The sequence below is a fragment of the Triticum urartu genome, chromosome 1 (assembly GCF_003073215.2).
Source record: "Triticum urartu cultivar G1812 chromosome 1, Tu2.1, whole genome shotgun sequence".
Taxonomy (NCBI): domain Eukaryota; kingdom Viridiplantae; phylum Streptophyta; class Magnoliopsida; order Poales; family Poaceae; genus Triticum; species Triticum urartu.
In genome coordinates, this window is record NC_053022.1 from 375,056,868 (window position 1) to 375,127,545 (window position 70,678).

Below are 70,678 nucleotides of genomic sequence, written 5' to 3' on the forward strand. Positions count from 1 at the left end.
TTCTACGGTGGGTGAACAAATTACTGTTGAGAAACTGACAGAATTGAGCATAGTTATGAGAATATCTAGGCATGGTCATGTATATAGGCATCACGTCCGTGATAAGTAGACCGAAACAATTCTGCATCTACTACTATTACTCCACTCATCGACCGCTATCCAGCATGCATCTAGAGTATTAAGTTAAAAACAGAGTAACGCCTTAAGCAAGATGACATGATGTAGAGAGATAAATTCATGCAATATGGAATAAACCCCATCTTGTTATCCTCGATGGCAACGATACAATACGTGCCTTGCTGCCCCTTCTGTCACTGGGTAAGGACACCGCAAGATCGAACCCAAAGCTAAGCACTTCTCCCATGGCAAGAACTACCAATCTAGTTGGCCAAACCAAACGGATAATTCGAAGAGACTTACAAAGATAACCAATCATACATAAAAGAATTCAGAGAAGATTCAAATATTATTCATAGATAGACTTGATCATAAACCCACAATTCATCGATCTCAACAAACACACCGCAAAAAGAAGATTACATTGAATAGATATCCACAAGAGAGGGGGGAGAACTTTGTATTGAGATTCAAAGAGAGAGAAGAAGCCATCTAGCTACTAACTATGGACCCGAAGGTCTGAGGTAAACTACTCACACTTCATCGGAGGGGCTAGGATGATGTAGAAGCCCTCCGTGATGACGGCCCTCTTCCGGCGGAGCTCCAGAACAGGCCCCAAGATGGGATCTCATGGATACAGAAAGTTGCGGCGGTGGAATTAGGTTTTTGGCTCCTGTTCTGATCGTTTGGGGGTACGTGTGTATATATAGGAGGAAGAAGTACGTCGGTGGAGCACCGAGGGGCCCACGAGGCAGGGGGGGCGCGCCCTAGGGGGTGCCCCCCACCCTCGTGACCTCCTCTTTAACTCCTTGGCGTAGAGTCCAAGTCTCCTGGATCACGTTTGGTGAGAAAATCACGTTCCCGAAGATTTTATTCCGTTTGGACTCCGTTTGATATTCTGTTTCTCTGAAATACTGAAATAGGCAAAAAACAGCAATTCTGGGCTGGGCCTCCGGTTAATAGGTTAGTCCCAAAAATAATATAAAAGTGGAAAATAAAGCCAAATATAGTCCAAAACAGTAGATAATATAGCATGGAGCAATCAAGAATTATAGATACGTTGGAGACGTATCAGGCATCCCCAAGCTTAATTCCTGCTCGTCCTCGAGTAGGTAAATGATAAAAAGAGAATTTTTGATGCGGAGTGCTACTTGGCATAATTTCAATGCAAATCTTCTTAATTGTGGTATGAATATTCAGATTCGAAAGATTCAATACAAAAGTTTATATTGACATAAAAAATAATAATACTTTAAGCATACTAACAAAGCAATTATGTCTTCTCAAAATAACATGGCCAAAGAAAGTTATCCCTACAAAATCATATAGTCTGGCTATGCTCCATCTTCACCACACAAATTATTTAAATCATGCACAACCCTGATGACAAGCCAAGACATTGTTTCATACTCTAACTTTTTCAAAACTTTTTCAATCTTCACGCAATACATGAGCGTGCGCCATGGATATAGCACTATAGGTGGAATAGAATGGTGGTTGTGGAGAAGACAAAAAGGAGAAGATAGCCTCACATCAACTAGGCGTATCAACGGGCTATGGAGATGCCCATCAATAGATATCAATGTGAGTGAGTAGGGATTGCCATGCAACGGATGCACTAGAGCAATAAATGTATGAAAGCTCAACAAAAGAAACTAGTGGGTGTGCATCCAACTTGCTTGCTCACGAAGACCTAGGGCAATTTGAGGAAGCCCATCATTGGAATATACAAGCCAAGTTCTATAATGTAAAATTCCCACTAGTATATGAAAGTGACAACGTATGAGACTCTCTATATGAAGAACATGGTGCTACTTTGAAGCACAATATATGAGACTCGCTATATCATGGTGCTACTTTGAAGCACAAGTGTGGAAAAAAAGATAGTAGCATTGCCCCTTTTTTTGGCCTTCTTTTTTCTTTGGCCTTTCTCTAGTAGCATTGCCCCTTTTTTGGGCCTTATTTTTTCTTTGGCCTTTCTCTTTTTTTGGCCTTTCCTTTTTTTGGCCTTTCTCATTTTTTATTTGGGACAATGCTCTATTGAATGATGATCATCACACTTCTATTTATTTACAACTCAATGATTACAACTTGATTCTAAAACAAAGTATGACTCTATATGAATGCCTCCGGTGGTGTACCGGGATATGCAATGAATCAAGAGTGACAAGTATGAAAAAAAATATGAACGGTGGCTTTGCCACAAATACTATGTCAACTACATGATCATGCTAAGCAATATGACAATGATGAATATGTCATGATGAACTAGATGGTGGAAAGTTGCATGGCAATATATCTCGGAATGGCTATGGAAATGCCATAATAGGTAGGTATGGTGGATGTTTTGAGGAAGGTATATGGTAGGTGTATGATACCGGCGAAAGGTGCGCGGTATTAGAGAGGCTAGCAAGGGTGGAAGGGTGAGAGTGCGTATAATCCATGGACTCAACATTAGTCATAAAGAACTCATATACTTATTGCAAAAATCTAGAAGTTATCAAAGCAAAGTATTACGCGCATGCTCCTAGGGGGATAGATTGGTAGGAAAAGACCATCGCTCGTCCCCGACCGCCACTCATCAGGAAGACAATCAATAAATAAATCATGCTCCGATTTCATCACATAACGGTTCACCATACATGCATGCTACGGGAATCACAAACTTTAACACAAGTATTCTTTAAATTCACAACTACTCAACTAGCATGACTTTAATATTATCACCTCCATATCTCAAAACAATTATCATGCTTCAATCTCTTCTTAGTATTCAACACAGTCAAAAGAAAGTTTCACAAATCTTGAATACCAAGCATATTATTATTAAGAAATTACCATGCTATTAAGATACTCTCAAAATAATTTCAGTGAAGCATGAGAGATCAATAGTTCCCTTAAAACAAATCCACCAACGTGCTCTAAAAGATCTAAGTGAAGCACATAGAGCAAAATTATAACACTCAAAAGGATATAAGTGAAGCACATAGAGCAAAACTACTTAGCTCAAAAGATATAAGTGAAGCACATAGAGTATTCTATCAAATTTTAATTCATGTATGGCTATCTCAAAAGGTGTGTACAGCAAGGATAATTGTGGCATACTAAGACACAAAGACACAAATAATACAAGACGCTCCAAGCAAAACACATATCATGTTGGTGAATAAAAATATAGCTCCAAGTGAATTACCGATGGAAGTGGACGAAAGAGGGGATGCCTTCCGGGGCATCCCCAAGCTTTGACCGTTTTGTGTCCTTGGATTATCTTGGGGGTGCCATGGGAATCCCAAAGCTTAGGCTCTTTCCACTCCTTGTTCCATAATCCATCACAAGAATTCACCCAAAACTTGAAAACTTCACAACACAAAACTTAAAGCAGAAAACTTGTGAGCTCCATTAGCGAAAGAAAACAAAATACCACTACAAGGTACTGTAAAGAACTCATTCTTTATTTATATTGGTGTTAAACCTACTGTATTCCAACTTCTCTATGGATTATAAACTATTTTACTAGCCATAGATTCATCAAAATAAGCAAACAACACCCGAAAAACAGAATCTGTCAAAAACAGAACAGTTTGTAGTAATCTGTAGCTAGCGCAAGATCTGGAACCCCAAAAATTCTAAAATAAATTTCTGGACGTGAGTAATTTATCTATTAATCATCTTCAAAAATAATTAACTAAATATCACTTTCCAAATAAAAATTACAGCAGTTCTCGTGAGCGCTAAAGTTTCTGTTTTTTACAGCAAGTTCAACAAGACTTTCCCCAAGTCTTCCCAACGGTTCTACTTGGCACAAACACTAATTAAACACAAAAATCACAACCAAAACAGAGTATAAATAATTTATTTATTACTAAACAGGAGCAAAAATCAAGGAATAAAAATAAAATTGGGTTGCCTCCCAACAAGTGCTATCGTTTAACGCCCCTAGCTAGGCATAAAAGCGAGGATGGATCTAGGTATTGCCATCTTTGGTAGGCAATCCATAAGTGGCTCTCATGATAGTTTCATATGGTAATTTTATTTTCTTTCTTGTAAAGTGTTCCATGACATTTTTTCATGGAAATTGAAATCTAATATTCCCTTCCTTCATATCAATAATCGCACCAACCGTTCTAAGGAAAGGTCTACCAAGAATAATAGGGCAAGAAGGATTGCAATCTATATCAAGAATAATGAAATCTACGGGCACATAATTCCTATTTGCAACAATAAGAACATCATTAATTCTTCCCATAGGTTTCTTAATAGTGGAATCCGCAAGATGCAAGTTTAGAGAGCAATCATCAAAGTTACGGAAATCTAGTAAATCACACAAAGTCTTGGGAATAGTAGAGACACTAGCACCCAAATCACACAAAGCATAAAACTCATGATCTTTAATTTTAATTTTAATAGTTGGTTCCCACTCATCATAGAGTTTTCTAGGGATAGAAACTTTCAACTCAAGTTTTTCTTCATAAGATTGCATCAAGGCATCAACAATATGTTCGGTGAAGGCTTTATTTCGACTATAAGCATGTGGAGAATTTAGCACGGATTGCAACAAGGAAATACAATCAATTAAAGAGCAACTTTCATAATTAAATTCCTTGAAATCCAACATAGTGGGTTTAGAAACATCTAGATTTTTTTTCTTTCAATCCCACTTTCATCAATTTCATCATTAAGATCTAAATACTCCGAATTTTTAGAACGCCTTCTAGGTAAAGGAAGATCATATTCAGTTTCATCAAGATTCATATTGCAAAACAAAGATTTAATAGGGGACACATCAATAACTTTTAGATCTTCATCTTGATTTTCGTAGGAATTGGAAGAACACGCTTTAATAAATGTATCTTTGGAAGCACGCATCCTAGCGGTTCTTTCCTTACACTCATCAATTGAAATTCTCATGGATTTTAGAGACTCATTGATATCATGCTTAGGTGGAATAGATCTAAGTTTCAAAGAATCAACATCAAGAGCAATTCTATCAACGTTGCTAGCCAAATCATCAATCTTAAGCAATTTTTCTTCAATCATAGCATTAAAATTATTTTGTGAAGAAATAAATTCTTTAATATTAGATTCAAAATCAGAGGGCATCTTATTATAATTTCCATAAGAGTTATTGTAGGAATTCCCATAATTATTAGAAGGATTACTAGGATATGGCCTAGGATTAAAATTCCCTCTATAAGCGTTGTTACCAAAATTATTCCTACAAACAAAATTCACATCCATAGATTCATTGTTATTCTCAATCAAAGTAGACAAAGGCATATCATTAGGATCAGAAGAAACACTCTTAGTAGCAAATAATTTCATAAGTTCATCCATCTTTCCACTCAACACATTGATTTCTTCTATCGCATGCACTTTTTTATTAGAAGTTCTTTCAGTATGCCATTGAGAATAATTAACCATAATATTATCTAGGAGTTTAGCAGCATCTCCTAAAGTGATTTCCATAAAAGTGCCTCCCACGGCCGAATCTAAAAGATTTCTAGAAGCAAAATTCAATCCGGCATAAAATTTTTGTATAATCATCCACAAATTCAAACCATGAGTAGGGCAATTACGTAACATTAATTTCATTCTCTCCCAAGCTTGTGCAACATGTTCATGATCAAGTTGTTTAAAGTTCATAATATTGTTTCTAAGAGAGATGATCTTAGCGGGAGGAAAATACTTAGAGATAAAAGCATCTTTGCACTTGTTCCATGAATCAATACTATTCTTAGGCAAAGACGAAAACCAAGCTTTAGCACGATCTCTAAGAGAAAAAGGAAATAGCTTCAATTTAACGACATCATTATCTACATCTTTTTTCTTTTGCATATCACATAAATCAATAAAGCTATTCAGATGAGTAGCGACATCTTCACTAGGAAGGCCGGCAAATTAATCTTTCATAACAAGATTCAACAAAGCAGTATTAATTTCACAAGATTCAGCATCGGTAAGAGGAGCAATCGGAGTGCTAAGGAAATCATTATTATTGGTATTGGTGAAGTCACACAATTTAGTATTATCTTGAGCCATCGCGACAAACAAGCAAACTAGCACACGGGCAAACAAAGAGCAAGCGGACAAAAGAGGCAAATAGAGAGGGAGGATAGAGAGAGAGAGGGCGAATAAAACGGCAAGGGTGAAGTGGGGGAGAGGAAAACGAGAGGCAAATGGCAAATAATGTAATGCGAGAGATAGGAATTGCGATGGGTACTTGGTATGTTGACTTTTTGCGTAGACTCCCCGACAACGGCGCCAGAAATCCTTCTTGCTACATCTTGAGCTTGCGTTGGTTTTCCCCGAAGAGGAAGGGATGATGCAGCAGAGTAGCGTAAGTATTTCCCTCGGTTTTGAGAACCAAGGTATCAATCCAGTAGGAGGCCACGCTCAAGTCCCTCGTACCTGCACAAAACGATAGCTACTCGCAACCAACGCGATTAGGGGTTGTCAAACCCTTCACGATCACTTACGAGAGTGAGATCTGATAGATAAAATATTTTTGGTATTTTTTATATAAAGATGCAAAGTAAAAAGTAAAGGCAAAGTAAAAAGCAAAGCAAGATTAAAGTGATGGAGATTGATATGATGAGAATAGACCCGGGAGCCATAGGTTTCACTAGTGGCTTCTCTCAAGAGCATAAGTATTCTATGGTGGGTGAACAAATTACTGTTCAGCAATTGACAGAATTGAGCATAGTTATGAGAATATCTAGGCATGATCATGTATATAGGCATCACGTCCGTGACAAGTAGACCAAAACGATTCTGCATCTACTACTATTACTCCACTCATCGACTGCTATCTAGCATGCATCTAGAGTATTAAGTTAAAAATAGAGTAACGCCTTAAGTAAGATGACATGATGTAGAGAGATAAATTCATGCAATATGAAATAAACCCCGTCTTGTTATCCTCGATGGCAACGATACAATATGTGCCTTGCTGCCCCTTCTGTCACTGGGTAAGGACACCGCAAGATCGAACCCAAAGCTAAGCACTTCTCCCATGGCAAGAACTACCAATCTAGTTGGCCAAACCAAACAGATAATTCGAAGAGACTTGCAAAGATAACCAATCATACATAAAAGAATTCAGAGAAGATCCAAATATTATTCATAGATAGACTTGATCATAAACCCACAATTCATCGATCTCAACAAACACACCGCAAAAAGAAGATTACATCGAATAGATCTCCACAAGAGAGGGGGAGAACTTTGTATTGAGATTCAGAATTTTCTCAAGTATTAGTAGCTGAGTTGTCAATTCAACCACACCTGGAAACTTAGTATCTGCAGCAAAGTGTTTAGTAGCAAAGTAATATGATAGTGGTGGTAGCGGCAACAAAAGTAAAGACAGCAAAAGTAATGTTTTTGGTATTTTGTAGTGATTGTAACAGTAGCAGCGGGAAAGTAAATAAGCCTAAACCAGTATATGGAAAACTCGTAGGCACCGGATCAGTGATGGATAATTATGTCGGATGCGGTTCATCATGTAACAGTCATAACATAGGGTGACACGGAACTAGCTCCAATTCATCAATGTAATGTAGGCATGTATTCCGTATATAGTCATACGTGCTTATGGAAAAGAACTTGCATGACATCTTTTGTCCTACCCTCCCGTGGCAGCGGGGTCCTATTGGAAACTTAGGGATATTAAGGCCTCCTTTTAATAGAGAAACGGAACAAAGCATTAGCACATAGTGAATACTTGAACTCCTCAAACTATGGTCATCACCGGGAGTGGTCCCGATTATTGTCACTTCGGGGTTGCCGGATCATAACACATAGTAGGTGACTATAGACTTGCAAGAGAGGATCAAGAACTCACATATATTCATGAAAACATAATAGGTTCAGATCCGAAATCATGGCACTCGGGCCCTAGTGACAAGCATTAAGCATAGCAAAGTCATAGCAACATCAATCTCAGAACATAATGGATACTAAGGATCAAACCCTAACAAAACTAACTCGATTACATGATAAATCTCATCCAACCCATCACCGTCCAGCAAGCCTACGATGGAATTACTCACGCACGGCGGTGAGCATCATGAAATTGGTGATGGAGGATGGTTGATCATGACGACGGGACGAATCCCCCTCTCCGGAGCCCCGAACGGACTCTAGATCAGCCCTCCCGAGAGGTTTTAGGGCTTGGCGGCGGCTCCGTATCGTAAAACACGATGATTTGTTCTCTCTTATTTTTTTTCTCTCCAAAAGCAAATATATAGAGTTGGAGTTGGCGTCGGAGGGTTTCCAAGGGGCCCACGAGGTAGGGGCACGCCCTAGGGGGGGCGCCCCCCACCCTCGTGAGAAGGGTGTGGGCCCCCTGGTCTTCATCTTTGGCGAGGATTTTTTTTTATTTTTTCTAAGATGTTCCGTGGAGTTTCATGTCATTCTGAGAATATTTGTTTTCTGCACATAAAACAACACCATGGCAATTCTGCTGAAAACAGCGTCAGTCCGGTTTAGTTCCATTCAAATCATACAAGTTAGAGTCCAAAACAAGGGCAAAAGTGTTTGGAAAAGTAGATACGACGGAGACGTATCAGCGCGCACCAACACGCGACGATGATCGTCACGCCGGATACACTAAAAGCAAATCCGGCCGGGCCGAACATGGCAGACAAGACTCGTATGAACCGCGTCGTGATATAGCCCGACACAGAGGCGCCACACACCCCTTATGCTTCACTGATGAAGTAATGGATCACGAATTCCCAGAAGGGTTTTAACTCGTAAACATTGAATCATACGATGGTACTACAGACCCCGCAGTATGGATACAAGACTTCTTCCTCCACATTCACATGTCCTGCGGGGACGACATACATCCCATCAAGTATCTCCTGCTAAAACTCAAAGGGCCGGCTCGGCATTAACTCAATAGCTTGCCAGCAAACTCCATCGGAAGTTGGGAGAACTTGGCAGAGGCATTCCTGGACAATTTCTAGGGCACTTATGTCCGACCGCCGAACGCTGACGATTTAAGTCATATAACTCAGCAGCCAGGGGAATCGGCCAAGAAATTCTGGACCCGGTTCCTAACCAAGAAGAACCAAATTGTCGACTATCCAGATGCAGAGGCCTTAGCGGCATTTAAGCATAATATCCGTGAGGAATGGCTCGCCCGGCACCTCGGCCAAGAGAAGCCAAAATCCATGGAAACCCTCATGACACTCATGACCCGCTTTTGTGTGGGCGAAGATAGCTGGTTGGCTCGTAGTACCAATACAGCAATCAAACCTGGCATATCATAAGCCAGGGATAGCAACGGCAAACCACGACGCAACAAACACAAGCGCCGCAAATATGGTGAAAATGCCAAAAATACGGTAGTTAATGCCGGGTTTAGGGGCTCAAAGTCCGGTCAGCGGAAAGGGCCACCCAAAAATAAAAATCTGGGTCCATCCAGTCTGGACCGCATACTCGATCGCCAATGCCAAATTCATGGCACCCCAGAAACACCAGCCACCCATATCAACAGAGAATGTTGGGTCTTCAAACAAGCCGGCAAGGCAGGCGCCAAAGACGAAGAGGGGTCTCAAAGCGACGATAGCGACGAAGAGCCCAGATCACCGAACACAGGAGGGCAAAAGAAACTTCCCCCCCATATTCAACCGGTGAATGTGGTAAATACCACCCAAATTGCCAACTCGGACCAGATATGCACCCTTAGGGATGGTGACTTAACAGAACTAGCCGTCCCACAATATAAATTAGGGCCGGTCACCTTCAACCGCATGGATCGTTCGGTTAACGCCAATCAGGGCAATCCAGCCGCACTAATCCTCGACCCAATAGTAGACGGGTTCCACCTCACTCAAGTCCTTATGGACGGAGGTAGCAGTTTAAATCTGCTTTACGAGGACACAGTGTGCAAGATGGGCATCGATCGTTCGGCGACCAAACCCACTAAAGCCACTTTTAGAGGCATCATACCAGTGATTATCAAGCACTGCTTGGGTGAACCGCCTTCGCTCGATTCAACGCGGTGCCACATTATGCCTACCGTTAGCTCAAGATGCCCGGTCCACGCGGCGTCATCACGGTTCATGGCAAGGCAGAACCTTCCTTCGGCACCAACAAATACACCACTGCCTTAGCAGCAGAAACAACGAGCAGCACCTTGCAGCCGAACTTCGAGTCGACGTCCAGGCTCCCGGACACCATCAAGGGGCTTCGAACTACTTCACAGAAGGATACCCCGGCTCGTCCAGAGCTCAACTAAACACTCTGGTGAAGGCCGGGACAGGCCGAACTCAGCGGTTCAACCGCCCTCCGGCACGTAAACATTTCTTATATTTCCTTCGCAGGTTCACCTTTGCACCGACCAGGACGGACTACACAGAGGAAACTTGAACGCGTTAGGGAATCCTTATACATTCCCTGCAGTGAACGTCCGGCTATATTACGGATCCGCACTCAACCTCTTCCCCCTGGTCACAGCAGGTTCTGCTATCACAACCTCTTTTTTTATCACATTACTTGTACCCATACGCATAGACGTATTATCCAAATACAACATGTGGATTTATATGACATTTACCCGCTGATTATTTCTTATCGAAATCATTTTGTCAAGTGGCATCCGTACACAGCGATATGCCTTAAATATGCCAGGGGCTTCGTTTTTCCCGTAACACGGCAATAAAAGTCCGAACACCTTCACGGAAGTTTGGTACCCCGAACCTATAACATTATATGCATCAGCTCTGAATCATGTCTTGGGTCAATAGTTGGGTTTGCCCGGCTCCCATGTTTTGGTACCTTACGTTCCACTATATCGGCTAAGGTAGAACTGGGAGAACTACTGCGATTGTGTCCCGGTTCTTCTGGATGAGCACCTCAGTAGAGAAAGCCGAAAACTGACTGTCATGATACGGCGAGAGCTGGTCAGCTGTTCGAGCGGTTACAAAATCTTTAAGGATTTCTCCCGCATAATGCCATAACCAATGCAGCGTGTGATAGATCGGTTTTTTCTCCGATCAGGCGCTTATAGAGCCCCTAGTACGGTCTTCTGAACACAAGGGGCTGCGCCGAATATACTAAAGCTCCTATGGCTAAGTGAGAGTGATAAAGCCCTATAGTCCGATTGCCTGGTTCGTTGTGTTGAGCACCTCCTTCGGAGGACCCAAAACTGGGATAAAGAGTGCTTAGGTTTATCCCGAACACCCCCATACTTCTTACGTGGGGGCAGAAGCCGACGACTGGACAACTCTCAGGTTTAACATAAAAACGGCCGCACAGGAGGGTAAACTTTTATATAACAGGCGACATATAAATGACCTTGTTCAAACATTACAAAGGACAACATGATTGGCATTCATGGAAATATAATGTCCTTGGTGCATAGCTCCGCTGCAAGGTAGGATTCTTTCAGGACACTCTTATAATATAATTCGGCCTTGCGGTGCTCCTTCCCCTCTGGCGGTCCTCTGGTCACTAGCTTTTCGGCATCCATCTTCCCCCAGTGCACCTTTGCGCGGGCGAAGGCCATTCGCGCTCCTTCTATACAGACCGACCGCTTAATGACGTCAAGTCGAGGGCAAGCACTTACAAGCCGCCTCACGAGCCCGAAGTAGCTGCTTGGAATCGGCTCGGCAGGCCATAGCCGGATAACCATATCTTTCATGGCTAGTTCTGCCGCCTTATGCAGTTCGATCAGCTATTTCAGTTGATCGGCAAAAGGCACCGGATAATTCAGTGCCAAATACTGCGACCAAAAGAGCTTATCTGTGGTGTTCCTTTCTTCAGCTCGGTAGAATTGGGCGGCATCTGATATGCTGTGAGGTAGCTCGGCAAATACACCTGAGAAATCCGGATTCACAATCAGAAACATAGTTTTCCCTTCAAATACTTGCTTTACATGGGAAAAGCCTTACCCGCCGCGATCTTTCTCGCCTCTTCGATCCCCTACAGGGCGCTTTGGGTTTCCCCCCAGGCATCGCTCGTGGCTTGACGCGCCTTGGTGAGTTCGAACTCTTTCTCCGTTAAACTCTGCTCCAAGGTCTCGCATTTACTTACGGCCTCTTGCAGCTCCTGCTCAGCTTTAATAACTCTGGCCTCGTGTTTCTCACGAAGAGTCCGCTCTGTGGCCGCCTTTTCCTCGGCCTCGGCAACGGCCCTTTTGAGGGCCTCGACTTTGGTCATAACCCCTAGCACAAATTATGCGGCTTATTTCATACTGAACATTTATTTCACAATAAATGCGCGCAACGCTTGTGCATACCTTGTTTATCCCTCAACTACATTTTCAATTGGCCAAGTTCTTCTATGGCCCGCTCCAAACTTTGATTCAGTCCAGAGATCTCCGCAGCACAAGAGGCAGTAGCCGCTACAGGTATCTGCTTGAAACAGAAGAGAAATCAATGTCATTCAATGAGTCTTCCTGTGATCATCAATTCGATCCCCTGTCCGGTTCTTTCTTTCACCGAACAGTGTATCAGGGGCTACTATCTATACTATGATACTCTTTGACAACTTATTAAACATACCTCAAAGCCTCTTATAAGGCTGATACAGGCTTCGTTCAGTCCACTCTCAGTTGACTAAATCTTCTCAATCACCGCACCCATAAGGGCACGGTGTTCGTCAATGATGGAGGTGTCTCGTAACACCACCAAAAAAGCATCCGACACTTCTGGATAGACAGAGGTCGCCGTTCTAACAAGCACGCCCCCTCCAGCCGAAGGAGGCGGCCTTCTTGATTCTGGAGCCGTATAGGTCTCTGGAATCGCATCCAATGGGGAGCCGAACTCAGGATCGCCCCCGCCGTCAGACCCCATGGGAATCTTTTCCCCCACGTGTCCGGCCCCTGCGGTTTGACCTCCAGGCGCCGCCTTCACGGTTTCTTCCTTTCCTCCTTGGCCGGGGTCCTTCTAGGATGAAGCCTCGGTGTTATGCACCTGTTTGGAGGAAGGGGCCTTTGGGGGCATCCCGCTCTCCATAGCATTTGAGCTCAGCACGTCCTCTAATGAGGATTGTTTGGTACGGGACCTCGCCGGACTACAAAAAAATATATGGTTAGGTCAAAATACTAAGCCATGATGAGTCCGGACGCTTAAACGTACTCGGATTTTATATACTTATGAGTTCACCAGGGCCTGGGCCCTGGGATCACATGCTGGGCCGCTGTCGACGGCGGTAGTGGACTCCTCCGGAAGAGAAGCATTTCCCCTTTTGGACAGTTCGGCCTCCAAGGGTGCGAAGGCCGTCCTCTTCCTTCTTCCCCCGCAGGGGATTCATCTTCCTCCTCCTTTTCATCCTCTTCGGAGGCGGAACAGGTATCAGAACCTTCGGATATTGTGTCCGAAGTGCTGCGGCGACGAAGGCCGCCCCGGGTCTTTTTGGCCTCCTTCTCGGCCATCTTCTTCGGCACCTTGTAAGGCGCCGGGACCAGCATCTTCGTAAGAAGTGGGATGGCCGGGTCTTCGGGCAGCGGGGCCGGATAATGGATCCGCTCCACCTTCTTCGTCCAGCCCTGGGAGAGTTAAATAACACGCGTTAAGTGCTTCCTTTGGGTCATGCGGATAGAAAAGTTTGATAAACTCACCGAACTTGCAGGGCGGGACAGTTGGTACCCGCGGTCTTCGGCGGAGTCCGGCCATGATTTGGTGGACTTGTAAAGCACCTTCCAAATGTCCTTGTGCGAGGAGCCGAAGAACCCTCGCAAGGTTTGGTGCCTAGCCGAATCGAATTCCCACAGATTGCAAGTCCGGTGTTGACAAGGCAGTATCCAGCGGACTAACATCACCTGGACTACGTTGACAAGTTCAATGTTCTTATCTCCCATATCTTTAACGCGCGTCTGGAGCACCGACAGTTCATCGGATGAGGACTTGTCCAGGCCTTTCTTAACCCAAGATGTAAGCCGCAGAGGGGCGCCGGATCGAAACTCAAGAGAGGCGGCCCATTCCTTGACAGAATCATTAAAGGTTCTTGTTGGCCATATGACGTTGGGCATCTTGCTCACCATAGCACCCTCGCACTCGGCATGCTCGCCGCCCACCACCTTGGGCTTCACATTAAAAATCTTTAGCCATAAACCAAAGTGCGGCGAAATGCGGAGAAAAGCCTCGCACACGACAATGAATGTCGAGATGTTGAGGAAGGAATTAGGGGGCAGATCGTGAAGATCGATCCCATAATAATACATGATTCCATGAACGAACGGGTGGAGGGGAAACCCTAGCCTGCAGACAAAGTGAGGGAGGAATAGAACCCTCTCGTGGGGTTCTGGAGTAGGGACGATCTGTCCCGCCGTCGGGAGACGGTGGCTGATTTTCTTGGCCAGATACCCGGCCTCCCAAAGCTTTTTGATATCCTTCTCTCGGATGGTAGAGGCCATCAATTTTCCTCCTGCTCCAGATCCGGACATCTTTGGAAGACCTTTTGTGGGCAGAGAAGGTGAACGCTTGGGCGCTGGAGCCTGAGCAGAAGGGAATGAATCGGGAAGAAGGCATGGGTGAAAAGAGTGAATCCTTGTCCCTTTATAAGGGCGGAAGAGGCGATGCGTCTCCCCACTCGCCTGGTAAAGCCTCTTATTCCCCAAGCGCTGTAATTGATGGCATGGTTGAGTTACCCGCATCCTTATTGATGAGAATCCCATGATAAGGGGACACGATCTCTGCTTCGACGAGATGTGCCAAGGAAACCACCTCGCGATATGTGCAGTAGCTGGTTGAGAAAAACGGTTCGAATAATGACCGGGCCGTGGCATGATGTCATGCTGTCAAACGTGCTAGCAGATTAGATTTGTGGAAATATTATTCTCTCTATGATGGTATGTGGAACTTGTTTTGTAGAGCCGGACACTATCCCTGTGTTCAAAATCTTCTATGGAGTATTCGGAGGAGGAACCCGCCTTGCAATGCCGAAGACAAATCTGTGCGCCAGACTCATCGTGATTGAAGCCTGGTTCAGGGGCTACTGAGGGAGTCCTGGATTATGGGGTCTCCGGACAGTCGGACTGTTGGACTATGAAGATACAAGATTAAAGACTTTGTCCCGTGTTCGGATGGGACTCTCCTTGGCGTGGAAGGCAAGCTTGGCAATACGGATATGTAGATCTCCTTCCTTGTAACCGACTCTGTGTAACCCTAGCCCCCTCTGGTGTCTATATAAACCGGAGGGTTTAGTCCGTAGAACAACAACAATCATACCATAGGCTAGCTTCTAGGGTTTAGCCTCTATGATCTCGTGGTAGATCAACTCTTGTAATACTCATATCATCAAGATCAATCAAGTAGGACGTAGGGTATTACCTCCATCGAGAGGGCCCGAACCTGGGTAAACATCGTGTCCCCCGCCTCCTGTTACCATCCGCCTTAGACGCACAGTTCGGGACCCCCTACCCGAGATCCGCCGGTTTTGACACCGACAACCTCGATCTAACTCCTTGTAGCAGGGAACTGACAAAGTACACTGGGCGCTGCACCACTTTCTTCCTTGTCGTGTCCTTGGGGTCGCCCTCGCTATCGTGCTCCTTCCTGTCCTGATCCTTATCTGACTCTGTCGGGCCTTCCTCACTTTCTACTTCTTTCACTTCCCACTGTGCCACTAAGGCTGCACTAACCACTTGATTGGTTGCCACCAAGTATAGCAGCAGCGACTCTTGTGGTTTGGGGGCAACCAAGGTGGGCACAGAGGATAAGTAGGCCTTCAACTCTTGCAAAGCTGCATCTGCTTCTGGGGTCCACTTCATGGGCCCTGCCTTCTTCAGGATTTTGAAGAACGACAGGGCGCGCTCGGCAGACTTGGAAATGAATCTGCTAAGAGCGGCAACGCACCCTATCAGATGCCTCACATCCTTGACTGTCCTGGGCGCCCGGATCTGCTCGATATCTTTGATCTTGTCAGGGTTGGCTTCGATCCCTCGATGGGATACAAAGAACCCAAATAGCTTGCCGGAGGGAACGCCAAACACACACTTCTCCAGGTTGAGCATCAAGGTGATCTTGTGCAGATTAGCAAATGTCTCCTCCAAATCCTGGATGAGGGTTGCTCTGTCCTTGGTCTTAACCACAATATCATCCATATAAGCCTCAATGTTTTTGTGCAGTTGTGGCTCAAAACCAATCTGGACTGCCCTTGCAAAAGTAGACCCGACACTCTTTAATCCGAATGGCATGCAGACAAAGCAATACGTACCACATGGGGTGATGAACAAGGTTTTCTCTTCGTCTTCTTTGGACATGAAGATTTGATGATATCCAGAATATGCATCCAAAAAGGAGAGCAAATCGCAGCCTGAAGTGGAACCCATAATCTGTTCGATGTGCAGCAAGGGAAATGGATCCTTCGGGCAAGCCTTGTTGAGATCTGTGAAATCTATGATCTATGCAAAGCCTCCATTTTCCGTTAGCCTTGCGAACGACCACTGGATTTGCCAACCATGTTGGATGTAGCACTCCTCTGACAAATCCAGCTGCCTCAAGCTTCTTAATCTCCTCTGCAATAAACTGCTGCCTCTCTAAGCTTAAGGCTTGCTTCCGAACTTTCTGCTTGACAGGTCAGGAATGTGGGCAGACAGCAAGGTGGTGCTCGATTACCTCCCTAGGAACACCGGGGATATCAGATGGCTGTTAGGCAAACACATCGATATTCGCCTGCATGAAGGCAACGAGCGCGTTTTCCTATTTGTCATCAAGGGTGGCACTGATAGTGAAGGTGCCATCAACACCAGCCAGCCCTGCCGGGACCGTCTTCACTTGCGGTGTAGCAACCTTGGATCTCTTGCTGTTGGAACTCTCCGGCAAGTCATCAACAGGCGCAGCGCACTCCGAAGAGGTATGCTTCCTGGATTCCTTGCTGGCATCCCCTCTATCCTTCTTATTTTCTCTGTTCTCCTTGGTGGGAACTGCCGCTGCCGCTGCCTTTGCCGCGACTGCATCCCTGTACATCTTATCCACGCAAATGATTGTGTCCTTCTCATCTGATAGGATGGAAATGACTCCTACCGGCCCAGTCATCTTCAAGGTGTTGTAGGCATAGTGAGATGCCGCCATGAATTAAGCCAGGGCTGGGCATCCAAGGATCAAATTGTACGATAGGGGGAGGTCGACAACATCAAACACAATCTTCTCAGTCCGATAGTTCAGTTCTCCCCCAAACATCACTAGCAATGTGATCTTTCCCTTAGGATGACTCCTACCGGGATTAACTCTTTGAAACGTGCCCATGACCTTTAGCTCTTCCTCTGCTATTTGAAGTTTGCCGATGACCTTTGGGGAAATCAGATTCAACCCGGCCCCACCGTCAACCAACATCTTTGTGACCTTGAGGTTGTGAATTGTTGGAGAGACCAACAGTGGAAAACATCCTACTACAGTGGTACCGTCGGGATGGTCCTCTTCCTCAAATATGATGGGCTTGTGTGACCACTTGAGCAGCTTCCGAGCCTCTGCCGCTGGCTCCATGACATTGACCTCACGTGCCCACCGTTTGAGTTGGCGGTGAGAGGAGTGCGGGGATGCACCCCCGTCAATGCACAGGGCGTCAGTGGCCTTCTAGAATTCCTGGTCACTAGTTTCCTCTTCATCCCCTCCATCACTCTCATCATTGCTAGCTTCCTTCTCGCGACCCCTGGAGGGTTTTACTTGGTTCTGAAAGGGTTTGCCGGGGCGATTTGCTTCACCGCCTCGGCCCTTTCCCAGCCTTCGCTACAGCCGCAGCCTCCCGGCGGTCAGTGCACATGGCAGCCTCCTTGCCGGGGGCTTTAGCTCTATCCTTCTTGCCGGTACTAAGTGTGCCTGATCCTTCGACAGTCATCACTGTCTTATCCTTGCACTTCTTGCTCCTCTTCTAACTGGTGGATTCGTCGTCATCCTCTGAGTCGATGTTGATGCAACCCTCTTCTCCGAGGAGTTTCCTTCCCTCCTCCATCCGAGCACACTTGTCCACCAAGGTGTAAAGCTCCTTCACAGTCTTGGGCAACCGCACATTCATCTTGGAACGAATCTTGCGGTTGCGCACATTGGATTGGAAGGCAGCTATCATAGCTGCTGGATGGATATTTGGGATGTTCATGTGGACTCTACTGAATCTCTGCAAGTACTTCCGGAGAGTTTCTCCTTATTTCCGTTGGAGAAGCTGCAAGTCGTTGGGCCGCCCTGGTTCTTGATGGCTGCCAGTGAAGGCGCCAATGAAATCATGGCACAGGTCAGCCCATGACGAAATGGAGCTCTCCGGCAGGTGCATCAGCCAAGACCTCACATTGGACTTGAGTGCCAAAGGGAATTAGTTGGCAAACACCTTCTCATCTCTTCCCCTGGCAGCTTGAACAGCGATGGTGTAGATGCTCAGAAACTCTGTCGGGTTTAGCCACCCATCATACTTCTCAAGTATGTCTGGCTTGAACATACGAACGGACGGCCAACGGACTTGCCGCAGCTCACGAGTAAAGGCAAGGCACCCAACCTCGAAAGGTAGGCACCCGCCAACCTTGAGCGTAGGCTCGTCAACGTCAGGACCATCGCACCCATTGGTCCGACGATGGTCGTCGTGGTGTCTCTCAATGACGACGCATGTGTCTCCCCTCCGCCTGTCCTTCGGGGCTCGTCGTTGGCCTAGACGTGCTCGAGGGCCAGAAGAGGCCATCGAGACATCATCAGGTTCTTGATTCTGTCGCGCTCGCGCCGGTTGTCATGGTGGGGACTGTACTGTGGGGGTGGCCCCTTCCGTACGACCAGCAGCACGAGCCGTCGTTGTCGCTTGGGGAGGCCGTGGCAGGCCAGCTTGCTTCGAGCCCCCAGCCTCGGCGAAATCGAGCAGACTCTGGATGGTGGCACGCCACTCGTCCATCTGCTCGGCCATCGGCGAAAACCTCAGTAGCAGCTGAGCCCGCGCCATGGCCTCCGTAGCAGTGCTTGGCATGAGTGATGATGATGTGGACCGCACCATCGCTCGGCTTCTGTCAGTGCCAGCGGCGACAACACCACGTCCTTGTTGTTGCGAGGCGGCCATTTGGATGGAATGGTGACGTGGTGAAGGAGCTTAAGGTCCAGTTGCTCCGTTGGGCACAACGACCTGGTCGACTCGCTCCGGGGGAGGTGCACGCACTACGGTCGCGCCCATGGCAGGGATGACCGGAGGGCGGCGATTCACCCCAGACCGGGCGCCGTCACTGTGGTTGTGCCCGACGGCGAGAGGAAGGGGTGCGGATGTGATAACCCCTTCACCCATACCTCGTGAAGCATGGCCACCGAGATGTTGCTGATGCTGCTCTCCTCCGGTGTCTCCTGCTCCTGCTTCGGCCGCAGGAAAGGTGGTGACGACGCCACCTGCTCCGACCTCACCCCCAGCAGCGTCTACATCCTCGTGTGCCTCCGCATCCCCCGTAGCGTTGGTGGTTGCGGGCGACGGAGCCTTCGAGGTGGACAGGTGAGCGGAAGCACCGGGTTTCTTCTTGGGCGCCATGGTCGATGGCGCTGTCGAAGATGAAGATGATGCGCTGCTCACGCTTTCAGGTTCATGCAAGTCATCCCCCTACCTGGCGCGCCAAAGATGTCGCGGGAAACCACGGCCACCTATGGGACCAAGGGTCCCTTGCTGGTTCGATGGGGGGATGGCACGTTGCACAAAGAGCAGAAGAGCGTGGGGAGCAGGACAGAGATCACACGGGCATTTTTTACCCAGGTTCGGGCCGCTGTGAGGCGTAAAACCCTACTCCTTCTTTAGTGTATTGATGGTGAAAAAATGGTGGTGGTCGTAGCATGTTTGCCCGGCAGGGTTGCCTTGGACGAAAATGGCTACATGCGTATGAAATGTGAGGGGGTGGATTTGCTAACACAGGGTCCAACCCTTTCTACGGTTTCCTTGGGCCTCCTTTTATAGACTAAGGGGTCACCACAGTGGCAAATTAGTCATTATGCACTAATAATATAGCAAATAGTGCTATCATACCTAACTCTGCAGGCTGACAGAGCGCATTAAATGTGCCGCTCAATGTCACATCGTCTCTTGCCCGGCAAGCCTTGCCGGGCTGTTTTGCCAGCTTCACGCTTGCTCGCTTGACACATCGCAGGACACGAGTCGTCTGTAGGTATTACCTATAGAAAGAGGCTGCCATGTGGTAGATGGCTGCCACTTAGTCACTTTGCGGCTTGACACTGCACTGATCGACGACGTGCGTCGTGGTGAAGTGGTTTGGTGAGGTGGCTCCGTCTCCGCGAGTCCTGGCAGGCCCTGCCGGGGCGTCTTGGAGTTTTTCTTCCAGGGGGACCCCATCCTCGTCAGGCTCGCCTGCCCGGCAAGGGAGGCTTTTTTCCTAGTGGTTTTCTTACTTCTCTGGCTTGGTCTTGGTCCTCTTGATCTGCACGTTGGTCCTTTGAAGATCTTGGTCTCTTGCACTTTGGCCTATAATCTTGCTCCCATGCCTGTGCACAGTCTGGGCAACTGACCCAGGGTTTGTTGTACCAACAGTTATCAAATGACAACACGTGTCTATTAGTTAGGAAACCTTAACCATCTTTGATCAACCAGCTAGTCTAGTAAAGGCTTACTAGGGACACAATGTTTGTTTATGTATTCACACATGTATTTAGGTTTCCGATCAATACAATTATAGCATGAATAATAAACCTTTATCATGAATAAGGAAATATAAAATAGCAACTTTATTATTGCCTCTAGGGCATATTTCCTTCAAGACCACTCCAGGTCAATGCCTCCAAGAAGGACTGCGGCACTGAAGCGCCGCCATCGTCTGTTCCAGGAACCTGGAACAAGGGTTTCCCCTGAAGTGCAAGAGAGGAGGGTGTAGGCCCTCGGACGACGACACCTCCAAGAAGGTCTGCGACGCCCACATGCATCACCATCGTGAACTCCGACCAAAGCCAGAGCAAGGCTTTTGCTTCGAGCGGCCAAAGAAGCCATCCCCTCAAACTGGCACATGAGAGCCACCGCCCGCCTTAGCCACCACCCACCACTAGAGCCCAAAGCCACCGGTCAGAACAACCTTTCCGCCGCCACCTGCACCACGTAGAGCCGCCGACCAGGCCACCCCATCACCACCGCAGGAGCAGAAACCGGCCAAGTCTTGTCAGATCCATCGCCCCATGCAACAGCTACAGCCAACCCATTGGCCAGCACCAAGCGTCTGTGACGCGACCGAGGGACGACACATTGCTACAGAGGACCAATGCCCCAAGCTCCGGCCGTGGCGCTGCCCACATAGCCATCACGGCCGCCGTTGCTATAGAAGAGGTACGGGGTCGCCGCCCCGGCGTCCGAGCACCACAACCCTGCCAACACGCGCTCCAGATCCATGCCCCGCACCACAGCTCGTGGTCGAAGCCAGCATCAGCGCCCCGCCATGGTAGCACCGCTGCAGACCTCCACCTTCCGGAACATGCGTCCGCTAGGTAGCAGACCTGCTCCGGCCAGCCTGCCGCGCACCTCACCCATCACCCGAGCCACATCTGCGGCGCCCGCGCAGCCGTGCCGTGAGAGGCTGACACGAACCTTCCGTCGCACTGTCCCTCCTCTACCCGTAGACCACCAGATCTACGCCATCCTCGCCGGAGCCACGCCCACACGCCCGCCTGAATTTGTGCGCCACCGCGCCAGATCTGTTCGCGCACCTCACAGAGCGATGCCCCGCCACCACCCTCCTTGGAGCATGGCCGGGCTTTGACGGCGGGCTCCTTAGGCGGCGGTGAGGTGAGGGGGAAGGGGTGGGGAAGTTGCGGCGCCGGAGAGGGTCCCCCCGAGTCGCCAGAGAGAGGCGACGCGGGGGTCGGTCAGGAAGAATCCCTAGATCCTGGCAGGGTGTTGTGAGGCTGAAGAATGGAAGCAATGGCTTAGGTCTTTATGACTTGCTATTTGTTGAGGTGATTCTTCGCGTGGTGTATTAGTGTTGAATGTGTGCATCTTAAATATATAGAGGCAAGTTATATACTCATTATAATTATATCTCTCAATGCCTACATGTTTAAGTAAATAAAATACACTATTCGTCGAAAATGCTCCTCCCTAGCCGTCCCTCCTCCTCCTCCTCCCTCCTCCTTCCTAGCCTCCCCTCCTCCTCTTCCCTTCCTCACCGCTGCCTGAGGCAGACGCCAGGCAAGCCCGGGGCGCCAAGGATGGTGGCGGCGGGGCCTCAGTTGCCCTGCCTCTACGTGGGGAACCCCGGATCTGGAGTGGCAGCTCCATTGGCAAGGCACGGCCGGCTAGCAGCCATGCGGGCAGTGGATCTGGTGTCCCAGCCGCGCGGGTGGCGGAATCCGGTGGTCGTTGGCGGCCGGCGGCGGTTCCTGCGGTGGCCGGTGCACGTGATCTGGTGCCTCCCCTCCTCCCCTGTTTGGCGTGCGGGTCAGCCTCGTCAGGTCGCGCTTCCTTGGGTCGCCGGTTCTGTACAGGAGGCGCTGGTGGTGACGAGGATCTAGTTCAGGCGAAATCCCTGGTCAGCCATGGCCGGTCGCGTCGACGGTGACGCCTGAGGGCGTCATTCCCCTCCTTGAAGGCGTCGGTATGGACTGATCCCCTCACTTTCCCTTCCCCTAGGTCTCCCGGGCAAAAGCCCTAACTTTGTTGGGCGGCGACGGCGCTCACGGCGTCGTTCCCTTCTTGAAGGCGCTGCTTTGGGAACCTTGGGGCTGGGTGGCGCTTGTGGATGGTGGGTGACGGCGGTGGTGCGGCCCTATCCTAGCATGGATCTGCGTCCGTTGCTTGAAGATGGACTCGCGTAGGTGGAGGTCGTCGTTTGGCGTCATGGTGGCCTCAATGGCGAAGGCACCTGCCAAGGTTGGCACCTCAATCTGCTCTGAAGATGGACCAGTGAAAGATGGCGGCGACGACACATGTGAGTGCGTCGGGCCGGTTTGTGCCCCGGACCCGGTATGTGGCTCGGTCGGGGTCTCCGGCTTTAGATGTTAGGCTTAGGTGAGAGGTCTGGGTATTTGGTCCAGCTTACACCTCTTCATCATATGGATTGAGGTAACGGCAGATGTTACCAAGATTGCGGATGCAGGCATATTGTTGTACTATTTTGTAAGGTCCTTAAGAATAATCAATGAAATGACCACATGCATCTTTCAGATGCAGAGGCCGGGGTCATCCTCTTTTTCTAAAAAAAACTATTCGTCGAATATCAGTCTAAGGCCAACTCCACCGCGTGACCCTATCCTGTCCGGCCCCGTCCGTTTGGGGTAAAAGGGACAAAAAGGCGGCCCAGTGCGCGGGAGCAAACGGACTTTTGTCCGCTTTGTGTCCGCTTTCGACCCATTCCCGGCCCAAACTTGCGCCGCTTTTGGGGTGAAACGGACACCACGCGGACACGCGGGTCGTCTGCGCGTGTCCTCCCCTGGCCCGCCCGTCGGTGGCACAAGACGGGCCTTTTTCTATCTGCCCCCCTCCCTCCCTCCGGCCGCACCCCCTCCACTCTTCCCCACTCTTCCTGTCGCTGCCGCCGCCGCCGCTGCCATTGCAGCCGTGCAGTTCGGGCACGAGCTCGCCCAACCCCTTCCCCTCGGCGCCGGGCTCGGACGCGACCACGGCCACCTGGTTTGCGCACCCGCCGGCCGGTTTTGGGGCGGATCCGGTCGGTTTTGAGCTCGGCCGGCTGTGGGAGGCCGGGCCGCGCCATGGACTGGCCGGGCACCTCGCCGGAAGGCCCTGGCAGGGCCGCAAGGCCACATGCAGGCAGTGACTCCTCCTCTAGCCGCTCGGATCTGCACCGTCGGTGGTCCGCCGGCAGATATACGAATGGCGGTCGGCCGGGCCCGGTGCTTGCCTAAAAGCTCGCCGGCGCACCGTTGCCACTCATTAAGTGCGACCACTGCCCAAGGATGGTCGTGCGCCGCGTGTCTACAACGCCGGAACATCCCGGATGGGTGTTCATCAAGTGGTTAAACGATGGGGTATGCGCTTTCTTTAGCTTCGGTTTGTGCTCTAGATTTAACTAGTTATGCTAACTTCAAATTTTGTTGTGTAGAATGGATGCAAGTTTTGGTATTGGGAAGAAGAGTACATCGATATATTGATAAAGCGAAATTTAGTACATGTTCGTGCACTTTTAGCTAGCATAGAGGCTGTAAATGAGACAAGTGCACTTGTTGCTAGATTAGAGGCTAGACACGAGACTAGGTGTGAGGAAGAATCAATATCGACTTCTGGCTTGAAGAAGAAAGGAGGATGCCAGATCGAGCCTCCTCCTCCACAGATCAACAACGAGTGCATCGAGAAGGCCCTAACCCAACTCAAGGGAGCAGTTATGGAAGTTGGGTATCTTTTAAAATGTATTCTTGTGGTTCTTGTTTTCTTTGGTCTTGCTTTACTAGTCAAAATGTGATAATGTATTTTTCATGTACCAAAAATGAATGATGAAATAAAGTTAATGACTTGCAAAGAAATAATACACAGACAGAATGCGGCCGGGATGCGTCCGCGCGCTGGGCGCACGGCCACCACATCCCAGGACAGGTCCGGACACGACCCCAAATCCCTACCCAAAGGGACAAAACCCGGACAAAACGAACGTTCGTTTGGGGTCGCATGGTGGAGTTGGCCTAACAACCTCCGGCCATTCCAGGCCAGACACCCAGGCCTTTCCAGGACAGCAACCAAACGGCTTCCAAGAAATTCCCAGCTCCGCTCAAGTCCGGGCAGAAAAGGCACCGGCACACGAACAAAACGGTCCTCGCTCGTTGTGTTTTTTTACCCCGAGAGGCATAGCACTTTGCCAATATCGGCATGGCATTCGGCCGGGATCACGAATCGACCGGGGAGAATTTTCTGGGCCCATCTCATAAAAGCCTGTGGGAAGTGACAGAGCGCCCAGAAGTTACCACCACGCCCCACAGAAAGCCATGTGGATGTGCAGCAGCGCAAGGCAGAGATCCTTTGCGGCTGAGAGGAAGCGGCATCAGGTGCAAGAGGTCAGGCCGAAGGCTGGCACACATTCCCCTCTCCCTTTCTGCTTTCCTCCTCCTCTGCAGTGAAAAGGAAACCAGAGAACGATGCCCTCCTAGAACACACTCCAAGGATCCCCACCGAGATGTATATAGCCTCGTGGTACCAATCCATTGGTTGCGACAGGAATTCCGCCGGCGGATAATCAGTTAGCATCGTCCCTGTCCTGCTCTGCTCTGCTGGTCTAGCTAGCTAGCCCGGTCCATGCAAATGCCGTTCTGCCCCAAGCTGTGGGATCGGAGCCCGGTCCCGCCGGCCAACGCCATCGCCGTCAATGGCACGGTGGTCGTCGCCAACACCTTCGGCCTCTCCGCGCCCGGCAAGTCCACCACCCTGCGCCTCTTCAGCGGCACCCAAATCGACCACGGTGAGTGCACTGTATGTGAGTTGTTCGTGTGTTTGACTGTGACTGATGCCGAGCGCGTGCAGAGACGGGGAAGGGGATGCTGAGCCCGGAGGCCCCGCTGAGGGGCGGCAAGAAGAGCAAGCACGGGAAGACGAGCACGACGACGTACCATGTGACGTTCGTGGTGGACGCCGACTTCGGCACGCCGGGGGCCGTGTCCGTCCGGAACGGGAACCGCGCCGACCGCTTCTTCCTCCGCCACGTGCGGCTGGAGCTCGCCGAGGACCGGAGCATCCACTTCGAGTGCAACTCCTGGGTGTACCCATACAAGAAGACCGCCTCCGACCGCCTCTTCTTCGTCAACACGGTCAGAGCAGAGGCCATTCGTTTGTGTTTGTTCCATATCCAGTCCTGGCATCCTGGGTGAACTCGTGCATGAAGCTTTCTTTCTTTCTTTCTTTCTTTCGTCGTGACCATTGCCAGAGCTACCTGCCTTCCAAGACGCCGGAGGCGCTGGTGCTGCTGCGGGACGAGGAGCTGAGGAGCCTGCGAGGGGACGGCAAGGGAGAGCGCAAGGACTGGGAGCGCATCTACGACTACGACCGCTACAACGACCTCGGCAACCCCGACAACCCGGAGCACGTCCGCCCGGTCGTCGGCGGCACCAGGACGCACCCCTACCCGCGCCGCTGCCGGACAGGCCGTGCCATCAGCAACACCGGTACCACACTGGCTGCCATTTCCAGCCGATTTCATTCATCCTGAATAAAGAACCTCGCATCTCATGGCCGGTTGTTCTAATAATTTGATTAACGATCGATTGATTCGAAGACGGCGTGACGGAGACGCGCAAGCACGTGATCAACCTGGACTTCTACATCCCGCCGGACGAGCGGTTCAGCCCGGGGAAGCTGGCGGAGGTGCTGAAGCTGGGGGTGCAGGCGGTGACGCACTTCGTGATCCCGGAGGCGAGGACGCTGGTCCACGGCAACGACTTCAAGTCCATGGAGCAGCTGAGGAAGGACCTGTACAGCAGGCCCGTGCAGCCGGCGGTGGACGGCGAGGTCATGGAGAAGCTCAAGTCCTCCGTGCCGTCCCACAAGACCTACAAGCAGGTGGCCAAGGCCGTCAAGGAGGAGCACCCCGCCAGGTTCCCCATCCCGCAAGTCATCCAGCGTGAGTTTATTTCCCTCTCTGTTCTCCCGCCCAATTCATCATGCGTCAAGTTTCATCTTGGGATGATGATCGATCGATCCATGGTGCACGCAGAGGATCCTGAGGCGTGGAGGAGCGACGAGGAGTTCGCAAGGGAAATGCTCGCCGGGCTCAACCCTGTCGCCATCAAGAGATTACAAGTGAGCAGTAGTTCATCTCATCGTCCTGAATTTTCTTGACTGAAAACTTGTACCGCTACCGCATTGAGTGGCTTTCAAATGTTCCATTCTCAGACGTTTCCGCCGGTGAGCAGTGGCGGGAAGAAGAGCTCGATAACCGCCGAGCACATCAAGAGCCAGCTTGGAGATGTCACCATTGAAATGGTTAGCAAAACTGCTCCCTGTTTCTCTGCTTGGTATGTATGATGATGATACAAACACAGTATCCCTGTAAAAATGCAGGCAATGCATCAGAAGAGGCTGTACATCCTGGACCACCATGACTACCTGATGCCGTACCTGAGGCGCATAAACACGCTGGGCGTGTGCATCTACGCGTCGCGCACGCTGCTGTTCCTCAAGGCCGACGGGACCCTCAAGCCGGTCGTCATCGAGCTGAGCCTGCCCAGCGACGGCGAGGGCGACACCGAGCTGAGCCGGGTCTTCCTCCCCGCGACCCACGGCACCGAGGGCCACCTGTGGCAGCTCGCCAAGGCCCACGTCTCCGTCAACGACTCGGGGTACCATCAGCTCATCAGCCACTGGTGAGGACGAAAAGTTCCATTCTACTCCTAGTCATCATCTGCACAGAAGTCGACAAGCTGAGTCACTGACACGGGCGGCCAAATGAAGGCTGTTCACGCACGCGGCGGTGGAGCCGTTCATCATCGCGACCAGGAGGCAGCTGAGCGCCATGCACCCCATCCACAAGCTCCTGGAGCCGCACTTCAAGGACACCATGCAGATCAACACGCTGGCCAGGAGCATACTGCTCAACGCCGGCGGCATCCTGGAGCGGACCATGTACCCGGGGAAGTACGCCGTGGAGATGTCCTCCGCCATCTACGGCGACTGGAGGTTCACCGAGCAGTCCCTGCCAAACGACCTCCTCAAGCGGTACTCAAACCATTTCCTTGCTCCCATTTCTTTTTGAAAAGTTTAGGAGAACAAATGGCAATCTGCCGAGCTGTAATGTAATTGTTATTCTTGTATCTGAAGGGGGGTGGCCTCCAGCTCCGATGAGCCCGGCGGCCTGACCCTGCACATCGAGGACTACCCGTACGCCGTCGACGGGCTCGAGGTGTGGCACGCCATCGACGGGTGGGTGCGCAGCTACTGCGCCCACTTCTACCACAGCGACAAGGAGGTGGACGGCGACGCGGAGCTGCAGGCGTGGTGGCACGACGTGCGCACCGTCGGCCACGGCGACCGGCAGGGCGACCAGGCGTGCTGGCTGGCGCTGGACACCGTCGACCACCTCGCCCAGACGCTGTCGACGCTCGTCTGGATCGCCTCCGCGCTGCACGCGGCCGTCAACTTCGGGCAGTACGCCTACGCGGGGTTCCCCCCGAACCGGCCCACGCGGTGCCGCCGGTTCGTGCCGCTGCCGGGGTCGCCGGAGATGACGCAGCTGGAGGCCGACCCGGAGAAGTTCTTCCTGGAGATGGTGCCCGACAGGTTCACCGCCACGCTGGGGCTGGCGCTCATCGAGGTGCTGTCCAACCACACCTCCGACGAGGTCTACCTCGGGCAGCGCGCCACGTCCACGTGGACGGACGACGGCCAGCTGCTGCGCCTGCTGGACGGGTTCCGGGAGGACCTCCGGCGGGTGGAGAGGCGGGTGGAGGAGAGGAACAAGGACCCGCGGCTCAAGAACCGGAGGGGGCCGGTCAAGGTGCCGTACACGCTCTTGTTCCCGGACGTGGCCGGCCAGGAGAAGGGGCTCACGGGGAAAGGGATACCCAACAGCGTCTCCATATGATCGATCCACGTCTATATGACTATGTAAATTTATCTTCATTTGGGTTTTGGGTGTTCTTTTATAGTTTGGGGTGATGCGGATTTCTTTGTTGGTTTGAGTTTTAGTGTTTGTTGTGTAAAATGGTGATCGGCTTGAGATTCAAAAAATTGAAATGGAGCTTGCTGTTTGGAAACAGACCTCACAAGGGTCATTTCCCTTGTCAAAGATAAAACTGTTGGACCCCTATTGCCTTCGCACATCATGTATATTTTTTTCAATAAAGACATTTTTATTAACTTAAAATGTGACATCAAGCGGATAAAAACATATACTGAATAACACCCCGTCTCTGCATACATAAAGGGGTTATTTGGATAGTGTCTTCGGCTTTGTGCCTGCAAGAAGTTCGTGCCTTGGTTTTGCCTGGTATATTGGTGTTTATGTACCCGGTCAGGCTAGCCTGGACCATATTTCTTCAGGGTAGCAAGCAAACACACTCCAGGCATTTCCCAGGGATGCTCCAGGCCAGGCAATTTCTAACCAGGACATGATCCGAACACCCTTAAAATGCACATAGCCAATACCACATGTCACGACCTGTGGCTGGTGGTGCTACCACGCGCGCCTCGTAGCTCTACCCCATACTATCAACCTCCTTCATGTCCATGTCCTTCATTGGCGACGCCATGGACCGTCTCCTGCCAGGTCCTAGCTCACCCTCACTGACACGTCTCTCGAATTTGACTGTTGCAAGGCAAATGCACAAAGCAAATGTGAACTGAAATTCTAGAGGACTGAACGTTCTCCCTATCACAACGTGGTATGCTACTTTCTCCGCCTTGGTTTATACTACCTCGTATTTGTGTCAAATTTTAACCATAGACAGCGTGTTTGTTTCGCGGGAGTTTGTATTGGGGAATGGGAGTTCGTGCGGTGCAGGACTTAAAATCCCTTGTATGGTTGGAGGACATGGGAATTAAAGAAGGTAGGGGAAAGGGAATTAAGGGGTCCAACTCCCCCGAATCACTTCCGTGATGGGGGGCTAGTAATTGAGTTGGGGAATGGGAAGTGTGAAAATTGTTTGTTGTCCACGCCCCGCCAACAAAAGAAACTTTAATTCCCTCTTAAATTCCCACAAACTATCCTCACCCATACGAGTGAATTGCAAGAAACCATCACATTTGGGGCTTATCTTGCAGAAAACAACGTGGTCGCTAATCATTTGCAAAAGCCACCGCGGATTCAGTAACAGTTTTGCAGATTGCAATGAACATGTCATTTGGCTCGGTTGAGGGCGTTTCCGACATGTGGGGCCCAATATGCGTGACATGGCGTAACGGACGCGCTGACGGCGCCGTTTGCTTAAGACGGACGCGGTCGGGTCGCCAGAGACAGACCGCCCGCGCCCGACCACATCTCGCTCGATTTCTCTGCTCTCCCGCTCGCTCTCTCTGCTCCCACACTCGCTCGCTCCCCTCCCATTTGCTCCTCTCCTCTCCGGTCACCGCCGGCCGCCGTCCGCCATGGTGTCCTGGACCGACAGTGAGAGCACAGACGGCTCCGCCGCGCAGTACATCTCCTCCGACGACTCCTCTGTCAAGGTCAGAACATTCTATTCCTCATTTCTGTTCTAGGGTTTGTAGGGTTGAACATTTGCTCGATTTGAACACGTTTTTGTTGGATTTCTCAGATCCCAGCTACAATTGATGAGCCGTCGTTCGAGGGTCTTGCTGACGACTTGAATGTGATTTGTGAGCATGGGAATCCAGGGAGGAAGTATGTTGCATTTGAGGGGATAAGCACTGGTAGGAGGTTCATTGCTTGTGCCACTGAAGTAAGTTTTAAGTTGTGTTTGCAGCATTCCAATTCTTGTTCTAGGGTTTGTAGTAATTGTTCCTGTTCTAGGGTTCATAGTTACTGTTCATGTTCTAGGGTTCATAGTTACTACTCATGTTCTAGGGTTTATAGTTACTGAATTTAGTTCTAGGATTCATAGGTAGTGTTCTTAGTTGTAGTTTTCATAATTATTCATCATTAAATGAATGTGATTCTGGTACATTAACAGAATCAGCTATTTAACTGAATCTGTAAGTAATGTCTGTATTTTTGAACTGATTTTTTCTATTGTAGGGTGTTGCAAATTGTGGATTAGTGCAGTGGATAGATGAGCATTGGCCAGAGCATCTACAGAATGCTATTCATAAGCTTTGGCTTATGTATGAGCATAGCCAGCATGAAAACAGGATGTCATGCCTGGAGCATGCAAGCACTGTACACAATCTCACACGGTAGAAAAAAGAGTTGCAGGAGACATATGAGAAGCTTGTTGAAGATGTGAACAACCTCTTGGATTATAAGGATAGTCAGCCTGAGGTAAACCAGAAGAATGATGCTGACAACATTTCAGTTAGTGTGGAAAGCAGCATGACAAAGGATGCTGAGATAAAAAAATTAAAGGCTGTTGTTGACCAGTTAAAGCAAATTCATGTAGCTCAAGCCACTGTCATTAGGAATTTGAAGTTCAACCATCTTAAGGAGAAGGAAAAGTTGAGCTCTGATAAGAGGACTTTGGAGATTTTCTATGCTGACCTGAAGAAAGAGAAGGATGACCTGAAGAAAGAGAAGGATAAGTTGGATTGTTGCATTGCTGAGCTGATGAAAGTGAAGGAGAAGTTGACCATGGAGAAGAGTACTCTTGCTTCCTGCATTGTTGAGCTCAAGACAGCAGGTGATAGCAACAAGAGGAAGCTTCACCAGATTAAGGCTATTTGTGATGAGGACTAATTTGTGTTGCTGTCTGACCATGTGTGTCAATGATGTCTTTTGTAGTAGCTATGGAGGAAAGCTTGTAATGTGTTAAGCTTTATTGTGGTGAACTCTATTATGTCTGTAGCAATGAACCTTGGATTGTATGTTGTTTGTGAGAGTACTATGTTTGTGATGAATTATCAGCTTCTATTAAGTTCAGTTTGTGATGAATTAACAACTTGGATTATAGCAAGTAGATAGTGAACATAGATAGCAAGTTCATAGTGCATAGATAGTCTGACATAGATAGTGGCATCCTAACATAGATAATAGCTGCATAGATAGTCTGACATAGATAGTGGCATACTAACATAGATAGTAGCTGCATAGATAGTCTTACATAGATAGTGGCATACTAATTAGATAGTAGCTGCATAGATACAACTGACATAGATAGAACTGGCAAACTAACATATTGACGAAACTGAACTTTTTCTTCTTCTAACGAAACTGAAGACAGCATGTCACTCCTCCTTCTTCAGCATCTTCAGGCGTAGGGAGCACCGCACGTCATTGTTGTTCACCGCCGCCCTCTTCTTCTTGGCTGGCGCTGGCTCCACCACATCTTCACCGCCGCCCTCCTCTTCTTGCTTCACGAAGACGAGCTCTGGGTTGTCGGCGACCTCCGGCAGCTTATCCACATCAATTGGGCTATTCTTATGCCCCTCGACGGCGTGGAGGACGGGCGCCAGGAGCTGCACATCAGGCTCGTCGGAGGAGGAGTCGGAGGAGAGTACGACGACCTCGTCCACCTCGTCGTCAGAGGAGTAGCCGTCAGATTCGTCAGAGTCGTAGCCATCAGAGGACTCGGACTCGGCGTCGGAGTCATCGTCTGGCCCGAGCACCCATGGATTGCGCCTTTCCCAGTAGGCGTTGTTGATGGGGGCTGGGAGAGCGAGGACGGCGTCGGTGATGTCATCCGCGGTGGTCGGCGGCGTGGTGGATGAGCGGTACATCCACCAACGGGCGCGCTGCCTGGGGTCGGGGGAGCGCTGCACCTCGCGCATCGCCCACAGGAGAATGGTCGCCGGCGGGACGGTGCAGCCGGCAGGGAATGCATGCTACCTTTCGGCAGGTGTCATCACCTTCACCAGGCCGCGGGCATGGTTCCTCAGCATCACCGCGTTGGGGAACCAGCGCGCGATCTCCCTGTACTGCGCGCGCAGCTTGCGGTTGTTGCCGGCGAGCTCTTCGATGGCCAGCTACCAGTCCATGGCGACGGCGGTGGGGGTGGCTCTCGGCGGTGGTTTCGACGGGAGAGAGGGGGAAGAGGAGTGGGCGGTGCGGGCGGCGAGTGGGCGAGTGATCGAAGAGAGCGGTAGGTGGACACGTATTAAAGGTAGAAACCGAAACGACTAGTTATACTAAACGGACGTTCACCACGCTGGCGGCCTCAATGCACTCTCAACATAGTGCGTGCCTAACTAAATATAAGTAAAATTGCAGATGCTATTAAAACAACATCACTAGCACTATCCTATTGGTATTGAACCATTGGTTACTACCCATTGGTCCTAGGTTCGATCCCCAGGCCAACTATTTTTGTGCAATTTTTTTTGGATTTACAAAATTAATATGTTAGTAACTTCTTAGGGTTTTTATTTTTGTGCAATTTTTTTGGATTTACAAAATTAATATGTCAGTAACTTCTTAGGGTTTTTTCGACTCCGAGGCACCCTAAATGCCCTAGTGGAGACATTTTAAGTTTTGTCGACGCCGAGGAACCCTAAATGCCCAAGTGGCGACATTTTGGGTTTTGTCGACGCCGAGGCACCCTAAATGCCCAAGTGGAGACATTTTGGGTTTTGTCGACGCCGAGGCACCCTAAATGCCCAAGTGGAGACATTTTAGGTTTTGTCGACACCGAGGCACCCTAAATGCCCAAGTGGAGACATTTTGGGTTTTGTCGACGCCGACGCCGAGGCACCCAACTTGTTGCAACACATCATAACACATCACATCAACAGCATGAAAACTAAGATCATCATCATATCAACAATGAAACTATGCTCATCATCACAACAACAGAATGAAAACTTGTTGCAAAACATCATAACTAATAAGTTCATCATCACATCATCATAACCAGAGTATCATAGTGCATCACAACCATTAGGTACATTACATAGTCCATCACTTGGACTTGAACTAACTGGTTTCAACATGAAATTCTTAATACTCTTCATCACAAACTAGCCAAAAAGGCTGAATTAAACATGTTTCAACATTACATCACTTCTTGCTGCCTTGAGAACAATTGAACCATTCAGACATCTTGTATGATGGCTTTCTCACTCTTCCAGTACCTGACAGTCTTGGTGGTATGAATGTTTTCTTTCCCCTTGACCTAGCAGCAGTAGCAGCAGAAGATGAACTAGGCCTATCAGCAGCACCAGAAGATGAACTTGACCTTGTTGGAGCAGGAGCAGAAGGAGCTGCCCTAGGTACAGCCCTAGTTGCAGTCCTAGATGCAGCTGGAGCTCTTGCCCTTGCTACTGGTGGAGCTGTCCTTGGTGTTGCACTGGTTGCAGCAGGAGCTCTTGCCCTTGCTGCTGGTGGAGCAGATGGAGCTGCCATTGGTGCATCAACTCTCCTGTTTTCCTGCAGTGAGAACATATAGACAGATTAGAACATAGTATTAAATATACACAAGATTTAACCTGCAGTGACAACATATATAAACAAGACTTAACCTGGTGTTGGTTCCTTCTAATTGCTAGGGCTGGCTTCAGATTTTTGTGGCAGCTAGTGTACCTATGCCCTGTCAAGTTGCAATTGCTGCAGGTTATTGTTGCCATCCTTGAAGTATCTTTGGGAGCTGGCTTCTCAAACTGATTCTTTCTCCTCTTAGTCTGCTTCTTTCCTGGCTTGTCTCTGAAAACTGGTGGCTCTATGTCAGGGGTCCCAGTATTTGGCCATAGATCAGGCCCAGGCACAGGATACACAATTGGATTGTAGGCTGCTTGGTACATTGGTTTCTTGAAGAAATCACTAACAAAATCTTCTGGATGAAGTTTTGCCTTGTTAATTGCAGAAACACCATGCTTGCAAGGAACACCAGTCATGTCCCATTTGCTACACCCACATGTGTGCACTTGCAGATTTACTGCATATGTGCTTTCTCCACTGCTAACCTGGTATAGATCAGGTCCTGCTTTGATTGACTGACAATATCTAGCATGGTGTTTTGCTTCTTCTAACTTCTCAGCATATGTTGGGCATATCTACCACTTGGCTGTCTCAGTCTTGGTCCTATTGGCATTGAACTTAACTAGCAATTTTGTTCTGATGCCATCAACCATGGTTTTAATTGGTTTCCCTCTCACATCAAGTATCATTTTGTTGAACACTTCACTAATATTGTTAACAACCAAATCAGTTTTACAATTCTTGTCCATGGCATGTCTAGCCCATGTATGCTTTGGTATCTTTCTAAGCCATTTCCAAGCTGCCTCACACTCTCTTTTCATGCCTTCCATTGCTTGTTCAAAACCATGCTCAGTATATGAATAACTAGCCTGATCCATATACTTCTTTAACTCTTCACCTCTAAAGCCAGCTGTTTGAAAGTTCTGATAAATATGACTAAGGCAATATCTTTGAGGGTAATTCGGGAAGACATTGTTTATGGCTTTAAGAAGGCCCTGTTTAAATAACTAGTGTTCAAAATATAGTATAACAACACACTATTTGACAGTACTAAGCATGGTAAAACTTCAGTAAAAACAAGAATTATGATGTATGAGGTACCTTTTGTCTATCAGATATGATAGTGTACTTGCCATACTTTCCTGACTCACCACCAAGAGCATACTTGAGCTGGGTTAGAAACCAGGACCAGCTGGCAGTGTCCTCCTTGTCAACAATAGCAAATGCAATGGGAAAGATGTTGTTATTACCATCTCTTCCAGTTGCAGCCAATATTTGTTGCCCTGTTGTCAACTCAACAAAGCAACCATCAACACCTACAACCAAACATAACACATTAGCACCAAACATAAACAAAAGCAATGGCAAATATGTTGGGAAAATAATTATGCAAGTACCTATGAAGGGTCTGCAACCATTTAGGAATCCCTCTTTGCAAGCATTGAGGCACATGAACAAGCCATGAAATCTAGGGTTTTTGCTAGGATGAAGCTTTAAATGCTTTGTTGTCACAATGCATCTACTTCCAGGATTGGTATCCAACACAGCTTGGAGGTAATCCCTTATCCTAGTGTATTGTGCCCTCTGATCTCCTTGGACAACTTCCTTAGCTGCTTTCCTTGCCCTGTAGGCCATGTGAATGGACACTTCAATTCCATGTTTTTTCTTCAAATTGTCAATTATTGCCTGGACTGGTGTGTTTATGTCAGACCTTAACTGTTGCTCACACTTATGTGCCAACCATCTTGCAATGACTTTGGTGCTCTCTCCAACAGCAGGACAGTTGTGGTACAAGTTCATTTTCTTCATGCAAAATGTCTTCTCATGTGCAATTTTGGAAGCAGGAATGAAAAAAGGACACTCATCTGTACTGCAAACTACAATAACTCTATCTGAGCAATTCCTATGAAATGAGTAGTTCCTGTTTTGTGAGATGTGAAATGTAAGGAGTGCCCTCTGTTGGAAATATGCCCTAGAGGCAATAATAAAAGCATTATTATTATATTTCCTTGTTCATGATAATTGTCTTTATCCATGCTATAATTGTATTATCCGGAAATCGTAATACATGTGTGAATAATAGACACCAACATGTCCCTAGTAAGCCTCTAGTTGACTAGCTCGTTGATCAACAGATAGTCATGGTTTCCTGACTATGGACATTGGATGTCATTGATAATGAGATCACATCATTAGGAGAATGATGTGATGGACAAGACCCAATCCTAAACATAGCATAAGATCGTATAGTTCGTTTGCTAGAGTTTTCCAATGTCAAGTATCTTTTCCTTAGACCATGAGATCCTGTAACTCCCGGATACCGTAGGAGTGCTTTGGGTGTGCCAAATGTCACAACGTAACTGGGTGACTATAAAGGTATACTACGGGTATCTCCGAAAGTGTCTGTTGGGTTGACACGGATCAAGACTGGGATTTGTCACTCCGTATGACGGAGAGGTATCACTGGGCCCACTCGGTAATGCATCATCATAATGAGCTCAAAGTGACCAAGTGTCTGGTCACGGGATCATGCATTACGGTACAAGTAAAGTGACTTGCCGGTAACGAGATTGAACGAGGTATTGGGATACCGACGATCGAATCTCGGGCAAGTAACATACCGATTGACAAAGGGAATTGTATACGGGGTTGCTTGAATCCTCGACATCGTGGTTCATCCGATGAGATCATCGAGGAGCATGTGGGAGCCAACATGGGTATCCAGATCCCGCTGTTGGTTATTGACCGGAGAGCGATCTCGGTCATGTCTACATGTCTCCCGAACCCGTAGGGTCTACACACTTAAGGTTCAGTGACGCTAGGGTTGTAGGGATATGTATATGCAGTAACCCGAATGTTGTTCGGAGTCCCGGATGAGATCCCGGACCTCATGAGGAGTTCCGGAATGGTCCGGAGGTAAAGATTTATATATGGGAAGTCCTGTTTCGGCCATCGGGACAAGTTTCAGGGTCATCGGTATTGTACCGGGACCACCGGAAGGGTCCCGGGGGTCCACCGGGTGGGGCCACCTGTCCTGGGGGGCCACATGGGCTGTAGGGGGTACGCCTTGGCCCACATGGGCCAAGGGCACCAGCCCCAAGAGGCCCATGCGCCTAGGGTTTCAAGGGGGAAGAGTCCTAGGAGGGGAAGGCACCTCCTAGGTGCCTTGGGGAGGAGGGATTCCTCCCCTTGGCCGCACCACCCTAGGAGATTAGATCTCCTAGGGCCGGCGCCCCCCCCCCTTGGCTCTCCTATATATAGTGGGGAGATGGAGGACTTCTTACCCCATGCCTTTGGTGTCTCCCTCTCCCTCTCCAACACCTCCTCCTCCTCCATAGTGCTTGGCGAAGCCCTGCCGGAGTACTGCAGCTCCATCACCACCACGCCGTCGTGCTGTTGCTGGATCCATCTCCCTCAACCTCTCCTTCCCCCTTGCTGGATCAAGAAGGAGGAGACGTGGCTGTTCCGTACGTGTGTTGAACGCGGAGGTGCCGTCCGTTCGGTGCTAGGATCTTCGGTGATTCGAATCACGTCGAGTACGACTCCCTCATCCCCGTTCTTTGAACGCTTCCGCTCGCGATCTACAAGGTACGTAGATTCATCTAATCACTCGTTGCTAGATGAACTCCTAGATGGATCTTGGTGAAACCGTAGGAAATTTTTTTGTTTTCTGCAACGTTCCCCAACACCCTCTTGAACTGCTGGACATCTAGGAAACAAAGTTGCTTGACAAATTGTTCTTGTGGGTTTTCCCTCTCCTCATCATACCAAACCCTAACTTTATTCTTTTTGGCCCTGCTCTTCCTACCATTTGGTAGCTTAAATGGTGGAAGCTGAGCACAATCATTCTCTTCCTGACTTAAGTCACCTGGGTTGCTCTCCTCATCAGATGAAGGTGCCCAGTCTTGCTCTATGATTTGATCCAAACTTGCATGGGATCTTGTTGTTGGCCCCTTCCCCCTCCTCTTACTTCCTCCTGTGCTGCTGCTTCCTCCTACACTACTTCCTCCTCTCAAGCCCTCATCTAGTGGCTCCTCTTGTCCTTCCTCTTCATCTCTTCCTTCATTCTCCTCCTCCTTATCTGGCCCATATAGCTCTTCTACATCAGTGTCTCCTTCAAAGTGATGTAGTGGATCATCCCTATTCCTCTTCATTGCCTCCAACCTAGCCAATATGTCCTCATCTTCAAGATCTTCATCCTCACTTTCACTAACAGTGAACTCCTCAGTAAGCAGCTGTGGGAGTTTTCTTTTTGCTGCCTTGTACTTCTCTCTTTGTATCATATTACTCCTATACCTCTGAATTTCTTCATTTCTTTTCTGCTCCATCATCTGCTCAATGTGCTCTTGCTCTTGCTCTGTCTCCATGAAATACTCATGCCTCTCATTACCATTGTCCAAAGCAAACTCAGGTTCACTTGGGCCCTTTTGCTTCAACAAACAAGAGCTCTCCTGTGTGTTCATTACTTGGACTGGTTGTGGTTGGGGTTTCACTGGACTGGGGAAAAGAACTCCTGAATTGTCTACCTCATAGACAACTAGTACACCTATTTCTGACAAAGGAACCTGCTCTTCACAAGCATGACCAATGTTCAAATCAACTGGTCTAGGTGCATCACTTCTCATAACTGTAATGTTAACAACATTCTTTCCTTTACTAGCTATGTGATCCAACATTTCTTCCACCTTGTCATCATCAGTTAATTCTTCCATTCCTGACACCCCAGCTCCTGGATCTCTAACATAATACATAAAATCCCTTGAACTATAGCCTTCTACCTCTATTAGGGCAATGAGATTCCAGAAGGTTATGTCTGATAAACAGATTGTTCTTTCCAAGTTATCTATGTCTAGGAAATGGAACCTCACTTCCCATTCTTCATCATCCAAGCTACAAATTCAGATAAAATGCATTTAACAGTGTTCACAATTATTGTTAAGAGGTCTCATTGGTGGCAACAAAAATTCAGTTTAGAGTGTTAAAATCCAGTTAACAGTGTAAACAAAATTCAGTTAACAGCATACATTTATCAATAAATTCAGTTAACAGTTAACAGTGTTCACAATATTCAGTTAACAGAGTTAAAATTGTTGGCAACAGAAATTCATTTAACAGTGTTAAAATCCACTTAACAGTCTTCATAAAATTCAGTTAACAATATACAGTGTTCAATAATTTCAGTACACAGTTAACAGTTTACTGAAAATTCAGTTAACAGCTAACACTAACCCTAATGCTAGAACCCTAACACTACAACCTTAGCCGTACTACAACTACCCAAGAACACCAACCATAGAACCCTAACACTACAACCCTAACCCTAGAATACCAATCAGGGAAATGACAAAGGAGGAGGAGGATGACTTACTCCACACCGCCGAAGGAGGAGGCAAAATGGTGGCTGCCCGTCGGATTGGCCTTCACCGCCTGGGCGAACGCAGTAGCCGCCGCGTATTCCAACGACTTTGGCGGCGACGGCGGTTGGGGAAGAGGCAGCGCGCTCGACGGATTGGAGCTCCCGCAGAACTCCGGTGGATCTCCAGCACCGCCGCCCGGAGCATCCCCACCGGCAGCAACTCCCCCGCCGCCGTCCACGCCACTAGGTTTCATCGTCGCCATGGATTGGAGCTGGAGGGAGAGGACGGAGCAGATCTGGTCTGGTCGGGCGCCGTCGGTCGGTCGGTCCGGCTCGACAAGATGTACGCTCAAACGGCGCCGTCAGCGCGTCCGTTACGCCATGTCACGCATATTGGGCCCCACATGTCGGAAACGCCCTCAACCGAGCCAAATGACATGTTCAGTGCAATCTGCAAAACTGTTACTGAATCCGCGGTGGCTTTTGCAAATGATTAGCGACCACATTGTTTTCTGCAAGATAAGCCCCAAATGTGGTGGTTTCTTGCAATTCACTCCACCCATACCAAACATGGGCATGGGACTAATAAACCACTTCCCAAGTCAAAATTCCCTCAACTAACTGCCTCTTATAAATTCCTATTTGTTTTCCCTTAAACAACCAAACACGCTGAGAGTGTACTTGCAAATTAGAAGTTATGTGTATTACATTAGATGCATGATTAAATTTTGACTCAAAATATGAATAGAGATAATAAACCTGACTAGGGAAGTAATTAAAGGTCATTTCCGAACACGCACACCCAGCACTCCGGATGGGAATGGGTTGGCTCACAAAATCTTCAACTGGAGATTCAAGACCCCTAGGTTTTGGCTAATTTAGGACTGAACTTCTATCTGAGAATCACAATACCCCTCTGAAAGGCATAAGGTTCCTAGCCAGCCCCTCGGACATGGAGCCGACCAAATGGTCCAATACTAAGTGGCCTCATGCCCTATTGGGCAACATGGTCCGACCCATTTTAATACTTCCTCCGTCTAGGTGAATAAGACTATCCACAATGGAAGTAACATAGGTAGTAACATTACATATATCTAGATAAAATAAATGATGTGACAAGCAATAAATAAAGAAAGAGAGACATATGGTAACATAGCTAGTTACTACTAGTATGAGTAACATCACACATCAAGGCAAGATAAGTCTATAGGCTAATAAATAAGGTGTTGCATGTTACCATACATATGTTACTCCCCACTATAGTTACTACTCTATGGAGAGGGCACCATCTGAACACATGGGCATATGCACCCACTTTTCATAAAATGCATTTTAAGCATGTTTTAAAATGTCAAAAAATCAAAAGAAAATATCACGCATACATGTTCGCAAATGTGTGTACGCGCCACAAAGTTTTATGAAAAAATGTCTTTTTGTTTTGCCTCCGCAAAAAAGACAAATTTCGGTGCTTCTAAATAGTGTTTCACAACATGATTTTTTGTCTTTTTGCACAGGCCACAAAAAAAGTTATTTTTTCGTGAAACTTTATGCACGCACATAGAACATGAAGACGTACCCGTGCAATTTTTTTCCAAATTTTTTTAGAATTTAGAAATGTGTTTTTCAAAGTGGGTTCATATATACCCGGGTTCATCCATGCACTTCTCCTACTCTATGTTACTACCCATTGTGACTAGTCTAAGGGGGTGTTTGTTTTCAGGGACTTTTTTGTGTACGGACTAGAAAAAGTCCCTCTTAGAGACTTTTTTACCAAACGGGAGGGACTTTTTAGGGACTAAACTAGGTATTTGAGACTAAATGAAGAAGACTCTTAAGGAGAGTCTTTTTGGGACTTTTTGGGACTTTTCCAACAATGCCCCTCCATGCACCCATTGGCCCGCCACCCCATGGTGTTGTTTGATTGTTATTTTTCTATATACTAAGGGCAACATGGTCATTTAATAACCTCTAGGAAGGGAATAGGGACTTTTTAGTCTTGAAAAACAAACAGGGAAATACTTTTTAATTGGGACTAGAAAAAGTCCTAGGACTAGAGAACCAAACACCACCTTAGGTTGTGCACCGCAACCAAGGTGGAGAGAGAAACAAAAAAACTTAATGTTTATTTGCTAATTAATACCATTGCATGCAACGAACTGATCACTACATGTCATATTTGGTAGTCTCAAGTCATTAAAAGCATACACGCCTCATATCTCTTATTGGTTGATTCCTTTATTTATGTCAAAAAAACAAAAAACAACGTGAGAGTTAATGCACCATGCCTATGTGTTTTGGGACTATTTGATTTTCGTAAGATGGCTTACAAACCTAGACAGAGGGAGTACTAAATTGCACAAGAACACAAAGCATTTACTACACAACAACATTATTTCAATTAGCATCATGATAGTCCGCCCAATGATAACTGGTTCCAACAATGGGCATTTGTCTCGGTGAGAAGCCAACTCCAAATGAACCTTAAGCTGAATCCATGCAGCAAGAAAAAACAGAACACATGTCACTAGTAGTATCTTGATAGTCCAAATCTACTACTTTGTTGCCTTCTTTTCAACTGCTAACGCCAAAAATCACAAGACATGCCCAATGTCAAACCATGCCAATAAGAATGAATATTGCATTAAAAAATTCAGTGTTTACAAGTAAATTCAGCGTGAGCTACAGCTCCGACATAGCAACGTTCTCCATAAAAGAATTACTCGGATGTAGTCATAACACGACACAGTAGAATAGTAACATGCTTGGATGCGTCATCAAAACTTTCCTCTCGTGATAAGGGGGGAGACCGGCGTGCATGTTCTGCATCAGCATTGGACTTTCCTCACTTGTATGTGGTGGGTAGATTCCTCTCTCCAGATCGACTGCGACCCGCTCTGAACCAGGGTGACATAGTCCCCTTCATTCATGTATTTCGCATCCTGTCAAAATGTCCAAGAAACCCATGATTGATCAGAAAGAAACTTGGGGACTTTGGGGAGCGAAACTTCATGACAAACCAGCATGTTTATATTGTCAGAATGATGATAAAAGGTTTGACTTTGTGAAGCACATGGACTTACCAGCAAGCTGGTAATTGCTCTTGAGAAAGTCTCTTCCGCGTCATCTGAGAACTCCATGAGAATAGGAACCACGCCCTGATAGAGTGCCAGCCGTTGCTTCACTCGTACTCTGCAACAACAGTGGAATGACATCATCAATACTCCAGAGCATCTATTTCCCATTCTGATCATTTATTTGAGTGGATGCTAGGTATCACAGATCAATGCAAAACCCACTCCCATAGTAGATTTCACAAGAGGAAAGCAGCATGGTTAAAAACCACAAAAGAACATACTCATTAGTGAATGCATATACGGTGGACGAGGGACGGTAGTGGCTCAGAAGGACAGCCATGGAGCCCACACGTGTAAACACAATGATCGGTGTACGAAGGGTGTTCGCCATCATTGTAGCATGAGATCCGAACATTTTACTTAATTGGCTTTTGCAGAAGTCATCGTTGAGCAGCGCCTACAAGAATAATCATGAGAAAACATGGGTTAAAACAAAAGGTATAAGATGGTTAGTCTAAGTAGTGAACATCAAATAGAGCAGAAGGCACCGCATAGTGGGTTGAAAGTGCAGCAGCTGGAAAAAAGCGATCATACCTTTGGACGTGCAACAAGACTGGGAGCTTTAGCTGGGTCGTATAGGCTGGATTCTGTTCTAAGTGCCACAGTGTGCATCACCTTTACTGCCTTCAATGGGTACCTAAGCACATGAAAAAGCACAGATGTAAGTCCAATGCAATGTTATAGACCAATGTAGATCTGTACCCTCTAGAAATGCCTCTGTGATTGCTTAATTGATATACACAATAAATAAAAGGGATTTAAAAGCTATGACAGGTTAAAACTTACTTCCCGTGGGCAGTTTCACCAGATAGCATAATGGCATCAGCAGCTTCCCGAACAGCAATGGCTATATCAGAGACTTCAGCCCTTGTTGGAGTTGGATGATCTATCATGCTTTCTAACATATTTGTTGCAACAATTACTGGTTTCTGCATGCTTCGGCATGTTCTGATAATCTCCTCCTGTAAAGGTAAAATAGTTGCAGTTTAAATGCAACTGATGCTTCGTTGCATTTTAGGTATATTAAGAAAAAGTACAGAAGGATGAATCTTTTTCTTTACTCCAAAATTTATATAGACATGCTCTGGTAAATGCAGTGGTTTTTTTAGTCTCACCTGTAGTAAAGGAACTTCCTCAATTGGAAGTTCAGCACCAAGATCTCCACGAGCCACCATTGCCTATGAACATTTCAAGAAGTTCAGTATTTAGCAGTAATAAATTACACTGTTCAGGATATCAGTAACTGGTACCATATCAGTCGGGGCTGATAAGGGATTAATCGGTGAATCGGCCATTTAACTGAATATATCGGTAACCCATTTATCGGTAGGTTAACTAGGGCCATATCTATATATCCGAGGCTACATAGCAACATACATTGTACTGAATGTCTAAATATGCAATCCTAGGCTACATAGCAACAAGAGTGTTACCTTGATGTTCTGATGATATATAGATCAACATAGAAGAGCAGAAACAACAACAACACAGCAACAGTAATTGTACGTCACTATATAACATCAAATGAGAGCAGCACAGTAACAGTACTATCTAGAAACATAAGAGAACAGCACAGCAGCAGCAGTACATCAGCATTAACAGAACAACACGAGTTGTGCTTCTGTTCTTGGCATAGGAGAGTAGTTCTGGGCCAAAATATCTCAGTTAATCGGCACAGCCAATAATTCAGCCTGACAACCGATAAATCAGCTTGTCAGACCGATTAACTGGGCCTCCCAGTTAATGGGCCGAATAGGCCTTTCTTGTATCGGAGGGGGGTCGAACAGCAGTTAACTGCAGTTAAATCAGCCGATATTTGTAACAATGATAAATTAGTCCACTAAGGTTGCAATATATATATATTTTTTTCGTTATCTCAAACATAAGACCTGCATGCAGCATGTGCAGGATAAATCTAGACTTAAATAGACCAATGGAATTCATACGCCATATAAGAATGATGTGTTTGAAGTTTCAATAAACATGATCCACTACTCACTCATGACAGCTATCTAAGGAAATTTACATGTGGGAAGGAGTTGCTATTTGTTTTGACATGAATGAACTGATACATTCAAGGCCTTACCCCATCTGAAGCAGCAATAATGGACTGGAGGTTTGGGATTGAATCAGCACTCTCAATTTTTGGAATAACATGTATATCCGCATTAGCACCTGGGTATGAAAGAGCAAAGAAAATATTGAGTAAGCTCCCAATATAGATATCCAGGACTTCCAAAGATGATAGAGAACATTACTTTTCAGGTAAGCCTTGAGTTCATGAATAACTTTGGCATCCTTCACAAACGAAACAGCATAGAAATCAACACCATTTTCGACGCCAAACTTGATATCTTCCCAATCCTTCTCTGTTGGGGCAGAAGCATGTCATGTCAGGATTCTGTGCACACCTCTGAGACAATTGAAAATGTTAAGGAAGAAACCAATTAACCTGTTATAGATGGCAGAGTTGCGCTCTTTCCGCGCACATTAAGGTGGCGCCTTGATTTCAACTCCCCACCATCGACTACTACACACTTGACTGTGTCAGCTGTTTTCAACTTCACAGCAAGCGACATCATTCCTCCTGTTAACACAAACAATGCAATGAAGGATTAGTAACTCCAACGTTCTGTATTGTTTACCTGCAAACAAGACAATTTGATTTTGAAGGACAGCCAAATAATCTGATAGAATGAACAGTAAAACTCCCTCTCATTCACAATATGAGTAGTCTAAGACACAACCACACTCTAGAAAGCAACACATTGACCATAATTTTCTAAAAGAATATGTTGCTCCCTATGCCGATAATTATTTCTATATTGATGCTCAAAACCTAAAAAATATTTGAGTGGCACAAAATTTGAAACTGCTAATATTATGAAATAGCGGGATTGGAGTTTTAACCAGGAACAGTTGTAGAGAAAATATGAGGGCATGCACTTGCTTTAAAGAGAATTTAATCATCGACATGAAATTATTAGCTAAATGGTGACAGGCCAGTCCTCACCATCCACCAACAGTATGTCACCAGCTTCAACATCGCTTATGAAGTCATCGTAATTCACACTGACAGTGTCTTCGGTGCTCACCCCTCTTTTAATCGTGAAATTGAACTCTTGACCTTCTGCAAGCATGATTGGCTCAGGAAGATCCCCACTTCGCACTTCCGGACCCTGCATCGCTGAACCTTAATCATCTTGCCGCATTTGACTGCTGCATTTAATTTAATGAATTCAGTCGTGACATACCTTTGTGTCCAGCATAATAGCGATAGTGTTGCCATCAGTGTTCTCTGCGTTGTACTCCTTGACCAAATCAATCACTTTTTGGTGTGACTGGTGGTCACCATGGGACATATTCATACGCGCAACATTCATTCCAGTCTCTGCAAGCTTCCATATCATCTCACGAGTGTTGGTCGAGGGGCCTATGGTGCAGACTATCTTTGTCTTCCTCCGGGGACTCACATCCACTGCTTGTGAGGTGGCGTCAGTACTGACATCAGTATTGCTCTGCATGCAAACAAGATAAATCAGTCACCGAATGAACCACATGTTTGGAATGGCTAAATCTCTCATCGCGTTTAGCATATTGCAAAGCAAAAGTAGCAGGGAAACAAATGGGTTGTTAGCTAAACAATCCAGAAATTGCTCAAGAGCTGCCATAGAGGATGAATTGCCTCCAATAATCATCAGCCAGCCATTTTTCAAGTTCGGACCGGTTTTTTTTTGTAGTAAGATCAGAGCAATATAAAAGGAGCTTGCAGTTCCCCGAATGTAATGTGGTAGAGATGAGCAGATCAAAAGCCCTATACGGGTGACGGGGCGAGGCTATCGCAAGCTGGAACAGATCACGTCGGAGTCTCAAGCACTGCGCTCGGGATCAAACCATCGGTCACTAACGAAGTGCGCGGCAAGGACGACGCTATATAATAAGCACAAACAAACAAATCCCAGCAAGACAGGAAACGGCGAACCCAACCGCGGTGCTCGGAATCAAAATCGCCGAACACTGCAAGAGCGCGGAGCGACCAGGCCAGCCGCTGGCTCGAGCGGCCCGCATCGAACACCGAGAGCATAAGGCAAGTCTCTACTCGGCGCACATGGTGGAGCAGTACTAGGGAAGCAAGAAGAACGCGCGCAGCAGGGACGGGGAGAGCCGTCGGACGCTCACCAGAGCGGAGAGGGAGCCGTTGGTCCCGGCGACGGAGAGATCCGCCGCCACCTTCTCAGAGGCGGAGGTCCGCAGCACCCGCGCGGCGACCGCCCGCCTGGGCTGCGGGGGCGCCGCCACCGCCGCGGCCGGCCTGGCCACGCGCGCCGTCGCGGCGAACCCGCGCACCATCTCCGCCGCCGCCGCCATTGCTTGGAGGACGCCCCGCGGTTCGCGCTAGAGACGGGAATAGGGAGGAGCTGGTGGTCGTGGAGAGAGGGAGGGTTAATGTTGGGAGGAGCTGCGAGGAGGGGAGCACCGCCCGTTCCCTCCGTGGGCCGGGCCTTTATACGCCGACTGGTGGTTGTGGGGGGCCTCCGGAGGCCCCGGAGCCAGGCGGCGCGGTCCATCCGATGCGCCTCCGCTCGTCGTCGCCTCGGTTCCAACGCCCAAGAAAAGGTTCCAGCGCCCAAGAGACCCGGAGACCAGCGTGCCTGCCTGGCACGAGCCAGTTTCGTGCGGGACCCGCTGGGGGCAGCGAAATGGTGGGCTGCTTGTTGCCAAGCGTCTATTTTGTACACGCACACGCAACATTGCACACAAGTCAAGTCAAGTGCACCTCACACGTGGTTATTTTTTCCTTGCTCATTTTATTGCTCGTCAGGAAACATGGTTACAGTCAGCGGCGCGGCCACCAGCCTGACCAAAATAAAGCTGCTCATGAGGGCGAGCATAAATTCCTGTATCTCACAAGCTGAATGAGCTGAACGTTGAATCTGAACCATTAAATGCAAGAAGTTGTGACTCATCTCCACTACTATTAAACAAACAAGTTGAGGCAGAAATATTAGATCTCAACCACATATCCCATCATTCATCAATTGACCAGATTGTCCCAATGTTGTATCACATCAAATTCACATATTTACTAATTAATTTTAACCATCTCCGTAATATCTTAAATAGGAATTATTGCACCTTAAGTATACCTTCATTAGGATACAAAGCATCACGTCACATATAATCATCAGAACACTAAAATAGGAATCATTTCATCTTAATTACACTTTCATTAAGAAATAAATCATGACACCATATATCATGTAATTGGGAAAACACATTAGCCAAATATAACGCCGCCGCACACCTTCCACTCCTTCCACCACGTACATCCTCCTCCAAAACTGCCCACGCTCAGCTAGAAAAACTTTCACACTGTATCCTCGTGCTCGCGCCGCCAGGGCCGAACCTGCGCATGCCCTACTCTCTCTCCCATCGCATGCCACCCCGACTCAACCTTTTGTGGGAGAATACTAGAGCGATAGAATGCAACAGCATCCCTCAGAGGTTTCAATATATACCTTTTGCATTAGAAGTTTGCATATGTTAGTGATTCTTTTCTGTATAGGAAATCTCCTCCGCTCAATACAACAAAGTAAATAATTATTCATGTGCCAAAAACAAATCATTACTTCATTATTATGACCTATTGATTTTTAATATTAATTAGTACATCGCTAAACTCTTTTTTGTTGCTGAATGTTTTTTCTTTTCTTTTTTCTTTTTTTCTCTATCTAGTGGTTCCAACAGTTAACTACAGTATGTGAGGTAGTTATTCAACGTCGATACGTCTCCTCTCACTGAAAATGTATCGCCGGAAATCTTGAAATAAATACAAGATAAATGCGAGCACCGGGATTTGAATCCTGATGGACTGGGATACCACTGTCCATCTAACCATCTCAACCACATGTCCTGCGTGTTCCCGCAAAATACGAAAATAATTACAATTGTAGTATATGCGTCCTCCCATAGGTGGCATGGTCCGCAGATCCGAACCCAGCCCGTACCAACGTCCTCCGATGCGTACTGATTGGGCCCACTGGCCGGTGCAATCAGAACGGCCGCGTGCGCGGAGAGGAATATGCCACGCGAGGCGGATCCTGTTTGGGGGGATGGGCGGTTGGGGACTTCTCGGGCCGCGCGGAGACGGCAATGTGTCGGACGATGCAGACAAGAACAAACTGGCTGGAGCGAGTTTTTCCTCCAAAAGAAAACAAGGGCAAGTTGGCCGGAGCTCGTCGCGCCTGCCCTGCCCTGCGTGCGGAGCTAGGCTATGCGAGTAAACGTTCCCGTCGAGGCGATGTGGACGGAGAAAACGATGACAAACATCCATCTCCCTTTCCTGCCTCCATCACCACCACCGTGTGTGGCGTAGCCAGCGAGCTATATCTCGCTACTTTGTTCAAACAAAAAAAGGAAGCAGGATATATCTCAGCCTCTCGAGTCCTGGCGTATGGCTCCCCGAGTTTCGGCGTGAGATCTCAACTGCCTGCCCAAGTCGGCAGCGTGCCTCTCACGCCTGAGAACACGCACGCCAATTTTTCTCCTTCTGATTTACCGGCGCAAAATCGTTCTGCGCCACCACAATTTACTGTATTGTGTGAATCGAACCTTCCATAGTTATGGGAGATACCGGACAAGTATAAACATCAGTGCACACGCCGTTTGTTCGTCGGTTCATCGATCTGGCCTCATGGCAGATGAATCCCAGGGCCGACAAGACCGATAAATAAACCCTGGCTAATACGGAAAACACCGTTCGGCTCGTGCAGATTATTCTGATGTACACAAGGTAGACTGCTTTTGTTTTTGTTTTCGCGGTCACAAGAAAACACACTTCACAACCAGGGTGATGCTTCCCAAGGGACAACAGAAAAAGGAGTGGGGAACAACACTTGCCACCGATCGTTACAGGTTTCGACGCCGAGGTGCAAGAGAGGTCTCATGTCAGCTCTATGGACTTCAAGGAGAACACAAACCGCTCTGCTGACAGTGATTAAGAGTCGACTCCAAACGGAAGAACCGCGGCCGCCACTGCCCTCCCCTCTTCATTCAGAATATTATAGGTCGAAGCCGCATTCCTCTGCCAAACAAATATGGGCCGTTATGTATCACAGTATCGAAGTTTGTGTTTCGAATTGAGATTTTCAGCATAGACGCTATGTTGTACTTGGAGGGGGGAAATGCATTTGAACTTTACCGAATCGATGGCCTCCAGTTTCATCCCAGTTGACCGAATGAACTTGCGCAGCTCAGGACTGACTGGCTGGACGTATTTCCCGCAACCAAGAATCAGAATCTCTGGAGAAACACGGTATATTGGATGTTAATAACCAAGTAACGCTAATTTGGTTCAGAAATACAAACAACAGAACTGTCCACCCCTGGGCCCTGAGGAAATATTGTTAATTTTTAACAATGAACTTGGATAAACTACTAGAGCAACATGTTGAACCACAACACGGAAGTAAAAAAAACAGACCGCAATATCTTGAACGCGTAAACAATATTCATTTTTACTAAACATGAAATGGCCACCCTTGGGAACCATGCTCATCTGACACGATAAAATTATGATAAGAAAATGTCATGTATAACTGTAGGGTGCTGGCCAAGATACCTGGGATTGGGTGCACAATTTTGAAGATTGATAAACTGCATTATTGAAGGAATATAAGTTGTCAGTAAATAACAAACAAACAGGAATAGATTCAACAGCGCTACTGCAAACAAATGGTATCACATGGTCTAATAGAGTCATTGCTCAAGACATATATACAGCAGATAGTACATTACTGTGCAAACCTTTACCTTTCAGCAGTTATATCCGCAAATGTTTTGGGTGTCCAGGTCATTATCTTGTTTTCTACTATCAGCAAGCTCCCTTCATACTTTACATTGTTAATCTTGAATCCAGTGTCATCGTAACTGCAGAGTATTTCAGTCATCTGATCAAATACACAAGTTCCACATAACTAAATGAGATAGTAGAATGAAATTTTCTTCAGAACTACACACAACTGAAAGCATAACAAGAGAAATCTAAGCCCCAAGTCATGGCAAATTCAAGTGTGTCCCCAATCACTATTTTTGACAATCTTGGTTACTCTTGCCAATTGTATATAAGCGAGACTGAGATGATGATTCTCAGGAAAGGAACCAAAGTTAGCAAACTAAAGGGGAATGTTAAAAAAATCCACTATGTGTTGTACTATCCACCCCTCATGACAGTAGAGCAAAGTGATTCTCATAAGAGAAAGTAAGAAACAGGTGCACCTCTCCCAGCTTTATATTGAATCTAAGAACAAGATCAGTACCTGTGAATCATTTATTTTTCTCTTGTTCCTTAGCTAAGTTCCTGTGGAATATTGTGGAATGTGCTCTAGGGAACCAGAGAGCTCCAATGTCTTTTTTCGACCTGTGCCAGAACTGGTTGTCTAGCTATACTGGCAAAGATAGGGTAGTTGTTTTATTGGGTACTGCTGCTCTCTTGTGGTCTATATGGAAAACAAGGAACAAATCCAGTTTTCAAAGTGTCATGCCTACAGATCCTACTGGCATTATCTTTCTTGTTTGTTCCCTAATTGACTCTTGGAAAAATCTGCAGAAAAGAGGGGTACAAAACATGCTGCATCAGGTGTCTAGACGGATCGTGAGGGTGACTCGTGATGTCTTCAGAGGTGGGCATGGTTTGGCGCCGCATGTGAGAAGGATCTTGTGAAGCTAGCCGCTGGAAATGCTTGCTGGCCTCGAAGCCTTTATGTTAATTTGGTTGTCGTCCTTTACTCTGTTGATACCTTTGTAGGTAGTGTGACACTAGGCCTTTTCTGGGCTAGTTTTGGGTAGATTGAAGCATCCTGACGTGGTGATATATATCAGCGGTGTGATGATTAGGCTTGCTACGCTGGAGCATCCTGGTGTGGTTCTAGATCAGTGATGTAATGGTTGGTTTGTTGCCCTGTAAACAAGTCCATTTTCATAATGAAAATGAGGGCCGTGTGGCCCCTTCGGTCGAAAAAAAACAAGATCAGTACAAGGCTAAGTCATACTATGCAACTTAACAAGGAAAACAGGTACAATAAAACAACCGTGTGACAGCCTTACGCATCAGAAGTTTAAAATAATGGTTCCCCAAAACAATACATGTAAATAACTCTGAGGTTTTGAATGCCCAAACCACTAGATGTTTTTCATGCATAGCGGCTTCCAGCTACCAACGGCAATTCTGTTTGTTTTCCTTATCATTCAACCTGCCCCCAACACCCCCAGGATAAGAACTAAGAAACCACTTTTACACCTAGCTAATTTCTTTTTGGCTTTCTAAATAATAGGCTAGTGGTCTTCCTAAAACCAAAATAATTTGAGAGGCAAAAATGACAGTTCGCAGCCTAAAAAAAGTCGCTCAAACATGTTGTGTTCCCCTTCATTCAGCAAAAAAGGAGATTGATTCACTTTTGTTGAAGTTACTGGTCAATCCTCAGAAATTATTCATAGCAGTACGTGAGTACAGCATCATTTTCAGATTCCTAGCAACTAAAGGGGAAAAAAGGAAAAATGGCAGCTGCATCCCTTTACTTGCAAGCAATAATATGAGTTAACCATCCTATATCAAGATGATCACTTCTAATCAAAACCTCTTCAGTCTCACTCCATCTGCTAGAAAATGTCATTGAAATTCCTGATATGAATTATCAACGTAAGTATCTAAAGCATTCGTCTGGTTTAATCCTACAAACAGCTAGGATTAGTAGGTAGAACAAGAGTATCTACAGGCTACAGCACTCTCCTGTGGGCAGTATCTGGTTTTAAGAGAAGAACATCAGTTTGTAACCAAACTTCCGGGCACTGATCAACCACAGGACCCTTCAGATAATTTTGTAAGTAATTAAACCTCCAGATACTGACGGATTTGAGTGATATTTTGTAACCTGTTATTTTGGGAAGAGAGTACATTGATTAATCTACCACTACCAGGATGATTCTTCGACCATACATCAAACATTGAGCTTAAAACGCAATCATGGTCAATCTCATTCCACAAATCTACATATCCACGGATATATTTTGAAGAAGGCAATCTGGCTATCGCACAGCAAAAGCTGAAAACAATTGAAATGGAACGGGGGGGATGTAAGGAGAGGTTACGTTTGGAAGCGGAGCTGGTCTTCGGGGACGGTGTCGATGAGGTTGATCTGGTCGTAGAGCGAGAAGGTCCTCCTGATCAAGCCAAATCCACATCCCGGTCAAATCAAATCCAGCACGCGTCATCCACCAGCATCGCCTACGAAGGAGGGGGAAGCCGATGCGTACCTGAGAGACGGGAGGTGCCTGAGCCTGGGAGCGTTGGAGTTGGAGATGGAATCGCTCCGCAGCGACCTCACCAGCGTCGCCAGCGCCTTTTGCCCCCGCGCCGCCGCCATGTCCTCCTCCTCTTCCTCGCCGCCGGTCGGTGGGGGCGTGTCCTGTTCTAGGGGGTTCGGGAGTTTTCGACCCACCACCTCTGGAATGTTTCGAATTGCGAATGGCTCCTTACATGGACAGCCCACGTGGCCCATGTTGCAGTTGACTGGGCTGGGCCTCGAATTATTCTGAGGCTGCGCTGTGCGACGGCGACGGCGACGACGACGACGACCAGGAGATGGCTGCGGCGGCGGGGGGCGGCGGAGGAGCGAAGGCGACGGTGGCGGAGCAGATAGGGCAGGCGGTGCAGTCCACCTCCAACCTTCTCCAGCTCATGGAGCAGTCCTCCCCTGCCCAGGTCTCCCTCCCCCTCTCTTCCTCTCTCCTTGTCTGTTTCTTGCTGTTTCGCATCCGTTTGGATGTGATACAAGAGCAACAATTTGTCAAGTCTGGGGAATTTCGACAGGAAGTAGGTGCTGATTCGTGCAGACTGTTTATTCAGGTGCCCCCAAGGGTGTGAATCTTGCGATAGACGTGGTAGTTCCTCCTTGCAGTTAGGTTTTGAATGAATTTCCACGCCATTGTGATTGCTTCCTAGTTAATCTGTTGCATCTTATAATCTAATATTTTGTGTCAAGACCGCATTGAACATTTTGTCCACATTTATCAAGTAGTGAGAGCTTTGATTGGCATTGAGAAAGTTGCAAAAATACTGCTCTGGAGTGTTCAGATGCAGCATGGTATTACAGTTCTAGATTATTTGTGTGCTTTCATTCTTGTCCAGACCTCGTGGTGCTTAATCAATCAGATTGCTAGTGGAAGTCACCCTGATTGCGATAATGTTCTGTCCCCCAAAATATCGAAGTTACAAGCCTACAATTACAAAATATGCTAGTTCACTGAATTCAGGAGTCTCAGTATAATTTTGACTATGGGGTCTGTGTCCAGAATAAATATTTTGTATCATTGTGCTAACACAGGGTCCTTTTTGTCACAGGTCCACTTGGCTAAACTCCCTAAGAATCTCTTGGCAAAAGCATCTCTTACAAAGAACACAGAGCAAGTAAAATGTCATTTTGCATTGATGTGAAATTATATCCCTGTAATGTAGCTATTGACATTTGTATCCTAACATATTCTAGGTGCTACAACAACTACCTAATGTAATTTCTTCCTTGGATGCTTTTATGGACAGTAGTTTGCAAAGGTGACTGCCCGAACTTCATGTCATTTACACAGTCATCTTGCTAATAATATTCTAAAGCACCTGTAGCTTTTCCAAAGAGCTTCTTTAACCATAATTTATTCTCTACATATTTCTACCGCATGGTTGAAGGTACTTTTCCTCTTTGTCACCTGTGGTAACATCATATTTTAAACTATGCAGCGCATCTCAAATTAAGACTGTCACACAACTGTTGTCAAACATGGAGACCACCCAGCTCAAATCTATTTTGCCTGCCTCTCGATTACAGAAAGATCAAAAGAATACTGAGCCTGGAGAACTCAGGGTTGACTGATGTGTTCACTGTGGCTTATGCGAAAAGGTAGTTTAGTGTTTCTTCTTTGGGCCACCTCTTATTCTTGTTTGTTTGGTGCATAAATGCATTGATTTTTGTTAACAAATTATCTCCAATTGAACTAATCTTTGCTAGTGTTTATTTTAAAATTCAGTGTGATTGAAAGCAAACTAAACACTAGCTTTGGGTTATTCATGAAAGCTGCTTGGTCAATCATCACTTCGTCACTACATTTGACATGTTTCGGTGATTGACTAAAACTCAGAATTTTCTACTTCAAATCGCATATTGTTGTATTGGATGTGGACCATCTATTTCTTTACTGTGCTAGGCAGTAGGCACAACGTCATGCCTGAAATTGTGTCTGAGAATCGTTTGGGGTTAATGGTAACTGCAGAATGTGGAACTAGTAAAGATCTCAGGATTACTTGTTTGCTCCCCATGTTTACCCTACCAAAAATGTGGTTAGCCAATATTTTGGTTGAGGTTTTGCATGCCTGTGAGTTGGCCAACATTGGCTAGAAAAATGAACTAGAGTTGCGAAAGAGCATTGGCATGCCAAAAAGTTGGCAATCATCCAAACAAGGACCAATGTTTTGGCCATGACCAAAAAATTCGGTAGGGTGGACATTGGTGGCAATTCAAACATACCCTGAACTCATTTTTCTTTTGCAAACTGTTTTTTGTTGGCATGTGGAACCTTTGTATCTCTTTTTCATTCAAACGGAGGGATTGCTTCATCTAAACAAACTGATTCATTTTTTTTCCATTTCATAGCAAATCTTGGCATCTCACCAAAGCCTAGGCTTAGCTGACTTCTGCTGGAGAACCAAGGTAGTAACTGAAGAATTGTACTAGTTAACAAGACTCAGGTGGCGGGTGGCTCTGGAATGTGCAAAGGGCCCTTGTTGTGTTTCAGAGACGATGAGATCTACATAGTGAGCTTAGGGATACTTCTTTTAAACTTTAGACCTTTAGTGTGGGTTCTGTAGAACTGTGAAACCATTATCTGTGTGCACTGTGGTTTGGATGATCTGTAGAACTGTGAAACCATTATCTATGTGCACTGTTGTTTGAATGGCTCGAGGTAACGGGCCTGCTGTCACTGTCATAATGCTTACTGCAAATTATGTTGATACCCTGAGGAATTATCTCAGCTAAACGAGATACTCGATCGCATCCAGAGCTTATCAATCTCGGACAGTCAGACCTCGGTTTATGACAAGATCAGACTTAAAGCCGACGATCGGGAAATGTACGTCCCACCCGCCACCCACCTAGTCGCCACAGTCGATGATTTAACCGGCGTGTTAGACTACGCGGAGGCTACCGACATGGATGAAGATGTGGACGGCCCTCCAGAAACCACTACGCCGTTGGTCAACACCGGCAAGTGGACCGCAACATCTACTTATGATGTACTCCTTCCCGGTGAAAAATGTACATCTAGAAATTTTAAGACGAATTATAGAGTGGAGTAAAAAATGCATTGGGAAATTGCAAGCGACCATCTCTCTCCTCTTTAATTACCCAACCCCCAATGAGCTAAGTGCATGTAGCAATTAATAAGACTATGTATAGAATGCTATTGGTCTTGATTACCGTGTGAGAAAATACTTTAAAGTGCATTGGGAAGATAGAAGTATACTCTTTTATGGACAAATTTTAAATATGAACTTACATTCTTCAGCGGACAGAGGGAGTATACATGGTAGATACTCCCAAGAACCCGTCAAGACGTCGGTGAAGGCACGAGAGAGACACCACTACCAACAACGGTGCGGTAGCTGATGAGGCCGACAATCTAGAGGAGGATTTTCAAGCCTCCTCAGGGCAACAACACAGTCCCGCAGGAATCCCCTAGGACGAAGGATTACCTCTTTGAAGGGGCTGACGACAATTACTTACCTTTGTCCGAGGAGGACGGGAGTAGGGTTTCGGTGACCGCCTCCAGGGGTTGCCATTTGTAAGGGTTCGGTGACCGTGCTCAAGGGTCCCTTAGTGGAATGACGACATCTTGCATTGTGCGAGGGCGTGAGGAGATTACGGTGGCCCTAGTGGCATTTTGGGGAGCATTGTGCCTCCACACAGCAACAAACAAAGATTAGCATCCGCAAGGGTGTGAACTTCGGGATACATCGTCGTCTCTGTGTGCCTCGATTATCTCTTACCCGAGCTATTACTTATGCACTTTACTTTGTGATAGCCATAGTGTTTCATGTTATATATCTTGCTATCACTTAGTTGTTTATATTGCTTATCATAAGTTGTTCATGCACATAGGTGAACCTAGTTGTATTAGGTCATGTGCTTGACAAATTAAACGCTAGTTTATTCCGCATTTGTTAAAGTCTAAACCGTAATTATTTTATTCACAACCCCCCTCTAGGGGACATCCACGATCTTTCAGCCACCCAACATTCCTCTTGTACGTGCAGATACCATTAGAGGTGGTACATTTGTGCTACTTCAGCAAATTTGTTCGAGGGATCAGACTACTGAGTTAACTGAGGGAGATCGGCGACGAGGAGGAGAGAACTCCGACGATGCGCTACTATGACGCCCCTGATTCAACCGTACACTAATTATACACGTAAATGTGTATGATCAAGATTAGGGACTCACGGGAAGATATCACAACACAGCTCTAGACACAAAAAAAAGAAATAAAACAAGCTTCATATTACAAGCCAGGGGCCTCGAATGCTCGAATACAAGCTCGATACACAAGAGTCAGCGGAAGCAACAAATATCTGAGTACAGACATAAGTTAAACAAGGATGCCTTAAAAGGCAAACACAAAAACAACAACGATCGAAGAGGCAAGGCCTCCTGCCTGGGACCTCCTAACTACTCCTGATCTTCGGTGGCCTCCATGTAGTAGTATCCGTCGGTGGTGGCATCTGGCTCCTGGGATCCATCATCTGGTTGCAACAACCGGAAAGAAGAAAGAAGGGGGGAAAGGGATAGCAAAGCAACCGTGAGTACTCATCCAAAGTACTCGCAAGCATCAGATCTATACTAAGTATGCATTGGTATCAAACGGAAGGACTGTATCAGTGGACTGAACTGCAGAATGCCAGAATAGAGGGGAAGGCCTAGCCTATTGAAGACTAGCATCTTCAAGCAGCTCGAAGCATCTTGCAGCATGTAGAAGAGTAAAGAATAGCAGTTTATATTTAACAAACATGTTGTAGCATTAATGGCCAGAGATCCTTCCTCGACTCCCTGCGAGAAAGCAATCCCGGGGCCACATATCTCAAGTATCCATTTCTAGTTGTAAAAGATCAGGATATAAGTCTGAACGTCCATTACTGTGGACACGGCTATTAATAGATAATCTTCCCTGCAGGGGTGCACCATGTTTTCCAACAAGCTTGATTACTCTGGTCGGACACACTTTTCTGGGTCAATGCCCGGCCTCGGAAGATCAACATGTCGTAGCCCTACCTAAGCTCAGCAGAGAGGTCCCCGTCGGTCTACATCCTAAGCACTCTGGGGTCTGGGCCCATCGCCCGTTGCGCTCCGGGTCGTTGCGCGCAGGGCGATCCAGGCCACCTCCACTTGGGCGCCGACCAGGCCGTGCCACAATGCTGAACTGGACGTCTGACAAAGCTTCGGTTGATACTACGTCGTCGAGGCCCATAACTATTCTCGCGTGGTGGTTAGTGCGTAAAGGACAAAGGCCAACTCAGAACAAATACCCAAACCATAGTGTATTATTAGCTTGCGGAGACGAGCAGAGACTCACGATCGATGTGACCTCGTCGCCCTGTCTCGTGGACTTACGGCAAGGGCCCAGAATGCCCGGTCGTGCCACATAATTATCTTGCAGGTGCTCTCCGGGCCCGCCCGACTTTCGCCAAGGTCTCAAGTAAAGTCAAGGTAACTGTGTGTCCAAACATCAAGCGCAAAACTCGAGGAATCACCCTCGGTGGATTCCACTCGATGTAATCATCAAGGTGAACGTAAGAGGAACCACCCTCCAGGTTCACACTTGAGGGGTGGTTAAGGAGGAATCACCCTCGATGACCACGACTGAATAGCTACACTACAGAGATCTCATCAGGAGTGATTGCGAGGTATCACCCTCGATACTCGATGGTAACTCTGCAGAGTCGAGCAACAAAAGGGGCATGATGTGATGTGAGGTGTCGGGTTTGGTCATCGATCACATTGATCGAGTCGTCGGTGATGAAGCAGGGGCAACAAGGACAAGGTGGGGGTCACTGATGGATCACTAACCAACCTATGCTAAGCAGTTTAGGATAAGCAGGTAGGGTACAATAGTAGGTACAAAAGCAAGCTATGCATCAGAATGGGAGCAATCAATTACAGTAGCAAAATCTAAAGCAAGCATGAGAGAATGGAATGGGCGATATCGGGATGATCAAATGGGGGGGGGGCTTGCCTGGAAGCTCTGAAGACAGATAAGAACCTTCGATGGTGAAGCAGTCGAGTACCGGTTCAACCGCGGCCTCGGGGTCTACCGAAAAGAAGTAACAGAGGGGGAACATAATAAATAACAGAGCAAACAATGCATCGCAAAGCATGACAAAGTAAAACGTTGCGTTGGGGTGACTTAACGCAGTGCTACACGATATAGGTGAAGGGGGAAAACATTCGGGAAAGTTTTCCCGAAGTTTGGCATTTTCGGACAAACGAACCGGAGGGGGGAGGTTGCATGTTCGCTATGCTAGGTTGTGTGGCAGGCGAACGGACTGCGTATTCGGATTCATCTCGTCTTTCTGAGCAACTTTCATGTACAAAGTATTTTAACCCGGGTTACGGTTTATTTTATATTATTTTTCAAAGATTTAACTCATTTTTGGATTTAACAGAATTAATTTAATTAGATAAAAGCAATTACTGTGTCAGCATGACATCAACATGATGTCATCAGTTAACAGTCTGTTTGACTGGTCAAACAGCACGTGGGTCCCGCTTGTCATTGACTGAAACTAATTAACAGTTTAATTAGTTAAGTGAATTAGGTTAATTAATAAGATTAATTAAGTTAAGTAATTAATTAATTTTTATTAATTTTTACATTTTTGTTTCTTCTTTAAAAAACAAGGGGATTCGGCCCCATCTGTCATTGGCCTGGTGGCCATGCGGGTTAATGGGCGTAGGGGTGCGGGTGTGGGCGCCCGTGATGTCGCTTGAAGCTACGTCGGTATTTCCCCAAAGAGGAAGGGATAATGCAGCACAGCGGCGGTAGGTATTTCCCTCGGATATGAAACCAAGGTTATCGAACCAGTAGGAGAACCAAGCAACACAACGTAAATACCCCCTGCACACAGATAACAAATCCTCGCAACCCGACGTGTTAAAGGGGTTGTCAATCCCTTTCGGGTAACAGTGCCAGAAATTGGTGCGTGACGGGAAAAAGGTTATAATAGATTGGATAAATAGATCGCAAATAAAATAAAATGCAGCAAAGTATTTTTGGGTTTTTGGATTAATAGATCTGAAAATAAAAGCAAATAAAAGTAGATCACAAAGGCAAATAATATGAGAAAGAAGCCACGGTGGTCGTAGGTTTCACTACTGGCTTCTCTCGAGAAAAATAGAAAAGCTGTGGGTAAAAAAATTACCGTTGGGCAATTGATAGAACTTCAAATAATTATGACGATATCCAGGCAATGATCATTATATAGGCATCACGTCCAAGATTAGTAGACCGACTCCTGCCTGCATCTACTACTATTACTCCACACATCGACCGCTATCCAGCATGCATCTAGTGTATTAAGTTCATGGAGAAACGGAGTAATGCAATAAGAACGATGACATAATGTAGACAAGATCTCTCTATGTAGAGATAGACCCCATCATTTTATCCTTAGTAGCAATGATACATACGTGTCGTTTCCCTTTGTGTCACTGGGATCAAGCACCGTAAGATCGAACCCACTCAAAAGCACCTCTTCCCATTACAAGATAAATATATCAAGTTGGCCAAACAAAACCCAAATATCGGAGAAGAAATACGAGGCTATAAGCAATCATGCATATAAGAGATCAAAGAAACTCAAATAACTTTCATGGATATAGAAAGATAGATATGATTATAAACTCAAAGTTCATTGGATCCCAACAAACACACCGCAAAAGAGTTACAACATATGGATCTCCAAGAGACTATTGTATTGATAATCAAGAGAGAGAGAGAGATGAAGCCATCTAGCTACTAACTACGGACCCGAAGGTTTACAAAGAACTACTCACACATCATCGGAGAGGCGCCAATGGAGGTGGTGAACCCCATCCGAGATGGTGTCTAGATTGGATCTGGTGGTTCTTGATACGTCCATTTTGCATCATGCTAGGGAAACTTCCCTCTGGGAGGGGGAAATCATCACCATCGTCATCACCAACGATACTCTCATCGGGAGGGGGTCAATCTCCATCAACATATTCACCAGCACCATCTCATATCAAACCCTAGTTCATCTCTTGTATCCAATCTTTGTATCAAAACCTCAGATTGGTACTTGTGGGTTGCTAGTAGTGTTGATTACTCCTTATAGTTGATGCTAGTGTTGGGGAACGTAGCAATAATTCAAAATTTTCCTACGTGTCACCAAGATCAATCTATGGAGTCATCTAGTAACGAGAGAGAGGGAGTGCATCTTCATACCCTTGAAGATCGCTAAGCGGAAGCGTTCAAGAGAACGGGGTTGATGGAGTCGTGCTCGTCGTGATCCAAATCACCGATGATCCTAGCGTCGAACGGACGGCACCTCCGTGTTCAACACACGTACGGAGCGGAGACATCTCCTCCTTCTTGATCCAGCAAGGGGGGAGGAGAAGTTGATGGAGATCCAGCAGCACGACGGCGTGGTGGTGGAAGTAGCGGGATCCCGGCAGGGCTTCGCCAAGCACAAGCGGGGAGGAAGAGGTGTCACGGGAGGGAGGGAGGCGCCAGGGCTTCAGGTGCGGCTGCCCTCCCTCCCCTCCACTATATATAGGGGCCTAGGGGGCGCCGTCCCCTTGTAGATCCCATCTAGGGAGGGGGGCGGCAGCCCTAGGGGTGGCTTGGCCTCCACGCCAAGTGGAGGCGCCCCCACCCCTTAGGGTTTCCAACCCTAGGCACATGGGAGGCCCAAGGGGGGCGCACCAGCCCACCAGGGGATGGTTCCCACACCCCTTCAGCCCATGGGGCCCTCCGGGATAGGTGTCCCCACCCGGTGGACCCCCGGGACCCTTCCGGTGGTCCCGGTACAAACCGATGACCCCGAAACTCTCCCGGTGGCCGAAACTGGACTTCCTGTATATAAATCTTTACCTCCGGACCATTCCAGAACTCCTCGTGACGTCCGGGATCTCATCCGGGACTCCGAACAACTTTCGGTTAACCGCATACTAATATCTCTACAACTCTAGCATCACCAAACCTTAAGTGTGTAGACCCTACGGGTTCGCGAGACATGTAGACATGACCGAGACAACTCTCTGGTCAATAACCAACAGCGGGATCTGGATACCCATGTTGGCTCCCACATGCTCCACGATGATCTCATCGGATGAACCACGATGTCGAGGATTCAATCAATCCCGTATACAATTCCCTTTGTCTACCGGTATAGTACCTGCCCGAGATTCGATCGTCGGTATCCCGATACCTTGTTCAATCTCGTTACCGGCAAGTCTCTTTACTCGTTCCGTAACACATCATCCCATGATCAACTCCTTGGTCACATTGTGCACATTATGATGATGTCCTACCGAGTGGGCCCAGAGATATCTCTCCGTTTATACGGAGTGACAAATTCCAGTCTCGATTCGTGCCAACCCAACAGACACTTTCGGAGATACCCGCGGTGCACCTTTATAGCCACCCAGTTATGTTGTGACGTTTGGTACACCCAAAGCATTCCTATGGTGTCCGGGAGTTGCACAATCTCATGGTCTAAGGAAATGATACTTGACATTAGAAAAGCTTTAGCATACGAACTACACAATCTTGTGCTAGGCTTAGGATTGGGTCTTGTCCATCACATCATTCTCCTAATGATGTGATCCCGTTATCAATGACCTCCAATGTCCATGGTCAGGAAACCATGACCATCTATTGATCAACGAGCTAGTCAACTAGAGGCTTACTATGGACATGTTGTGGTCTATGTATTCACATATGTATTACGGTTTACGGTTAATACAATTATAGCATGAACAATAGACAATTATCATGAACAAGGAAATACAATAATAACCATTTTATTATTGCCTCTAGGGCATATTTCCAACAATCTCCCACTTGCACTAGAGTCAATAATCTAGTTCACATCACTATGTGATTGTAATGAATCCAACACCCATGGGGTTTGTTCATATCTTGCTTGTGAGAGAGGTTTATCAGTCAATGGGTCTGAGCCTTTCATATCCATGTGTGCTTTACAAATCCCTATGTCATCTTGTAGATGCAGCTACCATGCGCTACTTGGAGCTATTCCAACTAACTGCTCTACTATATGAATCCGGTTTACTCCTCAGAGTCATCCGGATTAGTGTCAAAGTTTGCATCGACGTAACCCTTTACGATGAACTCTTATACGACCTCCATAATCGAGAAAATTCCTTAGTCCACTAGTTACTAAGGATAAGTTTGACCGCTGTCATGTGATCCATTCCTGGATCACCCTTGTACCCCTTGACTAACTCATGGCAAGGCACACTTTAGGTGCGGTACACAGCATAGCATACTATAGAGCCTACGTCTAAAGCATAGGGGACGACCTTCGTCCTTTCTCTCTCTTCTGCCGTGGTCAGGTCTTGAGTCTTACTCAATACTCACACCTTGTAACACAGCCAAGAACTCCTTCGTTGCTGATCTATTTTGAACTCCTTCAAAATCTTGTCACGGTATGTATTCATTTGAAAGTACTATTAAGCGTTTTTGATCTATCCTTATAGATCTTGATGCTCAATGTTCAAGTAGCTTAATCCAGTTTTCCATCGAAAAACACTTTTCAAATAACCCTGCATGCTTTCCAGAAATTCTACATCATTTTTGATCAACAATATGTTAACAACATATACTCATCAAAAATTCTATAGTGCTCCCACTCACTCCTTTGGAAATACAAGTTTCTCATAAACTTTGTATAAACCCAAAATCTTTGATCATCTCATCAAAGCGTACATTCCAATTCCGAGATGCTTACTCCAGTCCTTAGAAGGATTGCTGGAGCTTTGCATACTTGTCAGCATCTTTCAGGATTGACAAAACCTTCTGGTTGTATCACATACAACATTTCCTCAAGAAAAACGTCGATGAAACAATGTTTTGACATCCTTTCTGCAAGATTTCATAAATAATGCAGTAACTGCTAACATAATTCCAACAGACTCTTAGCATCGCTACGAGTGAGAAAGTCTCATCGTAGTCAACTCCTTGAACTTGTCAGGAAACATCTTAGCGACAAGTCGAGCTTTCTTAATGGTGACACTTACCATCATTGTATGTCTTCCTTTTAAAATCCATCTGCACCCAACAGCCTTACGACCATCAAGTAGTTCTTTCAAAGTCTATACTTTGTTTTATACATGGATCCTCTCTCGGATTTTATGGCCTCAAGCCATTCATCAGAATTCAGGCCCACCATCGCTTCTCCATAGCTCGTAGGTTCATTGTTGTCTAGCAACATGACTTCCAAGACAGGATTATGTACCTCTCTGAAGTAGTACGCATCTTTGTCGACCTATGAGGTTTGGTAGTGACTTGATCCGAAGTTTCATGATCACTATCATAAGCTTCCACTTCAATTGGTGTAGGTGCCACAGGAACAACTTCTTGTGCCCTGCTACACACTAGTTGAAGTGATGGTTCAATAACCTCATCAAGTCTCCACCATCCTCCCACTCAATTCTTTCGAGAGAAACTTTTCCTCGAGAAAGGACCCGTTTCTAGAAACAATCACTTTTGCTTCCGAATCTGAAATAGGAGGTATACCCAACTATTTTAGGGTATTCTATGAAGATGCATTTATCCGCTTTGGGTTCGAGCTTATCAGCCTGAAACTTTTTCACATAAGCATAGCAGCCCCAAACTTTTAAGAAACGATAGCTTAGGTTTCTCTAAACCATAGTTCATACGGTGTCATCTCAATGGAATTTTGTGGTGCCCTATTTAAAGTGAATGCGGTTGTCTCTAATGCCTAACCCATAAATGATAGTGGTAATTTGATAAGAGACATCATGGTATGCACCATATCCAATAGGGTGCAGTTATGATGTTCGGACACACCATCACACTATGGTGTTCCAGGCGGTATTAGTTGTAAACAATTTCCACAATGTCTTAATTGTGTGCCAAACTCGTAACTCAGATATTCATCTCTATGATAATATCATAGACATTTTATCATCTTGCCACGACGATCTTCAACTTCACTCTGCAATTACTTGAACCTTTCAATAATTCAGACTTGTGTTTCATCAAGTAAATATACTCAGCATCTACTCAAATCATCTGTGAAGCAAGAACATAACGATATCCACTGCGTGCCTCAGCACTCATTGGACTGCACACATCAAAATGTAATACTTCCAACAAGTCGCTTTCTTGTTCCATCTTACTGAAAATGAGGCCTTTCAGTCATCTTGTCCATGTGGTATGATTTGCATGTCTCAAGTGATTCAAAATCAAGTGAGTCCAAACGATCCATCTGCATGGAGTTTCTTCATGCATATCTACCAATAGACATGGTTCGCATGTCTCAATCTTTTCAAAAATGAGTGAGTCCAAAGATCCATCAACATGGAGCTACTTCATATGTTTTATACCAACATGACTCAAATGGCAGTGCCACAAGTATGTGGTATTATCATTACTATCTTATATCTTTTGGCATGAACATGTGTATCACTACGATCGAGATTCAATAAACCATTCATTTCAGGTGCAAGACCATTGAAGGTATTATTCAAATAAACAGAGTAACCATTATTCTCCTTAAATGAATAACCGTATTGCGATAAACATAATCCAATCATGTCTATGCTCAACGCAAACACCAAATAGCAATTATTTAGGTTTAACACCAATCTCGATGGTAGAGGGAGCATGCGATGCTTGATCACATCAACCTTGGAAACACTTCCAACACATATCGTCATCTCACCTTCGGCTAGTCTCCGTTTATTCCGTAGCCTTTTATTTTGAGTTACTAACACTTAGCAACTGAACCAGTATTTTAATACCCTGGTGCTACTAGGAGTACTAGTAAAGTACACATTAATATAACGTATTTCCAAAATACTTCTGTCTATCTTGCCAGCATTCTCATCTACCAAGTATCTAGGGTAGTTCTGCTTCAGTGACCGTTCCCCTCATTACAGAAGCACTTAGTCTCAGGTTTGGTTCAACCTTGGGTTTCTTCACTAGAGCAGCAACTGATTTGCCGTCTCATGAAGTATCCCTTCTTTCCCTTGCCCTTCTTGAAACTAGTGGTTTAACCATCAACAATTGATGCTCCTACTTGATTTCTACTTTCGCGGTGTCAAACATCGCGAATTGCTCAAGGATCATCATGTCTATCCCTGATATGTTATAGTTCATCACGAAGCTCCAATAGCTTGGTGGCAATGACTATGGAGAACTATCACTATCTCATCTGGAAGATTAACTCCCACTCGATTCAAGCGATTGTAGTACTCAAACAATCTGAGCATATGCTCAATGATTGAGCTTTTCTCCCTTAGTTTGCAGGCTTAAGAAACTTGTTAGAGGTCTCATACCTCTTGACGTGGGCACTAGTCTGAAATCCCAATTTCAGTCTTTGGAACATCTCATATGTTCTGCAACGTTTCAAAAACGTCTTTGGTGCCACAATTCTAAACCGTTAGCATTACACATTGAACTATCATGTAGTCATCAAAATGTGTATGCCAGATGTTTCCCAACATCTACAGACGACGCTCGAGGTTCAGCACACTGAGCGGTGCATTAAGGACATAATCCTTCTGTGCAGCAATGAGGACAATCCTCAGTTTACGGACCCAGTCCACATAATTGCTACTGTCAACTCTCAACTAAATTTTCTCTAGGAACATATCTAAAACAGTAGAACCAAAGCGTGAGCTACGACATAATTTGCAAAGACCTATTGACTATGTTCATGATAATTAAGTTCATCTAATCAAATTATTCAATGAACTCCCACTTATATAGACATCCCTCTAGTCATCTAAGTGATACATGATCCGAGTCAACTAGGCCGTGTCCGATCATCACGTGAGACGGACTAGTCATCATCGGTGAATATCTTCATGTTGATCGTATCCACTATACGACTCATGTTCGACCTTCCGGTCTTCCGTGTTCCGAGGCCATGTCTGTACATGCTAGGCTCGTCAAGTTAACCTAAGTGTATTGCGTGTGTAAATCTAGCTTACACCCGTTGTATGCGAACATTAGAACCTATCACACCCGATCATCACGTGGTGCTTCGGAACAACGGACCTTAGCAACGGTGCATAATTAGGGGGAACACAATTCTTGATATTTTAATGAGGGATCATCTTATTTATGCTACCGTCGTTCTAAGCAAATAAGATGTAAAAACATGACAAACATCACATGCAAATCACAAAGTGACATGATATGGCCAATATCATCTTGCACTTTTGATCTCCATCTTCGAGGCGCGGCATGAACACCATCGTCACCGGCATGACACCATGATCTCCATCATCGTGTCTTCATGAAGTTGCCTCGCCAACTATTACTTCTACTACTACGGCTAACGGTTAGCAATAAAGTAAAGTAATTATATGGCGTTTTCATTGACACGCAGGTCATAAATAAATTAAGACAACTCCTATGGCTCCTGCCGGTTGTCATACTCATCCACATGCAAGTCGTGATTCCTATTAGAAGAACATGATCAATCTCATGCATCACATATATCATTCATCACATCCTTTTGGCCATATCACATCACATAGCATACCCTGCAAAAACAAGTTAGACGTCCTCTAATTGTTGTTGCATGTTTTACGTGGCTGCTATGGGTTTCTAGCAAGAACGTTTCTTACCTACACAAAACCACAACGGTGATATGCCAATTGCTATTTACCCTTCATAAGGACCCTTTTCATCGAATCCGATCTGACTAAAGTGGGAGAGACAGACACCCGCCAGCCACCTTATGCATCAAGTGCATGTCAGTCGGTGGAACCAGTCTCACGCAAGTGTACGTGTAAGGTCGGTCCGGGCCGCTTCATCCCACAATGCCGCCGAATCAAGATAAGACTAGTAACGGCAAGCAAATTGAACAAATCATCGCCCACAACTACTTTGTGTTCTACTCGTGCATAGAATCTACGCATAAACCTGGCTGTGATACCACTGTTGGGGAACGTAGCAATAATTCAAAATTTTCCTACGTGTCACCAAGATCAATCTATGGAGTCATCTAGCAATGAGAGATAGGGAGTGCATCTTCATACCCTTGAAGATCGCTAAGCGGAAGCGTTCAAGAGAACGGGGTTGATGGAGTCGTACTCGTCGTGATCCAAATCACCGATGATCCTAGCGCCGAACGGACGGCACCTCCGCGTTGAACACACGTACGGAGCGGAGACGTCTCCTCCTTCTTGATCCAGCAAGGGGGGAGGAGAAGTTGATGGAGATCCAGCAGCACGACGACGTGGTGGTGGAAGTAGCGGGATCCCGGCAGGACTTCGCCAAGCACAAGCGGGGAGGAAGAGGTGTCATGGGAGGGAGGGAGGCGCCAGGGCTTCAGGTGCGGCTGCCCTCCCTCCCCTCCACTATATATAGGGGCCTAGGGGGGGGGGCGCCGGCCCCTTGTAGATCCCATCTAGGGAGGGGGGCGGCAGCCCTAGGGGTGGCTTGGCCTCCAAGCCAAGTGGAGGCGCCCCCACCCCTTAGGGTTTCCAACCCTAGGCACATGGGAGGCCCAAGGGGGGGCGCACCAGCCCACCAGGGGCTGGTTCCCATGCCCCTTCAGCCCATGGGGCCCTCCGGGATAGGTGGCCCCACCCAGTGGACCCCCGGGACCCTTCCGGTGGTCCCGGTACAATACCGATGACCCCGAAACTCTCCCGGTGGCCGAAACTGGACTTCCTATATATAAATCTTTACCTCCGGACCATTCCGGAACTCCTCATGACGTCCGGAATCGCATCCGGGACTCCTAACAACTTTCGGTTAACCGCATACTAATATCTCTACAACTCTAGCATCATCGAACCTTAAGTGTGTAGACCCTACGGGTTCGGGAGACATGTAGACATGACCGAGACAACTCTCCGGTCAATAACCAACAGCGGGATCTGGATACCCATGTTGTCTCCCACATGCTCCACGATGATCTCATCAGATGAACCACGATGTCGAGGATTCAATCAATCCCGTATACAATTCCCTTTGTCTACCGGTACAGTACCTGCCCGAGATTCGATCGTCTGTATCCCGATACCTTGTTCAATCTCGTTTCTGGCAAGTCTCTTTACTCGTTCCGTAACACATCATCCCATGATCAACTCCTTGGTCACATTGTGCACATTATGATGATGTCCTACCGAGTGGGCCCAGAGATACCTCTCCGTTTATACGGAGTGACAAATCCCAGTCTCGATTCGTGCCAACCCAACAGACACTTTCGGAGATACCCGTAGTGCACCTTTATAGCCACCCAGTTACGTTGTGACGTTTGGTACACCCAAAGCATTCCTACGGTATCCGGGAGTTGCACAATCTCATGGTCTAAGGAAATGCTACTTGACATTAGAAAAACTTTAGCATACGAACTACATGATCTTGTGCTAGGCTTAGGATTGGGTCTTGTCCATCACATCATTCTCCTAATGATGTGATCCCGTTATCAATGACATCCAATGTCCATTGTCAGGAAACCATGACCATCTATTGATCAATGAGCTAGTCAACTAGAGGCTTACTATGGACATGTTGTGGTCTATGTATTCACACATGTATTACGGTTTCCGGTTAATACAATTATAGCATGAACAATAGGCAATTATCATGAACAAGGAAATACAATAATAACCATTTTATTATTTCCTCTAGGGCATATTTCCAACAGCTAGTTGGTTTACTTGGTGGGAGATCATATGTTTAGATCCATTATGCATATTAGTACCCCTCTGATTACGAACATGAATATGATTTGTGAGTAGTTCCGTTTGTTCCCGCACTACTAGGAAAAGGGCTACTAATGGCGCACCAGTTTTGCCTACTAATGGTGCATCACTGGTGCGCCATTAGTATCACGCCACTAGTATTTTTTACTAATGGCGCACCACTGGTGCGCCATTAGTATAGGCCATGGTGCGCCATTAGTATAGGCCACTGGTGCGCCATTAGTATAGGCCACGGTGCGCCATTAGTATTTTTGAATTTTGAAGGCAGGAAAATAGTAGTGGCGCACCGTCTAACCCCCACCGTGCGCCATTGCTATTTTTGAATTTTGAATTTGGATCTGGATCGTGATTTTTTTGCCCATTTTTTGCTAGTTTTTTGCTCGTTTTTTGGCATGATATTATTTCAAATTGTGTTCTTGTTTTTGGATCTTGTACATTCTTTTGCCGTGTTCTTTTGCTGGAGAGGAGTTCGCCGGAGAGGAGGAGGAGGAGGTCACCGGAGAGGCACTCACCTACATCGCCGGAGAGGAGGAGGAGGTCGCCGGAGAGAAGTTCACCGAAGCATCGGAGAGGAGGAAGGAGAAACCATGAGGGAATGGGAGGAGAGGAGGGAGGAGGAGCTCACCGGAGAGGAGGGAGGAGGAGCTCACTGTTGGAAATATGCCCTAGAGGCAATAATAAATTAGTTATTATTATTATATTTCATTGTTCATGATAATCGTTTATTATCCATGCTAGAATTGTATTGATAGGAAACTCAGATACATGTGTGGATACATAGACAACACCATGTCCCTAGTAAGCCTCTAGTTGACTACCTCGTTGATCAATAGATGGTTACGGTTTCCTGACCATGGACATTGGATGTCGTTGATAACGGGATCACATCATTAGGAGAATGATGTGATGGACAAGACCCAATCCTAAGCCTAGCACAAAGATCGTGTAGTTCGTTTGCTAAAGCTTTTCTAATGTCAAGTATCATTTCCTTAGACCATGAGATTGTGCAACTCCCGGATACCGTAGGAGTGCTTTGGGTGTGCCAAACGTCACAAGTAACTGGGTGGCTATAAAGGTACACTACAGGTATCTCCAAAAGTGTCTGTTGGGTTGGCACGAATCGAGACTGGGATTTGTCACTCCGTGTAAACGGAGAGGTATCTCTGGGCCC

At 46.7% G+C, this 70,678-nt stretch overlaps 5 protein-coding genes and 1 pseudogene across 7 annotated transcripts; 3 read left to right on the forward strand and 3 right to left on the reverse strand.

Annotated features, from left to right (window-relative positions):
• Positions 1-20,778: 20,778 nt before the first annotated feature.
• LOC125532872 lies at positions 20,779-21,259 on the reverse strand (annotated as a pseudogene).
• A 3,727-nt stretch (positions 21,260-24,986) lies between these two features.
• On the forward strand, positions 24,987-28,748 carry LOC125513340 (linoleate 9S-lipoxygenase 6-like). The gene is made up of 9 exons (XM_048678432.1): positions 24,987-25,411; positions 25,474-25,757; positions 25,874-26,111; positions 26,222-26,566; positions 26,660-26,745; positions 26,839-26,928; positions 27,007-27,308; positions 27,397-27,660; positions 27,763-28,748. The coding sequence occupies exons 1-9, from the start codon at positions 25,249-25,251 to the stop codon at positions 28,523-28,525; spliced, it is 2,535 nt and encodes an 844-aa protein (XP_048534389.1). The 5' UTR covers positions 24,987-25,248; the 3' UTR covers positions 28,526-28,748.
• Positions 28,749-30,027: 1,279 nt separating this feature from the next.
• On the forward strand, positions 30,028-31,288 carry LOC125534113. Its single transcript, XM_048697413.1, has 4 exons — positions 30,028-30,105; positions 30,195-30,338; positions 30,635-30,775; positions 30,812-31,288. The coding sequence occupies exons 1-4, from the start codon at positions 30,028-30,030 to the stop codon at positions 31,286-31,288; spliced, it is 840 nt and encodes a 279-aa protein (XP_048553370.1).
• A 10,647-nt stretch (positions 31,289-41,935) lies between these two features.
• Positions 41,936-46,937, reverse strand: LOC125513345 (pyruvate kinase isozyme G, chloroplastic). Its single transcript, XM_048678442.1, has 12 exons — positions 46,631-46,937; positions 45,706-45,969; positions 45,465-45,630; positions 44,904-45,038; positions 44,710-44,820; positions 44,538-44,626; positions 43,567-43,629; positions 43,238-43,413; positions 42,986-43,088; positions 42,673-42,848; positions 42,398-42,506; positions 41,936-42,256 (listed from the first exon to the last, which is right to left on the reverse strand). The coding sequence occupies exons 1-12, from the start codon at positions 46,817-46,819 to the stop codon at positions 42,143-42,145; spliced, it is 1,695 nt and encodes a 564-aa protein (XP_048534399.1). The 5' UTR covers positions 46,820-46,937; the 3' UTR covers positions 41,936-42,142.
• Positions 46,938-49,193: 2,256 nt separating this feature from the next.
• On the reverse strand, positions 49,194-53,022 carry LOC125513354 (NADH dehydrogenase [ubiquinone] 1 alpha subcomplex assembly factor 3-like). Its single transcript, XM_048678453.1, has 6 exons — positions 52,763-53,022; positions 52,598-52,669; positions 50,264-50,380; positions 50,073-50,107; positions 49,653-49,753; positions 49,194-49,535 (listed from the first exon to the last, which is right to left on the reverse strand). Exons 1-6 carry the CDS (start codon positions 53,005-53,007, stop codon positions 49,449-49,451), a joined length of 657 nt encoding a protein of 218 aa, XP_048534410.1. The 5' UTR covers positions 53,008-53,022; the 3' UTR covers positions 49,194-49,448.
• LOC125513362 (tobamovirus multiplication protein 2B) lies at positions 53,008-55,508 on the forward strand. 3 transcript variants are annotated; one of them, XM_048678463.1, is made up of 5 exons: positions 53,008-53,210; positions 53,850-53,915; positions 53,995-54,059; positions 54,240-54,399; positions 55,150-55,508. In XM_048678463.1, the coding sequence occupies exons 1-4, from the start codon at positions 53,091-53,093 to the stop codon at positions 54,370-54,372; spliced, it is 384 nt and encodes a 127-aa protein (XP_048534420.1). In that variant the 5' UTR covers positions 53,008-53,090; the 3' UTR covers positions 54,373-54,399; positions 55,150-55,508. The 3 variants fall into 3 exon arrangements, with proteins under 3 accessions (XP_048534420.1, XP_048534428.1, XP_048534436.1); XM_048678471.1 differs by having other exon boundaries at positions 55,153-55,508; XM_048678479.1 differs by lacking the exon at positions 53,850-53,915 and having other exon boundaries at positions 53,080-53,210.
• The last annotated feature ends 15,170 nt before the right edge of the window (positions 55,509-70,678 follow it).

Coding starts and splice junctions, on each gene's coding strand:
- LOC125513340 (XM_048678432.1), top strand. CDS start 25,249: ATGCAAATGCCGTTCTGCCCCAAGCTGTGGGATCGGAGCCCGGTCCCG. Junction 25,758..25,873: donor GCCTCTTCTTCGTCAACACG/GTCAGAGCAGAG, acceptor GACCATTGCCAG/AGCTACCTGCCTTCCAAGAC. Junction 26,567..26,659: donor CATCCCGCAAGTCATCCAGC/GTGAGTTTATTT, acceptor TGGTGCACGCAG/AGGATCCTGAGGCGTGGAGG.
- LOC125534113 (XM_048697413.1), top strand. CDS start 30,028: ATGGTGTCCTGGACCGACAGTGAGAGCACAGACGGCTCCGCCGCGCAG. Junction 30,106..30,194: donor CCGACGACTCCTCTGTCAAG/GTCAGAACATTC, acceptor TGGATTTCTCAG/ATCCCAGCTACAATTGATGA. Junction 30,776..30,811: donor GCCTGGAGCATGCAAGCACT/GTACACAATCTC, acceptor AAAGAGTTGCAG/GAGACATATGAGAAGCTTGT.
- LOC125513345 (XM_048678442.1), bottom strand. CDS start 46,819: ATGGCGGCGGCGGCGGAGATGGTGCGCGGGTTCGCCGCGACGGCGCGC. Junction 44,627..44,709: donor ACTCAAGGCTTACCTGAAAA/GTAATGTTCTCT, acceptor TTTCATACCCAG/GTGCTAATGCGGATATACAT. Junction 43,089..43,237: donor GGTGAAACTGCCCACGGGAA/GTAAGTTTTAAC, acceptor TCATGTGCTTAG/GTACCCATTGAAGGCAGTAA.
- LOC125513354 (XM_048678453.1), bottom strand. CDS start 53,007: ATGGGCCACGTGGGCTGTCCATGTAAGGAGCCATTCGCAATTCGAAAC. Junction 52,670..52,762: donor AGGCACCTCCCGTCTCTCAG/GTACGCATCGGC, acceptor TGGCTTGATCAG/GAGGACCTTCTCGCTCTACG. Junction 49,536..49,652: donor AACTGGAGGCCATCGATTCG/GTAAAGTTCAAA, acceptor TTTGTTTGGCAG/AGGAATGCGGCTTCGACCTA.
- LOC125513362 (XM_048678463.1), top strand. CDS start 53,091: ATGGCTGCGGCGGCGGGGGGCGGCGGAGGAGCGAAGGCGACGGTGGCG. Junction 53,211..53,849: donor AGCAGTCCTCCCCTGCCCAG/GTCTCCCTCCCC, acceptor TTTTTGTCACAG/GTCCACTTGGCTAAACTCCC. Junction 53,916..53,994: donor TTACAAAGAACACAGAGCAA/GTAAAATGTCAT, acceptor AACATATTCTAG/GTGCTACAACAACTACCTAA.